The sequence below is a fragment of the Phoenix dactylifera genome, unplaced genomic scaffold (genome assembly GCF_009389715.1).
Source record: "Phoenix dactylifera cultivar Barhee BC4 unplaced genomic scaffold, palm_55x_up_171113_PBpolish2nd_filt_p 000316F, whole genome shotgun sequence".
NCBI lineage: Eukaryota > Viridiplantae > Streptophyta > Magnoliopsida > Arecales > Arecaceae > Phoenix > Phoenix dactylifera.
This window is the reverse complement of record NW_024067786.1, coordinates 408,173-478,983: the sequence shown is the minus strand read 5'-3', so window position 1 is coordinate 478,983 and position 70,811 is coordinate 408,173. Positions and strand designations below refer to the sequence as shown.

Here is a 70,811-nt window from a genome sequence, read left to right as displayed (position 1 = left end):
GAGACCGCACTTGGACGGCTTTGGCTCTGAATTGAGCAGCAAAGACAGTTTCAATGGCGTACCAGACATCTCTGAAAGTTGTATAGTGGACAACTTGAGCGAGCACTTCATCAGTGAGTGAAGAGTCGATTGCACTAAGAATGAGGTTGTCTTCTCTATCCCATATAGCATAATCGAGATTTGGAGAGGTAGAGCCGTCAGGTGCAGTAAACTCGGTAGGAGGTTTTTTGGCAGTGCCAGCAATGTACCCAAACACTTGTTGTCCTTTGAGGTATGGCAACATCCGTGCTCTCCATATGGGCTAGTTGTTGCGGGTGAATTTGGAGATATTGAGAGTGGAATTGGGATTGAAAATGGGAAGAGAGGTTGTTGTGTTATTGGAGGTAGACGATTGAGGAGAAGACATATTGAGTGATGTTTGTCTTAGGGCTCCGATACCATATAGAATTCAAGATGAGAGTTGGAGTTTAAAGAAGTATAACGTACATCATGTTTACATATTTATAGAAGTCAAGATTGAGGAGAAGACATTTTCTTTATTTTGAATGTACATCATGTTTACAGATTTATAGAAGTATAACGTAACTGATATAAATTTGAATGAGTTTGAAATTCAAATTTACAACTATTGTGATAGCTAAGAATTTCTGGAATTGGGCTTCTCCTTCACTTGCATAGAAGACTCGGGCTTTTCTGGTGAGTCCGTTCCAACATTGACAATTCATATACCACATTTCGGGATCATTTGAACTCACCACATGCAAATTTCTCCAGCTCATTAAGCAATAAGCACCAAACAGAAGGAAACCAAAAGAAGTACAAAGAAGTCTCTAATAAAAGCTTGCAGCATTTTAAACAACCATCTTATGGTTTGAAGAAACAAAACTGACAAAATAAAACCAACGATTTATTAAGTCGCACTTAAACCTATTCCGCAACTCAAAATATAATTTGTCCCTAAGCATTGCTTGCAATTGAATTTTCACTTGTTAGCCTTTTTGGAAGCCCTGCAATAGAAAAAAAAGCATTAATCAATTGTCCAATAGATACTAAAATTGTGAGAATTCATATGGGTGGGTGTTTAGTCCCACATCAATCATTCGTTAAGTACAAAATCAAAAAATTTAAATAATATTTTCTGACTAGTTTGAGTTTCTGAGTTGTTGCAAAAATAGTCGAAAAAAATAGCAAAAATATTATGATGTCTGACAAAGTATATAAGCAGTATATGTATTGTGGTTCAAATTTAGCCCGAGGGTGACCACGCCGGAGGAGTCGAGGGAGCCGCCGGTGGTTGGAAGAAAAAGATGGAGGGCACCTCTTGCACGACGGTGGCAGCGGACCTGCACAAAGCCTCACCAGTGTTTCTAGTGAAGGCTCTCCGAGGATCAAGTTAGAGTAGGATAAATTTGATCCAGTCCAAAAGTCCCTTAGAAGTTATCTGACCAGGCTATTTATAGTCCCGGTGGAGAGACCCAGGTGGCAGAGGCACTGTCCGCCCTCATCATGAGAGGGGGCGTGGCTCTGAGCCGAATGGCGCGCAGCTAAGGCTGGTTAGTGGCGTATGGTGCTGTTCGTTCTTGAAAATGATAGGGTGTTGACAGCCACAGCAGGGTATGGCCAGAGTAGTTATGGTGCCGTCCTTTGACTGTCGAGGGCCAGCTATCGAAGCATGACATGGTGGTGTTATAATGTACGGCCACGTAGGACGGCGTGGGTGCATACATGGGTGCAATTGCTGGCGAAGCCGAACCCCTTGAAAGGTCGCATCATGCGTCTGGCGAGGTCGCCTAGACGGGTGCTGAGGGTAGCTCGGCTCTCCGTGTTTCAAAGTGTGCCTGGTGGAGCGCCCCGAGCTCGAGGGTCGGAGTGTACTACTAAAGCAGGCGCCCCGAGTTTGGTTGGGGTGGGTCGACGAATATTGGAGACACCCCAAACTTGGTTGGGCGAGTTGGCAAATATCCGAGGCCGATGGAGCTTTTGCCAAAGTCCGAGGCCGAGCTGATTCTGGGCCGGACCGAGGATTCAACCGGTCGGTGTTAGCGTTTATTGAGCCACAACTGGGCAGCTTTTTAGCTGCAAGTTGGACGATCTATTTCGCCCCCCATCATTTGCCCCCCACTTCCGAGGTCAAGTCACCCTTCAGCTCGGGCGAAGGAAGTAGCCGGGCTTTTGATCGTCCGACCCTCCAGTCAAGCACTTATGTAGATATGCGCACCGAACTAGGTATGCATATCTTATCAAGGGTCGATTACTTCTGGTCGCACTTCGTGAAGTGAGCTTGGGTGAGTTAGGTTGCCACATCAGCTGAAGAGGAAGCAGTTACGAGAGCTCTTTTAATGCATTGCATGTGCGCTTCCTTTCGAAACGTCGCTGGGCGGAACGCAAGGAGCCTCATCAATGCCTCATTTTCGAAAGTGCCCGCCATAATGACCGGTCTTTAGTGCGGCAATCTGGGGGAGATTTGCTATGACGGCTCCGGGGCTTGCCGCGTGGTGAGATCTGGCCGTCCTACCGTTTCGGGAAGTCGATTGAGGTTGCTGAAGCAGGCTATTGGGATTTGACCTCCAAGATCTCTATTTTCCTTCTTTTCTTTGCCTGTCGTCGCTCCTCTTTTGAACCTTTTGGGAGGTGTGTGGAGCATTCCAGAGCTTTTCGGTGAAGCTTTCGGCGGCTTTTCTTTGTTTCTTTTCTTCGATGAGTCCCTTAGGTAGGTGTCCTCGCCCCTTTTCGGTCGCTCGGAGGGGCTTTTTTCCCTGTTTTCTCTTTCTTTGATGTGAGCAAGGTAATGGGGTCATCCTCAAGAGCCCTTGTGCTTCGTGCGGGCCCATCTCAAGCTCGGATTTCTTCGTCGGAGGAGGAAGCCGAGTTCGATGAGAGCCAGGACCCGTATAGGCTCAGCTCATTCGTGGGTGGGAAAGAGCTGGCCTAGATTCAGGCGTAGTTCTTTATTCCCTCGGGGTTCACCTTGGAGCTCCCAAAGCCCGGGGCTCCAGATCATGATCCTCCTGAGGGTTGGATCAGGGTGTATGTGGATACACTCCGAGCGGAGCTGAGGTTCCCCGTGCATGGGTTCGTAAACGAGCTCATGGCGACTTACTACTTAGTCCCAGTGCAGCTCACTCCGAACTCGTGGAGAATGATAGTGGGCTTCCTCGTCCTGTGCCTCGCGCACAACCTACCTTCCTCGGTCAATGTCTTTCGGAGGTGCTTCATGTTGAAGGCCAACTCCATAGACAAAAGGTGGTGGTATTTTTCTCCTCGGGGAGGCCGCTCACTCTTCTGAGGTGCGTCTTCCTCCATTCACGGGTGGAAGCGCAAATTCTTTTTTATTTTCTCCGAGCAGCCATGGGGGTTTGAGTCAACCTAGGACATGCCGTGGGGGTTCGAAGGAGAGGATCGAGCTGGGTTTCAGCCCGGAGAACCAGAGGCGAACTGTTTTGCGGAGGGTTGCTGGAAAGGCCCTACAAAGCAGGGCATCTGTGGCTCCTTGAAGAGCCATGAGAGCTTTGTAGCTCTCCAGGTAGTCCAAAGGATCGGACGAGCTGTCATATGGCTCCATTTGTGGCATCTTGAATCTCTGGAGGATCGGCTCGTCTACGACCGACCAAGGGAATGGAGACTCGGTCATGAAGTCGACGTCCACGTCGCGCCTGGGAGCCTGGTCTCGGAGCATTTGAATTTGTCGCTCTAGCTCCTCGAACTTCCTGTTGAGTCCCGGTGGGGATGCCGTCGCCTGTGGTTGGTGGGGCCTCTCCGGCTCTTGGTCAACATTGCAGGCGCCCCGACACGGGGCAGACCCCGCCTCTGACGGTTGCTCCCGCGACCGGAGTGTCAGACTTCGGCGCCGGCTTCCAAGATGACGACGGTGCGGTGAGCTCTCCCGACTTGAGCACCGAGCCCGATGGGGGCTTCGACGACGGCGGGGCTCCCTTTCGCCCGCCGTACGCTGCCTAGTAGGGGAACGACGTTGCGGGTGGCATCCCGTGGACTCACACCCGCGGAGAGGGGGCGCAGATTGGGCCCCACTTCATTGTAGATCCTGGACAGCTGTGATCAGTGTTTGAACCTGCTGAAAAAGCAGGTCAAATCGCTCTGGCTGGACTTGTGGGACCTGGTCCGCTGGTGCAGGTACTGCGGAGAGTAGATTTTGACGAGAGCAGCCGGGTGGCGAGACCCGGCTGCTCAATGCACTCGAAGCTCCGTGATTCCTTAGCCTCATGATCACGACTCAAGCCCTTCCTCTAGCGCCAGAAATATTGTGGTTCAAATTTGGCCCGAGGGTGACCACGCCGGAGGAGTCGAGGGAGCCACCGGTGGTTGGAAGAAGAAGACGGGGGCCACCTCCAGCGTGACGGCAGCAGCAGACCTGCACAAAGCCTCACCGGTGTTTCCGGTGAGGGCCCTCCGATGATCAAGTTAGAGTGGGATAAATTTAGTACAGTCCAAAAGTCCATTAGAAGTTATAGTCTATTTATAGTCCTGGTGGAGAGGCTCGGATAGCAGAAGCACTGTCCGCCCTCATCATGAGAGGGGGCGTGGCTTTGAGCTGAATGGTGCGCAGTTAAAGCTAGTTGGTGGTGTGTGGTGCTGTCCATTCTCGAGAATGGTAGGGTGTTGACAGCCACAGCAGGATATGGCCGGAGTAGTCATGGAGCCGTCCTTTGACTGTCAAGGGACAACTATCGAAGCGTGGCGCGGTGGTGTTGTAATATACGGCCACGTAGGATGGCATGGGTGCATACATGGGTGCAATTGTTGGCAAAGCCGAACCCGTTGAAAGATTGCATCATGCATCTGGCGAGGTCGGCTAGACGGATGCTAAGGGTAGCTCGGCTCTCCGTGTTCCGAAGTGTGCCTGGTGGAGCGCCCCGAGCTCGAGGGTCAGGGTGTACTACTAAAGTGGGCACCCCAAGCTTGGTTGAAGCGGGTCGGTGAATATTGGAGACGCCCCAAACTTGGTCGGGCGAGTTGGCGAATATCCGAAGCCGATGGAGCTTTTGCCGAAATCCGAGGCCGAGCTAATTTTGGGCTGGATCGAGGATTCAATCGGTCGGTGTTGGCGTTTATTGGGCCAAAACTGGGCGATTTTTTAGCTGTGGGCTGGACAATCCATTTTGCCCCCCATCAATATGATCGTTCAATCTGTTATAAGAATAATATTTAGTGCATAAAACGTCGTACCCCGACCAGGTTTTCTTGAACTGCCAGGGGTAGCATGACATGAAGGTTTCTTTGAGACCATTTATCATCCATTAATGGAAGCACCAAACCCTGTTTGCACTCATCTTGCGTATGCAGTGGGGAACAACTAGCAGAAAAAACTAGAGCCATGAAAGAAAATTGATTCATAGGACATGAATACTAGTGGTTTTACTCTGATTAGTCGCTTTTCCTATGCATGGACTCTTTCGAGTCAAACTCTATCATATTTTTTTGGTACACCGGTGTTGGGGGAAAAACCCCAAAGTCATACCACCACGGAGGCGCTCGGCCAAAAAGCGCCGACCAGAAAGGAGCTCGGCCAAAGAGTGCCGACCAGAGAGCACCAACCAGAGGAGTGCTCGGCTAGAGAGCGCCAATCTGAAAAGATGCTCGGCCCAAGAGTGCCGACCGGAGCGCCAAGAGGCGCTCGGACCAACCAACGTCCCAAGTAGGGATGCTCGGCTAGAAAGAGCCGACCAGGAAGACGCTCGACTAAAGAGCGCCGCCCAGAGAGAGCGCCAAGAGGCGCCCAATCAAAATAGCCAAGTAGAGATGCTCGGATAGGAACAGCCGACCAGCGGACGCCGACCAGAGAAGCGCTCAACTAGAAAGCGCTGACTAGAGAGCGCCAAATAGAGGTGCTCGGCTAGAAGGTGCTCGCCCAAAGGGCGCCGACCAGGAGTACTTGAAGCAACCCCGCCACAGGGCGCCCCTCTGGGCGACCAGCTCGGCTCGGCACCCTTGCCAAGCCGATGCCTTGACTAATACTCCTCCCCGCCAAGCTTTCTCGAAAGGTCCGGCGGCTATACACGCGACTCTACTATAGCCTGCCGCTATCTCCAAGCCATCAAGGCATAAGATCTCTGCAGATATTCGGCACGACCTGCCATCAATGTATGAGACTCCCTCAAGTCTCTGATGCGCCCAGTCATTTAATGAGCACGGCCCAAGACGATCTCCGGATCACTGAACCATCAGAGCGTATGGCTCTCCCTGACCGCCGGTTCATTCGGTAATAAATGCACTTACCATCCACGGACCCCAGGCCCACCATAGCCGGCGGTTCAACCACTCCAACAGGTCCGATCGACCGTGACAACTCCCTGATTTCGGTTCGATTCGGTCCCGTTTTCCACTACGCCATTAATGGGCCAAATCGTGCCCAATTATCACACAAAAGGACAAACCTCCTATCACCTCCCAGGTAACAAAAATCCTTCTATAAAAGGAAACCTAGAGGGAAAGGGGGGGGCCCGGGGACAGAACCCTCCTGGACCGGGTGAAAAGAAGCAAACAGCACAGACACAATAGAGGATATCACCCTCTTCATCTTCTTCATTTTATTCAAATATTCCGGCTGTCTTCTCCATATACTCTCTTCCTTGCTCTCTCCACATATCTGCCCCCTCTGACTTAAGCATCGGAGGGCCGGCGCCGGGGAGCCCGGCCACCGGCTTTTTTGCAGGACTTACACCCCTCCGGGAGGACGTCACCGGCCGGCGCACCGCCGTCCGCCCTTCCGGCAGCGGAGCTCCTCCTTCCCCTGGCTTCGCGGCAGCCCCCGGGTCCAATTTCCAGCAACAGTTGGCACTAGAGGAAGGGTCCGAGTTCGCTGCCATGAAGCTAAGAAGCAAAGGGGCTTCCAACGCCTCTCGACGTCCTCCACCCAGTCCTGAGTATTCCGTCCGGAACTCACCACCTCCGGCCGAGTCAACCCCTCAAGTCCGGCCGGAGCAGTTTGATGCCCTGGTGCAACAAGTGCAAGCCTTGGCTACCGCTGTCCAAAGCTTGCAACCCAGGGGCATCCCAACGGCACCGCCTCCTCCGGCTCCAGCTCAACCGGAGCCTCCTACAAGCGGACTTCCCCTTCGAGGTCAGGACTCCCAAGTCCAGGCCTCCCTCTGGAGAGAGCACCCAGCTAGAGGCTACGGAGGCTGGCCACAGCCTTCAGAAGCTGAGTCGGTTCCAGGGCAACCTGCGCTCGAACGAACCGCTGCAGCGATCCTCCAGAATGATGAACTCGACAAGAAGGTCGAGAAGCTGTAGCGTCAAATCCAGGCACTCCACGGGAGAAAATCAGGACGTGATAACGACTTCGAGTTCACTACGAAGTCTCTCTTCTCCCCGGAGATCGAAGATGAACCGGTCCCACCACGGTTCAAGATGCCCCAGGTGGAGCCCTACAACGGCAAGGCTGATCCCCTGGACCACCTGGAGAGTTACCGGGTCTTAATGGCCCTACAAGGAGCCTCGGAGGCCATGATGTGCAAAGCTTTTCCGGCGACACTCCGAGGGCCAGCCCGGCTTTGGTTCACCGGGCTGAAGCCGAGTACTGTCTCTTCCTTTGAGCAGCTCGGCAGACAATTTGCTGGCAACTTTGCCGCTAGCCAGCCCCAGCAGCGGACATCCGACTCCCTCCTTGACATCAAACAAAAGGAGGAAGAATCCTTCAAGGAGTACTTGGACCGGTTCACCGCCACAACATGGGAGGTCCGGGAGCTCGACCAGTCAATCGCCATGTCAGCATTGAAGACTGAAGCCCGGTCCTACAGATTCCTCTTTTCGATCGAGAAGAATTTCCCCACAGACCTCACCGAAATGTTCGCTCGGGCGCGGAAGTATGCTAAGGCAGAAGAGGCCGTGGCAGTTAGGCGGGGTGGGACCGAGCAGAACCCCAAGAAAAGACGCCGCGAGGAGCGCGGCCGGCCCAGAAGCCCGTCTCCGCGACGAGCTAAGAATCCGCCCCACCCGAAGAGTCCACCCCGGTTGAGAGGACCGCCACAGCAGAGGTCACCACTCCGCCCGAGGTTCCCACTGCAGGCCCGTGCACCCCAAGGGAGGTATGAAAAGTATACTCCCCTCAATGCTCCTCGGGCTGAAATCCTCATGGAAATTGAGAGTCGAGATTGCATCCGGCTCCCCCCTCCAAAGCTAGACACCAGAATCCGGCGTGATCTCCGGAAGTATTGCCGTTTTCACCGGGATCACGGCCATGATACCGAGGATTGTTATCAGCTCTGAAATGAGATCGAAGCACTCATTCGCCGAGGGGTGCTCGATCGGTTTGTGCAAGGCCGGCGTGAAGGGAAGAAGCCAGCCGAAGGAGCAGCACAGCCTGAAGGTTCAAATGCCAACAGGCCCATCGCCGGCGTCATCAACACTATCCGAGGCGGGACCTCGGCTGGGGAAGCCTCAGGGGAAGAAGCCTCCTCGAAGCGCCCGCGCACCTCTGAAGCCATCTCCTTCTCAGATGACGATCTAGAGGGAGTCGAAACTCCCCATGATGACGCCATGGTCATCTCCATGATCATAAATAAATTTGATGTAAAACGCATCCTGGTTGATAATGGAAGCTCGGCGAATGTTTTGTATTTTGGTGCTTATTGTAAAATGGGGATGACAAAAGAACAGCTACGGAGGATGAATGCTCCGCTAGTTGGATTCACTGGGAATTCAGTCCCAGTAGAGGGCGAGATCGACCTTCTGGTCACAGCCGGGCTCGCCCCTCGTGAAAGTACCGTGGGTATGAGCTTCCTTGTGATACGCCTGCCCTCGGTTTACAACGCCATCCTCGGAAGGCCAGGACTCAACGCCCTCCGAGCAGCGGTCTCAACTCACCACCTGCTGATGCGATTTCCCACCAGCCAGGGAGTCGGTGAAGCCCGAGAGGACCAAATGGTGGCAAGGCGATGCTGCCTAGCGACCCACGAGGCAAGACGACCAGCCGAGGTGCCTGCCCCAACGACTGACCAGCCCTCAACTGAAGTTATGGAGGCACGGGTCAACCCCTAGAAAGAGCGGGTAGAGCCTGGTGAGTTGTTAATTCAAGTTCCCTTACGAGAGAACTTTCCCGAGCTAACCGTGCAGGTCGGCTCTGGCCTTGGCGAACACGAGAGGAGTCTCCTCGTCAACTTCCTACGAGACAATATGGATGTCTTCGCATGGTCGCCTGCAGACATGCCGGGGATAGACCCGGAGGTCATGGTCCACCGGCTTCAGGTGAAGCCGACCTGCAAGCCCGTGCGACAAAAGAAGCGAAGCGCCGCTCCTGAACGACAACGAGCAGCAGCCGAGGAGGTCGGCAAGCTCCTTGAAGCCGGCTTCATCCAAGAGATATCCTACCCGGAATGGCTCGCCAATGTGGTCCTCGTCAAAAAAGCTAGCGGGAAGTGGCGTATGTGCGTGGACTACACCGACCTGAATAAAGCCTGCCCGAAGGACAGCTTTCCACTTCCCAGCATCGACCAGCTCGTGGACTCCACCTCGGGTCACGAGCTGCTGGCATTCATGGACGCCTTTTCCGGATATAACCAGATCCGCATGGCGCCAGAAGATGAGGAAAAGACAGCCTTCATCACCGACGGGGGAACCTACTGCTACAAAGTGATGCCGTTCGGCCTAAAAAATGCCGGGGCAACTTATCAAAGGCTGGTCAGCCGGATCTTCAAAGACCAAATAGGCCGAAACATGGAGGTCTACGTGGATGACATGCTGGTGAAAAGCAAGGCGGCGCAAGACCACATAGCCGACCTCAATGAAGCATTCTCCACACTCCGAAAATACCAGATGAAGCTCAACCCAGCTAAATGTGCATTCGGGGTCACCTCCGGCAAATTCCTCGGCTTCATCATTACACAACGAGGAATTGAGGCCAATCCAGAGAAGATCCGAGCCCTCCAAGGGATGACGCCTCCCAGGACGGTCAAGGAGGTACAGCGGCTCACGAGCCGAGTGGCAGCCCTCGGGAGATTTATCTCCCGCTCGGCCGAGCGCTGCTTTCCATTCTTTGCAGCCCTCAAGAAGCCGAAGAGCTTTTTGTGGTCAGACGAGTGCCAGCAATCTTTTGAAGAGCTCAAGCACCTGCTGGCTTTTCCTCCCCTGCTCACGAAGCCTCAACAGGGTGAGCTCCTCTACTTGTATCTAGCTGTCTCCCCTGTAGCAGTAAGCTCGGTCCTGGTCCGAGAGGAGGGGAAACTTCAGAAACCAGTGTATTACACCAGCCGGGTCTTAAGGGACGCTGAGATCCGATACTCCAAGCTTGAGAAGACCGCCTATGCTTTGGTCATCTCGGCTCGGAGGCTCCGACCCTACTTCCAAGCTCATACAGTGGCTGTGCTGACTGACCAGCCGGTCAAGCAGATCCTGCAGAGATCAGATCGTGCGGGTCGGATCACTAAATGGGCCATTGAGCTCGGGGAATTCGACATCGAGTACCGGCCCAGACCGACGATCAAAGCACAAGCACTCGCAGATTTTATTGTCGAGTGCACTATACCGGATAAGGTCGAGCCTGAACCTGAGCCACCGCTGGAGCAGACCCTGAGTTTGACATGGACTCTACATGTCGATGGCTCTTCAAACTCGGGGGGTAGCGGAGCAGGATTTATTCTCACCAGCCCGGAGGGGGTGGTCGCCGAGCAGGCCCTGCGCCTCGAGTTTCCTGCTTCCAATAACATGGCGGAGTATGAAGCGCTCGTCGCCGGGCTTAAGCTAGCCAAAGAGCTAGGAGTGAAGGACTTGAAGGCCTTCAGTGATTCTCAGCTCGTCGTCAACCAAATTGTGGGCGACTTCGAAGCCAGAGACCCGACCATGCAGAAGTATCTCCAGAAGGTACGGGATCTCGCCTCGACCTTGAACTTTTTTCACATTCAACATATTGCCAGGTCGGAGAATCTTAGGGCCGACCAGCTATCAAAGCTGGCGTCCTCTCGCATGAGCGAGCTTCCCAAAGAGGCAGTACTGGAATATCTCCAAAAGCCCAGCACAGACGAGCCCGAGCAGACCCTCTGCACCGAGCTCGAGCCAAGCTAGATGGATGAACTCATCAGCTATCTGCAAGACGAAACCCTCCCTGCTGATGTACGAAAGGCTCGCCGAATCAAGCGCCTCGCCACCCGATACATACTATACGAGGGAAAGCTCTATCGGAAATCCTTCACCTCTCCCCTCCTCAGATGCCTTCGCCCAACGGAAGCTAATTATGCCCTGCGCGAATTCCACGAAGGGATTTGTGGAAACCATCTGGGAGGGCGAGCATTGGCCCATAAAATTCTGCGCCAAGGATATTATTGGCCGACACTCCAGAAGGATGCTATGGATTTCGTCCAAAGATGCGACCGGTGCCAAAGGAACGCCAATGTTCAGCGCCGGCCCTCGGCTCCTTTGACTTCTATCAGCTCCCCTTGGCCTTTTGCCCAGTGGGGAATTGACATCCTTGGGTCATTTCCACTGGCCACCGGGCAAAGGAAGTTCCTGGTCGTCTCCATCGACTATTTCACTAAGTGGGTGGAAGCTGAGCCCCTCGCCCGGATCACTGAGCAGAAGATGCGGGATTTCGTCTGGAAGTCCATCATTTGCAGATTCGGACTTCCCCGCATCCTTATCTCTGACAACGGTCGCCAGTTCGACAACATCCATTTCAGAGAGTTCTGCTCCGAGCTTGGCATTGACCACCGCTTCACCTCGGTCGCGCATCCTCAGACAAACGGAGAAACCGAGGTAACAAATCGTACTATTTTGCAGGGTCTTAAAACCAGGCTCGACAAATCCAAAGGACAATGGGTCGAAGACCTATACAATGTCCTGTGGGCTTACCGGACTACGTTCCGCGTCCCCACCGGCGAGACTCCCTTCAACCTAACATATGGGACGGAGGCCGTCATTCCACTAGAGATTGGGCATCCCTCTCCAAGAGTCGAGCACCACGATGCCAGCTCCAACTCTTCGCAGCTCAGAGGCAACCTCGACCTGATCGAGGAAACAAGGGAGGTCGCCCGAGTACGTATGGCGAGGTACCAGCAAAAGACGGCTCAGTACTACAACGCCAGGGTCAAAGTCAAATCTTTCAGACCAGGAGACCTTGTCCTAAGAAGAGCTGAAACCTCCCAACCAACTGAGCGAGGAAAGCTGGCCCCGAATTGGGAAGGACCATACCGAGTCACGCGCATTCGCCGACCCGGAACTTATCAATTGGAGTCTCTAGATGGGACTCCCATTCCGCGGAGCTGGAGCTCTGAAAATCTCCGCGTGTACCACCAGTAGAACCCTGAGGGGTTCCCCATTATTCAGCCATTGAATTTTATTCTATGAATTTCATTTCACAATAAACTGATGGTTTGCGAACTTATTCCGAGCTCACCAATTTTTCTGATTATCTCATGGCATCAGATTTATTCTTCTTCCCTGACCACGGTTGGGATGCCCCGATGCCTCGGGATGATGGAGTACCTGCGTGGACCCCCTAAAGATGTCCGTGAGTTCGTGGTGCGCTCTCCATCGACCAACGAGCTCGGCTCGTTCTCCTACCCTGGCCACGGTCAGGATGCCCCGAGACGTCGGGATGCCCCGGTTCCCGGAAAGCTCGAGACGTCGAGACATGAGTAACGGTCCTCTGACCGGACGAGCTCGGCTCGTGCTCCATCTATTGAGTAGCGGTCCTCTTTGACCGGACGAGCTCGGCTCGTGCTCCATCGACTATTGAGTAGCGGTCCTCTCTGACCGGACGAGCTCGGCTCGTGCTCCTACCCCGACCTCGGCCGGGATGCCTCGAGACGTCGAGATGCCCCGGTTCATCGGGATGCCCCGATACGTTGGGATGTTGTCTTTATTGGCCAAACGAGCTCGGCTCGTTCTCTACCAGCTTCAACTAACGAGCTCGGCTCGTTCTTCATCGCTGGATTCCTCTGCCGATGTCCCCAAAGAACGGAGTCCAAGCAGAGAAGCGTCTTTAGTCGCCTCGGCGCCAGGACGCACACGGTACAAGGTACCCATTTACTTAGTATTTCTACATTATCTATTCTGCTTTTGGATTTCTCTGCCAACGTCTCCAAAGAACGGAGTCCGAGCAGAGAAGCGTCTTCAGTCGCCTCGGCGCAAGGACGCACACGGTACAAGGTACCCATTTATTTAATATTTTTACATCATCTATTCTATTTTTGGATTTCTCTGCCGACGTCTCCAAAGAACGGAGTCCAAGCAGAGAAGCGTCTTTAGTCGCCTCGGCGCCAGGACGCACACGGTACAAGGTACCCATTTACTTAGTGTTTCTACATTATCTATTCTGCTTTTGGATTTCTCTGCCAACGTCCCCAAAGAACGGAGTCCGAGCAGAGAAGCGTCTTCAGTCGCCTCGGCGCAAGGACGCACACGATACAAGGTACCCATTTATTTAATGTTTTTACATCATCTATTCTATTTTTAGATTTCTCTGCCGACGTCCCCAAAGAACGAAGTCCAAGCAGAGAAGCGTCTTTAGTCACCTCGGCGCCAGGACGCACATGGTACAAGGTACCCATTTACTTAGTGTTTCTACATTATCTATTCTGCTTTTGGATTTCTCTGCCAACGTCCCCAAAGAACGGAGTCCGAGCAGAGAAGCGTCTTCAGTCGCCTCGGCGCAAGGACGCACACGGTACAAGGTACCCATTTATTTAATGTTTTTACATCATCTATTCTATTTTTGGATTTCTCTGCCGACGTCCCCAAAGAATGGAGTCCAAGCAGAGAAGCGTCTTCAGTCGCCTCGGCGCAAGGACGCACACGGTACAAGGTACCCATTTATTTAATGTTTTTACATCATCTATTCTATTTTTGGATTTCTCTGCCGACATCCTTAAAGAATGGACTCCGAGCAGAAGAGCGTTTTCAATCGCCTCGGCGAAAGAATGCTCACGACACCAAACTATTATACTGTGGTGAATCCCCGTCACAAGTTGACGAGTATTCAACCCATTTGTTGGAAAAGAATCTGGTCCGCCCCGATAACTCAAGGCTCGGACCCAGAGTTCACTAACTTCGCTAAAATTTTAAGTCCTAGAAACCGCCTTAGGGCTCGGTCGAATTCTGGACTGAGCTCGGGAAGACTCTCCGAGCCCAAATCCTTTGGTATAAGCACAAGCGTTGCTATACCACTGGTTGAAGAACCGAGCAATGGAGCTCGGCAAGCCAAACTTAAACCCTGTGGCGGGTAAAGCTCAGGCCCTAGAGCCCATATCCTCGAAACCTAAAACAGATCCGAGCAGAGAAACTTGGACTACGATAGACGAGTTTCCAAAAAGAAAAAAAAAATGTATATTCATTTCAAAGAGGCCCGTAGACTAAGTACAAAAATCGGGTTCGGCCCTTACAAGTACGGGAGGCCATCCCGACTTCACAAAACAAAACAAAATTACTCTAAGGCCCGAGCCCGACCACTTCGGCTTCGGCAGTGTCGGGAGCGGCGGGCTCGGCAGTCGGGACCTCCACGGCCTCGGCAGCGATGAGAGTAGCCTCGGGGGCGGCTTCGGTCGCCTCGGCCTCCGGAGCATCCGCCTCCACATCCGGCCTCTCGACCCCTGCTCCCGGTTGGAGCAAGTTTACGTCAAAATCCGGGAGGAGCCGCCGCAATTGATTGCGGAAATCCCGGAAGCCCTGGATCAGCCCATTCACGCCCTCCTCTTCCAGGAGGTCGCGGAACTCCTCCGACTCGCGAAAGAGCGCCACCGCGCTCTGAGCTTGCTCCCGAGCCTCGAGCTCCCGAGCCTCGTGGTAGGTGGCCTTCTTCTCGAGGGTTTTTATTTCCCGCTCGAGCTCCGAATGTCGGAGGCGGGCATTCCCCACCTCCTGCTCGCGGGAGGCCAGCGCCTGCTCGATTTCGGCCAATCGAGCCTCAGCAGCGCGCAGCTCGGACCTCGCCAACGCATGCGCGCCCTTTTCCTCAACGAGCTCGGCGGTAAGAGCTCGAATTCTTCCCTCAGATGCTCCGACCTTTTCTTGGAGCACCTGTCGTTCGGCCTCAGAGGCCTGGTACTTCGCTTCGGAGGCCTGGTACTTCACCTCGGCGGCCGTGTACCTCCTCTGAGCCTCGTCATACCCGCGCTGGCACCTCCGGGCCTTCTTCCGGTACTCTTGTACTAGGTGCATCAGCATCTCCGTCTCGTGCAAATGCTGTAAAAGAGACGAAAAGAAAAACATAAGGCGCCACTAGTAGAAAATCTATACAGATCACACAGGTGAAGAATTTTACTTACCCGGACGGCGTTGCAGCGGGTGAAGTCCATGAAAGCATTATAGCTCATGGACTGCATCATGGCCCGGTCGGCTGGGAGCAGCGCGATCCGAAATATCTCAAGCGCTACTCGAGGGTTTTCGAGGGCTGAATCACCCTCGAACACCGACCAGGTGGGTGCAAGGGGCACCCGTTCCGCCGAGGCGGATGGGCCCGGGAGGCCAGCATCAGCTGGCCTAGGCGGAGCCGACCCCGAGGCTCCCTGACTGCTCTCCGGCTCGGAGCTAGGGGGCTGGGGTCGCACAAGCGGCCGATCTGACCGCCGCACAACTATAGCGGGGCGTGCAGGCACGGGACCCGCGGAACTCCTCCCCTGGTCGGCAACTGAAGCGTCCTGCCGACCAGGAATCTGCGCTGAAGGCGCTGGGCATTGGGGCGCCACCGAGGCTCCTCTGGAGCCCGAGCCCCCGGAATCTGCGCCCTCCCTCCGACTAGCTTTGGGGCGCGCGGGCTGAGAAGGGCCCGCCTCGGAGTGAGCGGGGCGAGAAGGACCCGCCTCGGCCACCGCTACCGCTGGGGGCGCCGGGGGCGCTGAGGTCGCCGAGACCTTCTGTTTCTTCCTCGGCTCGGTGGGCTCGCCCGAGAGCTCGGCTGCCCTCTTTTGGAAGCGGGCGTAGAGGACTTCGCTTTTCGTCACCATCCTTGCGATATCTACAAAGGCAAAAAGGATTAGAACATTAGAACAGTAAGGAAATAAATACACCTTGAAATTACTCTTACCATGGGGACGCGCCGAGCTCAAGCCCACGTTCACCAAAGCGTCCTCACATATGAGGCCGTTCAGTAAAATGCCGTCCCCGAGGCTGCGGATGGCGTCGAGGATCCCCTGCTCACGTGGAGAAAGTCTGGGGGTTTTGTTGATGGACTTGAGCTGAGCCGGTCCCCACCGGAGGTCAAACCCCCAGGACTGTGCAGAACCAAGGAAGAAGAATTTCTCCTTCCAGCCATGAATGGACGAGGGGGCACCCTGAAAGAGTGGCCGACCAGCCCGAAGGGCGATGTAAAGCCACTCCCCGTCTCCCGGGTTCGACTTAAAAATAAAAAGTCGCCGGAAGACGTTGACAGAAGTCGGAATCCCCTGCAGTAAACACAGGGATAAAAAACCGACCACCGTCCTCCAGGCGTTCGGAGTGAGTTGCGCCGGAACCAACTGGCACACTGTTAGCAACTCATTCACGAAGCCGTGAAGAGGAAATCGGAGGCCGGCCCAGAGCGATTCCAGATGCACTCCGATCCGGCCTACCGGAGGATCGGTTATCCGGTCCCTCCGCCTGGCGGGCTCCAAACGGAACCCGTGAAGAGGGAAGAACCACTCTTCGGTCATCTCGACCTCCAGGACGCTCACGGTAGACTCGACTTCACTAGGGAGAGAACCCATTGCGAGAAAAAGAAATCAAAAAGAAGAGGGACCTGAGGGAAACGCCGGAGAGAAGGAACTTCGGTCTGAGGAAGACTGGAAGGAAAGCTGGAAGCAGAAGGCAATAGAAAGAGGACAAGGGGCCAGGGGAGAGTTTAAATAGACCTCCCCAACGGCCCAGATCAGCGAGAAAAACGCTGTATCCTGTTTAGATGGCGACGCGTGTCGATCCAAAAGACAAAACGACGCATTTAATTAGGGCTAGCGCTTCGGACGCTGAAGCGCCCCATCGGATCGTGCGGAAAGGCGCCCGCAATCGAAGATCGTGTGGCCCCATCATGAGCCCACGACGCGAGGACGCTTCGCGAAAGGTGCCCCAATAATGAGGCTTTTCGGAAAAGAAGAGACGCCGCCTATTAAAGGCACCTCGAAGCCTCCGATAATTCAAAATGCGCAGTAAATTAAAAAATTTTCGGAATCCGTAACGGCCCACTAAAGCTACTTCCCGCGCTCCAGTGGTAGCCAACTGGAACTCGAAAGTCGGAGGGTAGTGTTGGGGAAAAAACCCCAAAGTCATACCACCACGGAGGCGCTCGGCCAAAAAGCGCCGACCAGAAAGGAGCTCGGCCAAAGAGTGCCGACCAGAGAGCACCAACCAGAGGAGTGCTCGGCTAGAGAGCGCCAATCTGAAAAGATGCTCGGCCCAAGAGTGCCGACCGGAGCGCCAAGAGGCGCTCGGACCAACCAACGTCCCAAGTAGGGATGCTCGGCTAGAAAGAGCCGACCAGGAAGACGCTCGACTAAAGAGCGCCGACCAGAGAGAGCACCAAGAGGCGCCCAATCAAAATAGCCAAGTAGAGATGCTCGGATAGGAACAGCCGACCAGCGGACGTCGACCAGAGAAGCGCTCAACTAGAAAGCGCTGACTAGAGAGCGCCAAATAGAGGCGCTCGACTAGAAGGTGCTCGCCCAAAGGGCGCCGACCAGGAGTACTTGAAGCAACCCCGCCACAGGGCGCCCCTCTGGGCGACCAGCTCGGCTCGGCACCCTTGCCAAGCCGATGCCTTGACTAATACTCCTCCCCGCCAAGCTTTCTCGAAAGGTCCGGCGGCTATACACGCGACTCTACTATAGCCTGCCGCTATCTCCAAGCCATCAAGGCATAAGATCTCTGCAGATATTCGGCACGACCTGCCATCAATGCATGAGACTCCCTCAAGTCTCTGATGCGCCCAGTCATTTAATGAGCACGGCCCAAGACGATCTCCGGATCACTGAACCATCAGAGCGTATGGCTCTCCCTGACCGCCGGTTCATTCGGTAATAAATGCACTTACCATCCACGGACCCCAGGCCCACCATAGCCGGCGGTTCAACCACTCCAACAGGTCCGATCGACCGTGACAACTCCCTGATTCCGGTCCGATTCGGTCCCGTTTTCCACTACGCCATTAATGGGCCAAATCGTGCCCAATTATCACACAAAAGGACAAACCTCCTATCACCTCCCAGGTAACAAAAATCCTTCTATACAAGGAAACCTGGAGGGAAAAGGGGGGGCCCGGGGACAGAACCCTCCTGGACCGGGTGAAAAGAAGCAAACAGCACAGACACAATAGAGGATATCACCCTCTTCATCTTCTTCATCTTATTCAAATATTCCGGCTGTCTTCTCCATATACTCTCTTTCTTGCTCTCTCCACATATCTGCCCCCTCTGACTTAAGCATCGGAGGGCCGGCGCCGGGGAGCCCGGCCACCGGCTTTTTTGCAGGACTTACACCCCTCCGGAAGGACGTCACCGGCCGGCGCACCGCCGTCCGCCCTTCCGGCAGCGGAGCTCCTCCTTCCCCTGGCTTCGCGGCAGCCCCCGGGTCCAATTTCCAGCAACAACCGGTACCTTACATTATATGTGCATGAGTGCACCCATAAAAGTCATAGAAAAGAAGAAAACGAAGGGGGAAGGTGTAGACTCAGAACTCTACCATATGAGTTCTCCTGAATGGTGTGTTGCGAAGGAGGCGACTCAATCCACTGCATTTTTCGTCTTCCAAAAGACATTGGAAAGCCATAAGCCCCCTCATAAGCTCACACATGTCATGCAAAAGCATGTGCCAGGTGCCCCATCTGTGCCTGTCAATACTTTGCTAAATTCAGGCGATCACCATTGCAGCGTCTCCTTCGAGGTGGATGTACTCTACTCCCAGCATAGTTCTGGCATAAGTAATACCCTTCCAAGCTATTCTCAACTCTACGCCACAAACAGACATAAAATATGTACCATCCTCCGACAGCCACCAGTCTGGAAACTCTATCATTCTTTAACACTCGTCTTGGCACCTTTTTTAAGTTCAATTTTTTTATAATTATTTTTTTTATTTTTTTTAAAATATATATATATATATACACACACATATATGTAAGTGAGTAGGAGCCATATCTATGATCTAACTAAAGCTTAATATTAAGACCATCCAATCCATGAGATCAAGGTCCTCTTTTTTTTTTTTTTTTGGCTGAATCAAGGTCCTCTTTCGTGCACATCATTATCCATGAATCTTTGATGTCCGCATAAAGTATTTTATGCGCCGGCACGGACAAAACAATGCCTTGGGAAACGCCTCGCTTCTCCATTCCAGCCCAGCCGCCTACGTCTTCTTCGTATACTTCCGTGTTCGCTCCTCTCGCTTGCACCACACGAGACCGGGCCAAAAAATTAGTCGGAAGGCTCAAACAAACCGATCCGGTATCGAAGTCGAGGAACCCAAAACCAAAAAGATTTCTCCCCCTTCCGTTTTCGTGATTTGATAAAAGCTCTCCGAACTTTCTTTCCTCCAAAGCTTAAGCGGTAGAAGAAGAAAAGGAAAGCGATGGAGATCTCCGCCGACGCCATCTCGCTCGCCGCGACCCACGGCCTCGCCTTCTCCACCAAACTCCTCCTCGCCCGCCCCTCCCCGACCCTCGCCCTCGCCGCCTCTCCCCCTACCGCCGTCCGATCCGACCTCTACCGCCCCGCCGCCCCCCGCGCCCTCGTCCGCCGCCCTCGCCGCACCCGCCGCCGCTCCCTCACCGACGGCGACGGTGGAGAAGAGGATGCCTTCTCAGGCGACGGGGACGGCGACGACGGCCCATTCGGCGGCGGAGGGGGCGGTGGTAGGGGGTGGAATTTCGGCGGTGGGAATAACTGGTCGGGGTCGGATTGGGATGGATCGGGGTCTCCCTCCTTTTCTTCACCGGATCCGGCTTTCGATTTCATCTATGAGATCATGTGCTGGATCGCCCTCTCCAATTGCACCCACTTTGCTTGGAAGAAGCTGGGGCGGCTTCTAGAGGAGAGGGGAAAAGTGGTTCCTTTCCGATTGCTGCCGTCCATGTGCTGATTTGGGATCGGGAATCAATGGTGGCAAATTGATGGCTTGGTGCTCTCCTTTCCCACCCGCCCTCTCTCTATTGATGTAAATATATGTATATTTTCTCAAAAATTTTCTTTTCTATTCATTTAAGTGCAGCCATTGCTTTACTTATCTGCTATATTTCTATGTACTACCTTACGATCAATGGACTTTTTTTTCTCCTTTAACAAATTATCTGATCCGAGGCTCTCATGTTGTTCCCATTGTACACCTCTCTCGCTTCGTTGTGCATGAATGATTAGTGAATTATGGATGTGGTGAATGGTTAAAAGTTGGAACTTGAATAATATCACGCGGTATGGTATTGAAACCAATTAATACAGGGTAAGTAGATTTATTTTATTTTTAAAATTTATATATTCAAGTATTCCCTTTTGCTTTTGTTTTTGTACATTGTTTCAAGATATTGAATTGCATTGACAGTGGCTCTTGTTGCAGTTTAATAAAAGTTGTTTGCAATCCAAGGCATTGGGCATGTAATATTTGGGTCCTAAATTCTTCAAAGCTTTTGCATTACATGAGAATTGATCGCAGATATTTGTTCTTGCTTTTGCATTGATGATATGTGGAACAAATTTTCATATAGCTAAGTATGATATTTTCCCCTAGATTCTCTTCGGTTTGATTGCATGACCTTTTCAGTAGCACATTACAATTTTTGTTGTACAATAAATTGTAAAGAGCTAGAGAGCAGGATAAACTTTGCTCTATAAAAATAGTGTGCTTGTGTACCAATGGATTATTTCGTTTGAATAGAGAAATTGGCTACCTTAATGGATGTTATAGTGAATTTGTGGAAACCAAATTAGAAGCCATATATTTCAGGATAATGTAGTTAAACAGGTTCTTAAACAAGTACCTGAAGGAGCAAAGAAAGAGCACAGTGCAGACAAGAATTAAATATTGCGGAAGAAGTTTACTTGTCAATATACTTTTACATGGGTGCTAGTACTCCAGACAAAGTGCTGAGATATAGTGGTGATTGGTGTTTGTTATTTTATTGACTATACAATTGGTAATGGGAAATGTACATGGGATATAGTCAAACCAAAACAGTAATATGATATGTAGTGGTATCATCTAAGGCCACAAGGCTTTTATTTTGACTTGATGGTACCTTTGAGTTGGAAAGTCAATTGCAAAAGCAATTGAATTGTTTAGGCAGATGATGGAAAGATGCGCAGAGAAAGAGGAACATTTTGCACATGAAGCAAAATATGTTTTATTTCTTTCCTTTTTCTTCTTGTTTCCTTCTTTTCCTTTTTTCCTTTTTCTTCTTCCACCCTTCGTTTCTTTCTTTCTTTCCCTTTTCTTTTTCTTTTCTTTCTTTCTTTCTTTTTTCTTTTCTTCTCCCATCCTTCTTTTCCTTTTTTTCCCTTTACCTCTTCTTTCTTTCCTTTCCCTTTTATCCTTTTCTTTTACTTTCCTTCCTTATTTCTTTCCTCTTTCTTTTTCTTTCCCTACATGGATGGGTTTTGGAGTCCCGCCCCTATCCCAGTTTCCATGGAAGCTCTCTATCCTGCCAGGATTTAAAACCATGAGTATGCATAGGGATTGTAAATGTAAGGTTTAAAATATATGAAAGTGCTGTAGCAACAAGAAGTTCTGATGCTTTGGGATCATAGATGCACTTCAGATAAACACAGAGGCATTCATCTTGGCCTATTAACTTGAGTTACCTTGCGTTCTTCAATGGCAAAGAATTCTGTTTTCATTGTTTGGGTATCTTTATAGGCATTCATATTGGTCTATATGCTTATAAAGAGTTCCGAAGTTGGTTCTTCAGTGACCTTGAAATATTTTTTCATTAATTGTGTATTTCATTGACCGTGGGATTTGAACAATTTTTTCCTTGGGTTTGGGATTTTATACAACTTAAATGGCTGATGCACAGGACATGTTTTTATATAATTAATGGCTACAGGCATCAATAGATGTTTGCTATCAGTGTGCACAAAATTTTTCTTTTTGTTCATTGCTCAAGGTATTTCTAATCTCCCCCTTATTCAATCCTTCTGAACTTGCTTCAACAATTGTAATTGGCAATATTCGATTCCATGCCAAAATTCTGGATGCAGGCAGATTTTTGGCTGAACTTTGGATACTTGTGTTGGATGTTGCTATTGGACTCCAGCTTTGTATGAGGTGATTCTTTATCTCAAATTACTACAAGAGCATGAGACCATTTATTCTAAAAGAATTTTATATGGCATTCGTGTGATCTTTCCATGTTTCACTTGCTTTATCAAGCCATTGAGTTATGCAGGGTTGGAACAACTCTTTGTGCAGCAGTTAAGCTCTAGCTTTCATTAGACTCGAGTTATACTTTAGATGAATGTAGGGTTGGAAAATGTTTATAAACTCGAGAATGAAAATAACACACATCTGCACATGACACGCACCACGCGCATTCATGCACACACTTATGCTACCACTTGCACTGAAGACATTAACAATTGTCTAAACTGGACAAATGGTTTCTCATGCGATGGCTCACATTTGAGAGGAAATGGTGATAGAGGTTAGCACTAAGTGGGATTCTCTAGAAAGATCCTAAAGAAAGAAAATAGAATGTACATCAGACTTTTTCATAGTCATTCTGTAAAATCTCATCACAAAAAAACTCGTCTTTCAGTAAATAGACCCTCCACATGGACCTAGTATAATAACTATCCAAGGGCATGTGGGCTAAAATGGGGAGCATACTTATCAAATCTACTGTGATTTATCTTGAGTGATGGGATTGGTGGCCATCAATCAATAAAAGCTCTTTCCCACTAACATGCATTGCACATGCCAAGATCTACTAGAGAAAGATGCATCGCTAGTGAGTGCATCCCCAGCAAGCAACATGATTAATATTTTCCCACAAGCTCCAATAGCAAAACCATTTTTCCTTTAGAGTAGTATTTAATTTATTCTACAATTTACTTGGTGGATTTTGATGTTCATTTTCTTTTCAGACCTCATCGTTGTCAAGGACTAGATCTACCCTTGCTGAAAGTTACTCATTCTATGATTTTTGAAAATATAAGTGTGTTTTCTTTCTGAGATTGTCTTATTTGCTTTCCATTTTTAACGAAACTAAGTAGATATTATAAATGTATAAATGTGACTTGCTGAAGTTGCTTCCATCCACTGTTTAGTGTGCTCTCTCTTGTACTCCAAAAGATGCTCTGTTCCTACCTGCAACTAATAATGAACCTCCTGAATTTAATTTCATAAGCTGAAACATCATATCAACTTGCAATGTTTAATTCTTCATTTGGCTAGCCTCTCTTTGGACGGCATTCAATACGCTGGCTGGCAACAAAATGCTCTTTTGATTGCCTCTGGTGTCCAATGATGTTCTTTCTGGATTTGATATACAATTGGGTTCTATATGATGGTAGGTTATTATTATTTAGTCAAATTAAAGAAGTATCTTTTTAGGTTGGATAAGACTTGATGCGATGGATAAGCTTCAAAAATTGGGACAATAACTTCCATTGCAGAATGATAATTCGCCGTATCTCTTCATATTTTGATTGATTATTTGTGATCTGAGTCTTAATATGTCGTCTCAGGTCATTGCCCAGGCCCCTTTAATTACTGCTTGACTGTTTATATCTTGCAACTGTAGCAGTGCAGTTCACTGTGGGACAGGATTAGTTTACTTCCTGTCTCTGAAGTTCTGATGCTATGTTAATATTTTGAAATGCCATGAGTGCTTGTTCTCGGATCCCAAAATTGGACAGAGATAATTGCCATACCTACTCGTGAAAATTAGTTAAAATACCTAGATATATCTGATCTTTTATATCTTGAGAAAGGCTTGTTTCAGGAAAGGGGTATGCAGGGAATATCACTAGGTGATCTTGTTGCTTTGCAACTCTTCTTGTTTTCATTAAGCGAGATGGTAACCATACCTCGGTGGGTCTCATATAGTCACTTGGGCTTCGGGGCAAAGAATCTGATGAGGCATCAAATTTCTCCCTGACATGGACATTTTATTTGTGATATGACTTGTATAGGAAAATTGTGAAACTATTTGCAGTTTGAAAATGGCTATAAAAGTATTATTTTGCAAATTGTTAAATTTGTTCCTTGTCGACAAATTATTCTTGAAAATAGTTAGGCTAAAAACAGTCTATTCATATCTATATCTTTTTTTATACAAAAGTTCCTATTCGTTTCTAATGGATATTTATTGGATATTGAAAGTACATATATGAATATAAATAAGTAGGACGGTTATTTTATGACCACCAAATCAAAAATATCACTTAATAGAAAGTATATTAAGTCAATAATATCACTATTTATTTCTATAAGATTAAATAGTATTATAAATAGAATTGGATATTTAGATACGGATGAGATAGTTGCATATCCATATTTTTGTTTGACGGATGTGAATATAAATATAGATGTCAGTCGGATGGTCAAATTTGTATCCATATTCAGATCAGTCTAGGGGGATATTATCCACTCTACTTTCACCGCTAAAAATAGTTATAGGTTATTCAAGTAACTTTGGCACTTTCTGTTCTTGCAAGCTTTCAAATTCTGCAAGTGTTTGTATTTAAAACGTATGCTGTATTAGAAATATGAAATACTGAAAACATATAGAGATATTAAATACCAAAAAGTATTCTATGTTTTTAATATTTTTTCTTGTATACTCTTTCCCATCCAACTAATTTCTGGTTATTTTTCTAAATTCTTCATGAATTGGTATCTTTGGTGAATAATTCTGAAAGCAGGGCCCTGTTACAAAGCTTTGTGCTTTAGAACTAATCCACCAGACACAAAAAGTTATTGTTTTTGTTTTTGTTGTTGTTGTTGTTATTTATATGTGGGGTTAAGAATTTGTCCAGTGTTTCATCCAGCCATGGGTTAAGATTTGTCTAATGTTTCATCCAGCCATGGTGATAGCATACTTTAGCCTCTTTCTTAATAAAAAGGGTAATTGTAGCCCAATGACCTTGCTTCTTGGAATATTTGGGCTATAGGTTGTGTTCCTATGTTGAGAAATCACAGATAACCGAGAGGGGACATGGCTGACCCCTTTCTGTTCTAGATGATAGCCCCACAGTTTTGCTCAAAAGAAAAAAAAAACAATGAATGAATAAAATATAAACTAACCTAAATGAGAAAAATAACGATTCCTCAGCTCCATGCTGCCTACTAATCTGGCTTGGATGATCAACGAGACGAGAACGAAAACTTCTCTGACCATCTGTTTTTGCGTAGTGTTACAGATTATAACAAAACCTTATTAACAACAGGGTTCAAGTATTCCATTTCTCTTGGTATATTTAATTTTCCCATAGTTCTTGTGAATTCTGTGGATGCCTTGTGTCTTCTCCCCTATTTTGAAATCTATTTGCATCAGGGCTATTTGTTGAGAATTGACAGCAATAGCTGGAGCTTCAAAGTTGACATTTTTTTGCGCTGTAGCTTTTTGCTTTTTAAGGCAAACTCTGATATATTATTTTTCAGGTGTTGTTTCAACTTCTCTAAGGCTGTGCAATTATCAAAAATAAAGTCATTATGCATTATACTACTAACTTGTGATGATGATTATGTGGTATATGAAATGGCTGCAGTTTTAATATCTGGATAGATATTATGCAGCTCCATGTTAGGAGTGGATAAAGACATGAAGATCTGCAAGTTTTTTTTCTCATTTCTTTGGGTAAAATTAACCCAAATTTGGGAAGCATATGACACCATGATTCCCTCTTTGGATCACTACTAGGACAAAAACCAGCAACAAAATCAGTAAAAACTAACAATTTTTGCTTTTCTTCTTCCTTTACATACTAAAGCCTAACAAATCTATGTTTGTAAAATCTTATATTATATATTAATGTTTTACATAAGGCTTACATGTATTATCCTTCTCTACAGGGTTGCTTATAAATATTTTTATAATAAATTTGAGGTGGAGGCATTCTACGGAGCTGCAAGGAAGAGTAGGATTTTGCCCAGTGTCAAGTAGCTGAAGTTTCTGCCAGCAGGCTATTATTAACATTGATGGGGAAGGCTTGATGCTAGTTTTAAAGCTACTAGCTAAACAATAATTTAAATTATTCAGCAAAACTTAACCTAACCTACAAATAAGAAAGCAGCAGATAAATTATAAAAGCTAAGAAAAACTAAAAACAAAATTATCATCTAGTATCTAGAGGGCATTACTTCCATCCAAGGCTTCACCAACTAGCACTGCAAAGAACTTCACTAATTGATACCAATAAGTGCACGCCATGACCAATGGCTCTATCAACTGGCCTTGCCGTTGATCATAGAAATCCATCAGTGCTTGCATAGATTCCACCATGCAAGAAAGATATTTTAAAGACAATATAAGTTAACATGCACTCAAGAGAGTAAATTTTATTGATCAAGAAAAATCGGGGTACATAAAGAGGTATTTATATGCTCCGGAAGCTCTGCAAGGGATAAGCGTGATTGTGTGTCCTAACAGTCCTAAAAAACCTCCAAACAAACTCCTAAAACAGCAAAAATAAGATTTCTCATCAACAGGGTGTTTTTGGAAGGAAATATTCTTCCAATGGCAACTTAGGCATCATCAAAAGGGTTTGGATAGCAATTATGTAGCTATGGAAAACCATATAACAATGGCTAGTCTATTGTCACAAGCCTTGGTTTGTGCCTTCGAGTCATTCTTGATCGCCATCCACGGTCTTCGGACGATACATAGGGTGCTAGCAAATTTGACAGTCTTTTTTTCTTTTTTTGGATTGAAAGGGAATTGATAGCCACCCAGCTTTTATTAATTTAAGTCAAAGTCTACCTTAGATTTGGTTGCTCCTCGGGCATGCTTTTTAGAGGTTCTCTTGTGGGCACCATCGGTGACAGCATTGGAATAGTATCAGTAGAACCTGGACTCTTTTGGTTTTGATGGTGAGCTTAGAATCTTTAGTTGTCTTTCAACCATGGATATCATACTCTTGGATCAATTTTGATGATGAGCTTCATTCTATTGATTCTAGATTTGGCTTATTTAGTTTCAGTGGTGCCATCAAACCCTTCATTTTGGTTAGGGACAGTTTCTACCTGTACATGCTGCAAACAAGATGGGCTTGGACAGAGGAATCCAAATTTGACTAGGCCTGACCTAAAGTGCGGTCCAAATTAATACAAAACTTTGCCAGCAAGCTAGCTATTAGTAACTTTATGACAACACACACACAATACTATCTATGGTGCTAGTTTACTAAGAAGTATAAGAATATACACATGTCTAATCATGATTTTAGGTATCTTAAAGTGCATATGAATCAAAATGCAATAGTCTTGGATGCTTTCCAACCGTATGTCTCAGCAAGTACTGTATTATACAATTTAATTCATTGATTTCGGGTTCAATTTTTACAATGACCGAAAATTCTGGTACATGTGTTTTGTTTCTATCATCGATTTTGCATTGGTTCACACTGTGATCTCAAATATCTGCATAAAGAGATCATGAGTTTGTTGCAGTTTTTTATTTTTCCTTCCTTTTTGTGGTATGATGTAGCATGGCACGCTAATGACTATCGAACGTTTTCTCCATTAGTATCATCCTTTGTTACTTGGATAAAGAAGCAAGGATTCAAATCTAGTGAGAGTTAGGCTTTGTTACTGTCAGAGTTTTTGACAGTAGAGCTTTCAGAAATAGGATTTTTTGAAGTAGAGCTTTTTTAAAAAAGTTATTTGTTGTTTCGTAACCAAATTTTTAAAGTGTTGTAAAACTTTAACATGTGTTTGGCAGACAAACTGAGAAAGTATTTTTAGTATGACAAAATGACCATAAAGAATATTGCATAGTATTATACAACAGAGCATAATAGAATATAATATGTGTTAATACATAAATATATGATATAGTATAATATTATTGTAATGTAATATAATATTATTTTAATATATAATTAATATAATATTGTATGCTATAGCATAATAATATAACATAATTTGATATTATATAATATAACATATCAATATATTATGAGATAATATAATATAATATCATATAATATTTATAATATAATATAATATTTTGATATAAAATATTATAAATATTATCATTATATATTAATATTTTATTAATATAAAATTTTTAGGAACTAATAATTATTGGGGCTCCTTCAATTTTTTTTTTGTGTATTACGATATAAAGAGATACTTATTGTAATTATATGATTTTATCATAAATATTTTGGCTTAAAAGAAAAAAAATATAAATTTAAAATAGTTTTTCGATGTACCTTCCGAAGAAGACGTTTTTAACTTTCTGGCAAAACTAAAATAATTTTTTAATTTTTTTATCAAATATCAGTGTATTATCTACAAGTACTTTTGGAAAGTCAGAAAGTACTTTTAATAATAAAATTAGTATTCATTAAAAAAAAATAATGGCCGGTCCTTCCTAATTTATTTTATTTAAAAAAAAAAAAAAACTTACCAATGCCATGTTGGACAGGAAAGTGAAGAGCTATATGGAGTTATATTTAATTCAGACTAATGATGGAAAGTATCCGAAGCTGCTGCATGGCCTCTTGAGAGGCACTATAAGCATATCCCTTGCGCAACTGAAAAATCTCTCCTATTTCAATGGCTTCTACCTGCTCTTCGCTCACCGCCTCCACCTCCTCCTCCCCCTATGGATTCCGAACTTCCGCCACCGTCAACCCCCTGTCCCTCGGCGCTCTCTCTTCTCCGATAGCGCACCCTAAACCCAGGCCGTCGCGCCTGGCCCTTTCTCTTCCCCGGCGGCTCTTCTTGCCGTCGGCGTCGGCCATCTGGGACGCCTTGACCGGCGGCAACCGCGCGCGCGACGCCTCCCTCGCCGTCCGCCGGGGCATGCTGCTCTTCCGGCAGGTACCATGTCCCTCCCCTCTCCGGTGGACACTCGCTCTCGCTCTCCGAGTTTATGAGTAATTTGAAGGAATTTGATGATGGGTAGGGAGATGTTGCTGGGTCGCTGGCGGAGTTCGATCGAGCCATTGAGTTAGATCCTCGCCAGAAGGCATGTAGGTTTGTTTAATTTTGTGGTGCATGTGAACTTTTCCTCTTTTTTTTGTTTACTTTCAATGCCAAAATGATGTAAATTAGCTCTGATTGGACCTGTTTCAGATCTTTGGCAGAGAGGGTTGTCTCTCTATTATCTGAATAGGTACTGTCTCTTCGCGCAGTTTGATTCTTTTACCTATAGACATGTGCCGAGTTGCTTGACTTGCAATTAGTGATAAGAAAGGTTAGAACTTGCTGTGAATGGTTGCGTATGCATTTGAAAAAAAAATGGTTTCTTTATGAATTTTTTGCTAAGAAATATTAGAACTTGCTGCAATATAGATTTCACAGTAAATTGATTGTTTGGGTTAGATTTATTGAAAGTTTGCAGCTTTCCTTGGAGGTTTGTAATTTCAAAATATTGATTTCGCCCTTTTTTACATTTAAAATGATAGCATTTTATAGGTTGAGAATTTTTTAAGAGGTGTTTGGTTGCTAAATATGAGGTTCAAAACTGGGAAAAGAAAGAAAGATGATAAGGAAGAAAAAATGAATTTGGAAAATTGTCCTCAGATTAGAAAATTTCAATTTCAATTTTTAAGTGGTGTTTGGTTGTCAAAACCGAAGATTCAAATTCTGAGAAGCTAAGAAGATAACAAAAGAAACATGCAAATTCGGAAAATAACACTCGGATTATAAAACTTCAGTTTCATGACTTGAGGTTTTACTTTACAAAGAAACATCCACTACTCTAAAATTGCGACGTGTAATTTCAAAGAATATGTAAAATTATAAAGTATCACTATTAATTTGTTCATCAAAATGCACCATTAAACTTGATGTGGATGTTGGCATAGATTCGAAGAAGGTGCGGAGCAGTTCAGATTGGATGTTGCTGCAAACCCAAATGATACAGAGGAATCTATATGGTGCTTTCTTTGTGAAGCTCAATTATATGGAGTGGAGGAAGCTAGGAAGCGATTCTTGGAGGCAAGTCTAGTCTTTTCCCTTTTTAATCCAATATATATATATATTAGATTTTATCAAATTCTCATCTCTGAACTTGCATCGAAGAAGGAGATTGGTCAGTTTTGGTTCCATTGATTTCCTTCAGATGTTGTTTTCATATAGCTCTGTAATTTTGTCAATTGCTTGTGCTTTACAGACCATGACATTGTCGACAAGCTGAATAACCTGTGCTACGGATAGTACTCTGGCTGATTTCAGTGGATTTGAATATTATACCAGTACTTCAGAGATTTAAATATAGATTTTTTCGTTAGCAATATGATGATTATTTACCACCACTTAGGTTGGAAACTAAGACCTCTCCTATAGAGAGATGGGTGCCAACCAGCTGAGCTAACAGCTATTGGCAATTTAACTAGAGAAATCTAAATTCCTGAAACCATTTAACAATCTACAATAAGCATAATTGGAATCTGTATTGAGAGACATTGAAAGAATTAGAAAGGCAGGAGGAAACAATGTTAAGTAAAGTGACCTATGTCACAAGTCTAGTTCGGAGAATCAGACCTCCTCTGAAGGATTGCTATTTTTATATTTGATTATCAGATTTTAAAATTTGATATCTAAACTGACTGCGGAGACAGTGTTGCATCTATTTACTGCCCATTTTACTCTCATGGAACTTGTGTACATATCCAGAAAATTTTGAATCCTGTGTCCTTTGAAACCTGCAGGAGGTACAATTTTTTGGTTACTGTATTAAACCCAGATTCATAAAGATGGAACGAACTCGTTCAGTTAGTTCTTAGTGCACCTTCTAATATGACCTTGCAACTACCAATCTATCTTAATTGCTATTTTTATAATTTCATCGAGCTGCATGGTCCACATGAATATTAGCATTGCATCCAAATATCTGTAGTAAGTGGCAATCTGAAGAGATCCCCAGGGACCCTCTCGTATAACACACAGAAATGCAGAAACATGCATGCACACACATGCACATGAAAGAAAACTATAAACAAAAGAAGACCAAAGTAAGGAGGAATGGAAGCTACCAATATGTGAGGTAATAGACCTGCATTTATCTATAACTATATTGACTCCGGAGGGAGTATTGTTTACAAAATAACAAGCTTCATATCATCTACTTGGGATTGGTAAAGTGGCAATTGCAGTTCGGATATATAAACTCCTTTATGTGTTGAAAGCAGCATATATTTAATTAATTTGCAGGTTGGTCAAGATCCACGGCCTGTAATGCGTCAAGCCTATAACCTCTTTAAAGATGGTGGGGACCCCAAGAAGGTCTGTATAGAATCACTCAGCTTTTTGTTATCCATTTCTTAGACTAGTTCAAAGCTACAATTATTTCGATATTTTGTTATTATCTTTAGTGTTCCTACATGTCCAACTTGTCAGGCAAATCTTTACCATTGCTTTATTTTCCTTTGAGTCACACCTAACCAAAACCGGTGCTTGGTTTCATTGCTTTATGATCTCGAAAAAAAGCAAAAAAGAAAAAAGAGGTTCGTAGTCCACATAGTGAAAATGTTGTTGACTGCCAAATGTTGCGAATTTATCTTTAACATTCATACATGTCAAATGCATGAGGAATGTCTGTCTTTGATATATTTTTAAGTCATGCTGTACCCAAAAGAAATGCTTGTTTTTGTTAATCATGAACCCAACAAAATTGGATTGTAGTTCCTATTAGTGAAGTTTCGAATAATATCCATATGTTGTGAAGATCTCAGCTTGGTGGGAATGATCAGAGTCCACTGCATTGCATACATGCTATTGTTGATTTTTGACATAAGCAAATGATTTCTAGACACTGAAATTAATTTGTGACAAAATAAGTTAGGTTTTCATATTTGTATATGCTTCCGCTAACTCATCAAATTATCTTGTTGGTTTTTTTTCAGCTTGTTACAACCTTCTCGAACGGACAAGAGAATGAATGCTTCTATGCTTCTTTATATGCTGGCCTTTTTAATGAATCTCAGGTCGGTGCTTAATTAGATTTCTTTTGCAGTACATGAACGTACTATTGCTATAGAAACAAAGTGATTTCTGTCAGCAAATACTTCACCTTGTCTAGGGGTGAAAGCATGCATTGTTATTAGGCAGATTTTTCAAATTATTAATTACTTCATGTTTTATAATCTAATTTTTCTGCAGGATACAAAGATACTTCAAGGAGATTCATTCAGTGGGTTTCCTGCTTGCTTGGCTTGCATCCCAAAGAAATTAGCTCAATATAATCCACCATGTTTGCTTCTTCTTTTTTTCTCCTTCCCATCTTTTCAAGGTGGCAAGGGTTCGAAGAGCATCGGCCATGTGTCTTCCATATGACCTTTTTCTCTTAGGTGGGGTCCTTGATGAGAAATAACTCAAAGGAAGACATAGCCATCAGACCTTGCACAGGAAGGTAATCATGATCCTGTGAAGAGACCTAGTTTAGGGGTCCTGTCATGGCTATGATGCCAAGGATTTGATATTCAATAAATTTGGAATAGTTCGTGTTCACTATTACAGGCATGCGTATACAATTATAATTAGATCTTAGTCTGGGTTAGTCTCTAGATGACTTGAAGCCATTGGATGGAACCAGCATTTAGCATTTCCGATGCACATTGCTGATCTAATTGGGAGGAGTAAGATGGATCCCATCAAACCTTGAGATAGGTAGATGTTATCCTGTCTTGTTCAGGAATCCTTTTTACCATTTTGCAAATTATTAAATGACCTTCCATTTTGGTTGGTGCACTTCTTTTCTCAAGGGAAAAAAGAAAGGAAAAGAAAATAAGGTTAGTGCACTTCTTTCTCTGTTACAGCTGGTACTAGGTGGCCTGCGTTCACTGAAATGGGGGGGTGCTCATGCAAGAGAAAAACTAAGATAAAAACATTTCAAAAATTTGATTTTTATAAATTTATTTTCTGATTTTTGGCCTTGAGGAAGAGGGGTAAGGTGCAGCTTCAGTTTTCTCTCCATAGCTTTTTTTTGGAGGAAAATTATCCTTGTATTCTCTGGGGAGCCTTCGAATGAAAGTCCAGTGGTTGGATAAGGGTAGAGTAGCAGAGAGCAGGGAGTCGCATGAGTGGACTAGTTAAGAACCACCTTGCGTTCTCCCCAGATTTTTTCATTCTATATGTAGATATTTCTAGAAACATACTCAGCTTGAGGAATTCCTAATGTGAACTTGAGTATTGGATGGAAGTGAATACATCAAGGAAATTAAGCAAGTCTTTGTCAATTTGCTTCATAATGATTAACATGTCGTAATGAGTTCCATAATGTAGTAGTATTCATCATTTGAGCAGCTTATGTATAGGTGGATCATTGTTCTATATATAACATGTCAGGCAGCATATTGTGTTAACAAATTTGTGCAATCACTTGTGTAGAATGATATGGATGCAGCGAAACTCAATATTCTTGCAGCATGTCAGTCTCCATATGGATCCAGGTTCCCCCCTCCCCCCGAAGTTCTTGTGAGACTAATTGAGATATGGTGGGGCTGTGCAGTAACTTATTCATTTGATTATGCTATCATTCTTGGTTACAGGTCTGATGATTATATGGCTTCCCTTGCAAAGGTTCACTGCCTTTGCCGTAATTGGAGCTTCAGCTAACTTACTGCTCAATGAATTTAGTTGGCATCATCCTGTTAATGCCTTCAGGCTTGCACAATCGTTGCTTCAGGTGGGAATCCCTGCAGGACCTGACCAGAAACTAAGAGATGTTCACAGGACGCACCATATCCTGAACATTTGTTCAAATGGGGGAACATTATTAATTAACCGCCATAAGTATTATTGGGTGATTTGTTAGGGCCACAAGCACAAGCGCCCATGCATGCAAAAGGTGATAAATAACAATCTTGGGTTTGATCTTCTTATATATGTGTATGTTCATAATCTTTTTTTTGGGCAATTATATAGTAGAGCTCTTCATAAATTATTTATACTCAGATTATATAAGATTCATAGTTCTTTCTCCAAATACAAGACAAGCATGCATCCTAAGCAATGCCAATCTGGTTGACAAGTTCAAGAAAACTAATACTATTTCTCCAGTAGATTTATTACAATTAGCAAATCAGAATGCTTTTGATGGGAAGCAAGTGAAGCTCCCAACATACAACTTGCGAAACATAAATCCCATCAGGCAACTTGCTGCTCAATTCAGCCTAGCCTGGCTGCAGATCTAATCACCTCAGCTCATGATCATCACTAAACCATCAGGATCCTCTTAACTTGTGTTGCTGGATGAACAGTCCCTTGCCTTGAACTGTCACAAAACTGGTTCCACGAATCATTGCTTTTCAAGTTGTGATGCTCCATCATGCAGGACTATTTCTTCGATAACATCTATACACTTCTCTGGTACCGGAGCCTGGAGGGAAGCAGAACATTCCCATCTCTAAAGGGTGCTCTTGGACCAGAACGATCGGCATCTCCATCATCTGACCCAGTCACTGGCACAATTTGTTGAAGATGACTGTTTGATTGTTCACATACACCAAGTTTGACAATAAATGTTGCAGTGCAACCTTTACCCACACCTTCACTCTCAAGCCAGATGTGTCCTTCCATGAGACTTATAAACCTAAATTGGAAATGTAATGGAACAGTAATTAGAAACACACCCTCATGACAAAACATACATGTATTTTCATGCAGACATGGAAAATCCACGCTCATACATATTATTGATGATGGCTAGATTTTTTAAAGAAGTGCTCTGAAAATTTATTCAAGATGATTCTTGAGAATGCAAAAAGAGCAACATAACATGCATCGAATTTTTCCTAAAAAGGAAAAAAAACATAACATGTCAAATTAAAATAGCTACAAAATATGGCTGCAACATATTTTTGACTATACCTCCTACAAATGGCAAGCCCGAGTCCACTTCCACTATAACCTTTGTTTGCTCCACTTTGAGAGCGTGCGAACTTGGTAAAGATGTGCGGTAAATCTTGGGGATTGATCCCACAACCAGTATCCTTTACCTGCAGCATTTAAGAATAAGCATTTGAACTAAATGAATCTAAGATTTGTCATCTAGAGGTGGTTTTAACACAATAATATGCACTTAAAGATGGTGTTTATGGCACAAACAAAATACTGCTTGGATTTGACGTTGGTCAGTTCATGGCATTAAGAATTGGTCGTCACATCATTTATAAGTTAGAAGCAGCTTTGTAGAGGAATCTGCTCGTCTCATAACTAGATATGTATCCATTTCTTATCAAGATATCCTGTCCTGTAAAAGCACCAAGATAATCACAGTTGGCCAAGTTCTGGATGCTAACAGACCTGCACGCGCAAGTAGAAGTGCCCATCACCAGCAACTGGATAAAATTCAGGAGCTCGAGGGTCTCTTAGAGAATCTGGTTTCGCAACACAAGCCATTATCGATATATGGCCCTCCTTTGTGAACTTGACAGCATTACCAGCAATATTTAAAATAGCTTGCATAAGCCGCTTTTCATCACCAATGGCACACAAAGGCAGGTCAGGTGCCAGTGTAACCAATACTGCGAGCTTCTTTACAGCTGCTATCGGCTTTATCAAATTAATGGCCTACAATGCAAAGCAACAATTTGGTCAGGTAAACAGAAAAACTACAGACGAATATATCAACCAAAAAAAATACCTCTGTGAAAACAGAATGAAGATTGAAAGCTGCAATCTCCAACTCAAGGCTCCCATCCTCAAGCTTAGAAAGATCTAAAACATCATTTATGAGTGTTGCTAGAAGGTTACTACTTTTTAATACAGTTTCCACCATCAAGCGCTGCTCTGGTGTTAGCTCGGTTTCCAGAAGCAGGGAGGACAGAGCAATGATTGCATGCATAGGAGTCCGCATTTCATGGTTCATGACAGCTAGAAAATCATTGCGAGCACGAATTGCCATTTCTGCCTCCCGACGAGCTAAATCTAGAGCAACATTTTGCTCCATGAGTAGGTCACGTGCCTGCATAGACTCTTCTAGAATTGCAGCATGAGAAAGTGCGACTGCTACCTGAGTCATAACATAATCACTCAAATCAGTGACTAACAAAAGAATCAAATCTTAAAAAACAATCATGAAAATCGAGAAAAAAGAACAGCATAGAAGTCAAAGAAGGAACAAGGACAGTATGTATAATTTTATAAACACCAACAGATTACTTTCCAGATAAAGGCTGCTGCTTTGCCACAATTATAGCTTTTTAATTTACGGAGTTTTTTTTTTTTTACCAACATTTTAAAAAAATCATTCAATTTATAGTGGACAAAATATCTGAAAGCCTGGAAAGAGCTTATTGATAGCAAAAGAATCTACTTGAAGAATTAATAGACAACCAATAACTTTATAGATTCAGTAAAAAAAAATCACATAAAATGAAGCTTCATAGAAAGTAAATTAATTCATAATTTTCAGCTACCTCGGTTGAGAAAATACAACAGTGCATTGTTTTCTACTTCATTGTTTTAAGTGGGTCTTGGTGTTAAGTTCTGATCATAATAAACTGCTAGCAGTGGCTCAATATTATATGCCATGCTACAAGATTACCCTCCTTGCTTAAAACTAAAATAAATATAACCAATTCCAGCCTTCCTGCATAACATATATCTGATAAAAATCTACTGATGGAAAAAGCAATAAGAGGACATGATGTATTGATGAATCAGGGTCAGAATAAGAAGGGAGAAGCAACAGCATGTCGTACATAGCAGCTGTCTCTTCTAACTTATTTATTATCATTATTCACGTTGCTTTCTCAGAAGACAACCCTTTTACAGGGAAACAACTCTTAGAGGGCTTCTATACAACACACCAAAATGCACGAGTAAAATTTATAGAATAGTTTGAAGCCCTCAATATCCTGCTCAAGTTAGACCATATATATTGTAACTTGCAATGATGCACAAGTGGAATTTTCCTTCAAAACTTCTTTATTAACATACCCACTAATAGTTTTCGTACAGGAAAGTTGGCAGCACTTGTTCATAGTTTTCCTTTGAGAGGCATGACAATCTAACTCATTACATGAGGATCGTTCACAGAATACCGGACTGTTTCAGAATATAGTTCTGCATGATCTTTGCATAGAAAACTTCGTTGAAACAAAGGAATTGTAACGTAGCAGTTCATACAGAATCCAAGTGACAGCTACATATTTAACCTTCATCAACAATAAAACACAGCAGCAGACCTTTCAACAATAAAAGGATCTAACTGTGAATCCCTTAGCTTGAAACACTAATGCAGGATGTGGTCAAGCCCCAAACACCTTGCTTGTTGAAAATGAGAAAAATGCACAAACCCTTCGCTCAAAACAATCAAATCAGAACACACTGACATCATCAATAACATTCGCATCACACCAGCTTTGTGCATCTTAGAGTAGTGAGACTTTTCCATCTTCAACACAGATTTAACATAAATTCTATGAAAGCAAGATAGAAGGAAACATTGCAAATGGATTTCAGGTTTTCCATCTTCAACATACAGATTTAACATTAATTCCAGGAACACAAGACAAAAGTAAAGCTTGCAAATGGGTTTCAGGTCAATTCAGCTACTATCCTCAACAGTGTAGAGCAAAACCAGAAAAAAAGTATTCATAAAAAGTGAAGAACACATGAGATCATTATAATGTGTTTCAATATCAAGCAAGGACTCAAGGTTTCACACTCATGCATTAAAGTATTGTTCTGTGCCAATGCCAGTGGATCAAAATATGCCAGCCTGTATTGGCCTGTGCTGGTGTGTGATGGACCCATGTTGTTGGCCACAAGCTTTGGCATGTTATTGGGAATGCGGCTGACATGGCTCAGCCACTTGGCACAGCATGAGATGCAATACTTTCATCCTTGCTCATACTACAATATAAGATTAACCTTTTTGAACCCTTTTAAAAGCACATAATTAATATAAATAGTGCTTACTACCTGTGAAACACACATTTGTAATAAAAAAGTTATAAAGCTCTTAAAGTAAGCAAATACAATTCCTTTCTCAAATCAACATGCATGACCAAACATTTTGCAAAGACCAACTTGGACAATCTCAACCAGTCCTATTATGCAAAGAGAGTAGATCCAGAATTAGCAAAGCAAACAAAAAGAGAGAAGAACACACAAATTTACATGGTTCAGCCTACGGCCTACGTCCATGGGCAGAGACAATTGAGAAAGCTTCACTAATGCTGAAGAAAGTACAAAGAGGAGAGGAACAAAACTCAATACAAAAGCCCTTAAATCTTACCAGCACTTGAAAAGTCCCAAAATACAATAGGTTTAAACCCAAAAAAACAGGGATAGGTGAAACGTATCAGTGTGCTGATGGCCTGGGAGAAGTGACCCTTTTACTGGTCTATCCTCTAAAGTCTAAACACAAGACACCATAACACATCCCAAATGTAGTTGATGAACAATTACTAGAGTTAAGAATATCTAGTAAGAAACCAGTGACATTTAGTTGTAGCATCAAGGACTAGGATTATAAGGTAACAGTTTGGAAAGAATTTTAAATCTAGATTGATCTTGAAAAAAGTGTTCCTTAGGATCTCCAATCTGAATGCGACGGTGAGAGACTATTGGGCGGAGAACAAAGGTAGGCATGTCCAACCAGATTTTCAGAAGGAAGTTGAATGACAAGGAGCTTGCCCAAACTTGCAGCACAATGTAATTGAGTTCTTGCAAGGTTGACAATGAACATGAAGATGTGATGTGCTGGAAATAAGAAATCTGCAGTTTTTTTTTCCAACAAGATTGTGCTACAGGCATCTCACTGGCTTATGGACTCGTTGTCACCAGCCAAACTTGGAAACAAATCCTTTCTATGGTTATATTGGGAGCATTCAGAAGTGTCTGATGAATATCTCTTCTAAGAAGCATGGTTCTCTACAACAAGATGCGATCGCTTTTTATCCTTCATAATCAAATGACGTCTCAAGACCCTTTGGTGCAACTTCCCTTCCAAGGCTCACCTTTAAGTTCTTCTAAAAAAAATCTCCGTCCAAGTTCCAACATTATCGAAGAAACGCACTTAAATGGTGAGTAGTTGATCTTATTAGATGTGACTAGAGTATATATATGATCACTTTTGCCAAAGTTACACCAACAGCAATTAATAACAAAGAGATCATTAATAAAATAACAACTATTTTTCAAAAAACAAGACCAACAATGGTTTATTGGGAAAAGTGGAAAATAGGAGTTGATGGTCACCTGATCAGCAACCACCTCCACAAGCTCCAGTTCATGGACATGCCACTTTCTTGCACTATCTGATGGGAGCATTAAAACCATTATTGCATAGCTTTTTGCAGATTCAGGCCAATCATTTGTTTGGAAATTCGAAAGATGTAACAGTGGTACACGGACAGCAACAACTTCTGGTGGCACATATCTTCCTGTAAGTGGCCGGATCCTTGCTAGTGGACACGTATGCGGAATCCTTATTGCACGGTTACTACTGAAAACTTGATTGACAATTGGTAGGTTAATAGACACGACAGATCCAACAGTTATTTGGTGGTGCAGAGTGTGAGAAAGCTGAAGATTTAAACCACTACGAGATGGCATCCACAGTGCGCATTCTGCCAGATCCAAAGTCCTCCCTAGCTCAACAAGTGTAGTCTTCAATATAGTGTGCCTGTCAAGTGTGCTTCTGATTTCATGCGTCAGCATTCGGACATGCCTCCCTGTCTCTTCCTGTGTTCTTATAAGGCCCATCTCCCTATCAAGCTCCTCAGCCTTATTCTTCAGAAAAAGCTCCCTTGTTTTCACACTCAACAAATCAGGAATTATATGCACAAGCATCAATGCAGTTGCACATGACACTACGGCAGTCGAAATCTTTGCTATCGTCATTACTATGGAAAGTGTTTTCGAGTGCATAGTGAAAGTCCATAAATTAATCAAGTGAGTTGCTCCACAAAGAACAATGAAAGCACCGAACTGTATCAACACCCACCTATAGGGGAAGAATGAAGACTTCTTCACAAAATAAATGAGCTCAAGAGGTATCGAGAAATATGCAAGTGCTATAAAGAAGTCCGATATATACTGATACTTCACCAAAAGCTCATCTGCAGGCCATTGCGGCTCAATGCAGTCACAACCCTCCATCTCCCAGCAACTGCCACAGCCAGAATACTCTCCTCTCTACATTCCTTTTATACAAAGGAAGAAAAAAAGAACACCATTAGCCAAAACATAACACCACCTATACAAAAATCCAACTTTTGAGTTGGACATTTCACATGGCATCTTTTCAATGCAACAAAGATAATTTTTTCCCTAAGGGGGAATCCACACAAAGGAACACAAGCACCCATGCGGCAACTTAATTAAGTAAAGTACTGAGACACAAAGATGAATATACTAAAATCAAAATCTGTGATATATAACTTGGTATGTATAGATCAAATGAAAGGAAAAAAGGGACGCAAAACACATAACTTGGTTTCATCTGCTCCATCAACTGGACAACAAATAACCAACGCCAGGGAACTATCACACGGGGGCATTTACTACAGTACATCATCCCAGGCCCAAAAGACCACGGGAGAACACAACCATCCAAGACTGGATGAAACTTCTGAGCTAATTCACCGATCCCTCCTGATTCCCAAGTGCCCACTCTACCACTCCAACCCCCTCCAAGCACAGCACGCGCAAAACCACGGAAAACCCTAGACCACAAAATGTCACCAAAAGGATCCCCGATCAAAGAAACACGCCCACCGCCCTAACCCTAGACTCCAAGACCGCCCGAGGACCAGTTCCCTTCACCCCTAATTCCAACATAAACATGCAACCATGCCCGGAGAACAAACTCAACCCGCTCAAAGACAGAAAAAAGCTCGAAGCCAAACAAAGAAATGACCAGAAAACGAGCTACGACGAGCTGATTAGCGAGAGGTAAAAAAGAGATTGCTACCTGAAACCGTCGAGGGAGAGAGGCCGAGGGCTTCTCAGATATTATGATTGGAGAGACTCGACTACAAGCCAATGTGAGGGAGAGAGAGAGAGAAAGAGAGGCTTTTTAATTTGTTTCCCCTCTCGTCTACTTAAGTTCCCGGTGGACCGCCACTATTGGAAACCGGAGGCGTCGGAGAAAATATAGGGCATTAAATAAATGGAAATATTCGTCGCACGTGCGACGAGTTTCACGCGAGCTGATGGATGGTGTCTATGGGTAAAACGGACGGTGGGGAGCAGAGGATTTTTATGCGTTATTATGAGTTGGGAGAGAGAAATTTTGATGACCACGATGACCCTCTAAGCAAAAATGGTGTTTTATCTGACATTTAACTAGTTTTCCCAAATGGATACATGCTTGTTTCGTGGGAACCTCCCCTCCTCAGCTTTCTGAAGATAAATTTTGACGATAGCGTTGACGAAGAAGGAAGCAATAAAGGTGTGAAATTTGTTATTAGCATCTCTCTCTAGGAGAACTCGACTACGGTGATCTAGTAGGTTAGGGGTTGGGGATGAGTTACTAATAGAAGATCGCTGCTCCACGACATCCGCAGACTTCTGAGCTATCAGGCCACACATATCTATAGGAAGATGAACGATGTTATTGATTAGGTTGCCTCTTTTGCGGCTTACTACTCCAACGACTTTATTTAGACGAACCACGTGTCCGCGTCTTATCCCTTGTATGATCTTCTTTTTTTTGATTTTATTGATCTCGCTCACACTCATCGCGTGTGAGTTGCTGTTGGCTAAAAAATAATTTTCAATTTTCTCTCTCCAAAATCATATGGTGTTAAATATTTTTTTTTATTAAGTAAATACCAACTAGATGGTAGAGTTGTTTTTTAGTATTACTATCCATCTTTTTTTGCGGTAATAGCAGCAGTTGCCATAGAAATTATTTTAATAATTATTTAAAATAATCAAGTATAATTGCTATAATGGTCAATAATATTTCAATTGCTATTTATGACCACGGATTGGTTCAAAAAATAAAATAGTCGGTGAGATATTATAAGTGGGGGGAGGAAGATTTTTAGAAAGAAGAAAAGGTTACCGATGGTGAGAGAAAGCGAGGTGGCTCCGTGCAGGAGTAAAAAGGCCGCGGCGAGAGGGTACGCGACGCGCCGACCGGGGTTCGGCTTTATCGGCTGGCCGCCGGCCGGAGCAATGTATGGAAGGGGGATTCTCGGGGGCCCAGATCCCGCAAGCGACGCTTCCAGACTCGTTCCCAAACTCACGTGGGCTCGTCCTCCACCAAACACGTGGAGGCCAATTTCTGAAACCACGACGTCATCACGCGCATCATTCGTGCATTGGTGAAGGGTGTCGACATGGGTGTCAAAAATGTGGGTTCCTTTAGCTTACTAATGCCTAAGCTAAAGTTGATGGGCTACCGATTGTACAGCCCCAGATGCATGCATCCAGACTGGCTTATATACCATACATGATGTGATGTGAGATACATCATATTTTTTTTTTTTTTTTTTTTTTTGCTGAAAAAAAAAGGAGGTAGGGGGGAGGGGACAAGCCCACCCCGCGTAGCAACCCCAACCGGGCCCCGCCCCCGCCAGGACTATGTTCGATTCGGGCAGAATGGCCGTTTGGTATAGGCCCAGCTCACCAGACCCCAGCCATATATTACTCATACCCTCCCCACCCGTAACCCCGGCTCGGTTACCCCTCTGGGCTCCGGCTCGAGAACCACGTGTGAGTACGTCACACCTGGCACCACCAAGGCTACCAGCCGACCAGTAGCACTTCTAGACCCCGTGTCCAGGCTAGGGGCATCCGGTCCCCACATTTAATCGACGCCCGCGCGTTTCGAACCTGGAACCACTTGGTTAGAAGCCGAGCTCCGTTCCAACTGAGCTACCGCCTTGGCGGCCATATTTTTTTTTTTTTTGACTCGGTGGTCCGAGCACATGACAGATGGCTGCACATCGATGAAGTTTAACTCTGTAGGACATACAAAGTCTGCTTTTTGATTCATAGACGTTTCTATCATTCCAAACTCAGACAGTGATAGAAATAAATAATCTAATGCTTTCATTAGATAGTTCATAATCACAAATAAATATGATGTTGAAGAAATAATGACGTTTTTTGTGCCCGTGCAAAAACAATGTAGGTGGCAATTTCATTGGACTTAAAAATAATGCATTAATATCAAAGTAGCCTCATTTACAATGATGGATAAGGGTTAGCATAAACAAAGAATTAGATGATGTGGCTCTTCCATATTGCCTTATCTTCTATTTATTGGAGTTTGCTTATGTTGATATGCGATCATGAATGTATAGGCTTATGTTAATATCCATGGATTAGGACTCTTGTGCAACAAAGTAGGTTTATTTGGACATGTGAAGAAACAGGATAAAGTTTGGGGATATTCATTTTGCATGATAGGTCGTTGGTATTTATGATGGCATGATGTGCATGACATTATTATCATGGATTTTAGAGCATTATATTGAACCAAACTCCAGTTGCCCTATGCAGGATATGTGCAATTAGGATGTGATTGAGCGATCTTGTTTTAGTTCGGGGGCACCGCTCAATTTCATGCACAAGAGAAGTTCTCCAGTAGAGATACAATTTAAGGATATGCTGAAGTAATCTAGCAGAATTTGGATTGAATTTTCTACTAAATTTGTGAATTGTGAAGTCCTTTAACTTGAATAACCCCCAACATCTCGCAATCCAAATTCGATAGAAAGAAAAAAAGAATCTCCATAGATCTTTTTTTTTTCCTTACAAATCAATAGATCTACAAATTGGGATTTAGACTAGGACTTCGATGGGCTCAATTCCTTCATAATATTCCTATAGAAATATCCAAGCAAATTCCAAATTGGTAGGGTAAAATTGGCGGTTTGAGATTATCATTTTTTTTCTTCTTTTTTTTTCGCGGACACTTGACAGCACCCTAAAGTATAAGGAGGTCTCTTTTGCAATAGAGTGGGTCTATGTCTACATCTTGACAAATTGGATTAAATTCTATGATATTGATTTTGCATGACAATTCCCTGGTTCTATGTCACCATGATGTGCATGGCACACTGTTATCGTGAATTTTGATGCATTGATGTAGCCATGCTCCAATTAAGTTTTCGTGACATCAGTTGCATTATGTAGGATGTGTTGGAGATATTGGAATTGGGGTGTGATTGAGTTGACTTGTCTCTCAAACAACATCTAAAGCAGATTGCATATCTATTTTTCCTCCCTCTGATGAAATAAAATTAATTTGGTCAAGCCATTTTTAGGGTTGTTGATTAAATAAAGTTAATGTGGATAGCCATCACATAACCACTAGGGGTGCTATTGTGTTAGATCGAGTTCGGCTTTCGTTGGGGTTTGCGTCTAGCTTTTGATCCATACTCGGGTAATTAAAGAATAGGGTCAGATTCGAGTTGAAGTAATAAAAATATATATTGGTTTTAATTTTAGGTGGAAATAAAGTTTGGTACTCATCAAGTATCTAAACTTCAAGCTAAAACAATCCATGATTTGAGAAACTGTCGAATAAATATCCAATCCATATTACAAAAGTTAAATCATGAACAACAACCGCTTGATGATTAACTGCATAATAATATGATTGAGTAAAATTTGAAAAGTACTTTATTTAGAGTCAAATCGAAACACCCAAACATATTCTACCATATCATTACTTTTTTTTTCTTTTTATGCATCTCTAAGTTATATAATAAAATTTCATATGCTAACTAGAGGTATGAATGGGTCGGGCCGGACCAAGCCATGACCTCGACCCAATCTTATTCCTTGTTTGGGTCCTAAAATTAGACCTAGACCTAATCCGAAAGATTCTTGAGGTTGGGTCAGGTCCATTAATAACTCAATCCCAACTCAAAAAATTCAGATTCAATTCGGATCTGAGATGGGTCCCATAAAAGAAGTATGCCTCGTTAGATATGGGTAATTCATTTTGCCTCAAATTCACATGCATATAGTTTTGCCATAAATAATTTATGAACTACTTCCTGCATCTCCCTGGTCCTTGCCCTCACCCTCTTGCCTTTCTCCTCATCCCCCATCAAGCACTTCACCCCACCTCTCCAGCTCATCCGAGCTCACAAATCCTCCATTCCAGTGTTCCAATCTCAGTTCCAATGCCACATCATTTCCCTTGACATCTCAAATGCATACAAGTGCCTCTCAGCTCCAAGTGGCCACCCAAGCATTGGCATACCAAACCATGAACTCTCTAGGCAAGAGTTCCACCCACAGGCCAGAATGGGCTACAAATCCTTGGCTGCCTTGTGAGCTAATACCATGGCACAGAGTTGCAGATCTGAGACCAGAGACACGGACACCCTTTGCAGGCAGCGAGCCTATGGACACTAATGGATAATTCGGATTTGGGTTGGGTCGGATTGAGTCATTGGGTAAACGATCCAAAATTAACCCAAAAGCAATGAGTCGGATTGGGCCAGAGTGGTTCGAGATTAGCAAACTCAAACCCAACCCAAAAGATAGAACAGGTTGAATTTGAAAACCCGACCCAACCCCACAGTCCTTAAAATAAGTTAGAACGGATCGAATCGTGAATCAACCCGACCCATTTGTAGCCTTAATGGGAAGAGCTTAAAAATCATATAAATATAAGCAACAAAATATATGTGCATTCATAAGTCAGGTAATTATGCGTGTTGGGTCGGGTCTATAAATCTCAAACCCAATCCAACTCACAAGTTTCAGCGAATTTTACTTTAGATCCATACCCAACCCAATTATCATGAATTACTTTAGATCCATACCCAACCCAACTCACTTGTTCCAATCTGGGTCTAGGTCAAGTATCAGGTTTCTATGTTGGAATAAGACCCTCACTGTCCGAAACCAAATGGTCTTCCATAGCATGATTCCCAACTTAAGCAAGCCGAAAACTCGAGTAAGTCTAAGTGGAGACTTGCAAATAGAATTCAATAAAACTACAACATGAATTAACCAGCTTGGCCCAAATTATGCCTCTTTAATTGAATTGGAGAGGTCAAATCTCCTAATCACAACCATTCAAGTGTTTTACAAATTAAATCGACCCCACACAGTACCCAGTCATGGTTGTTTCCAACCCTAATCGAGATCCTGAATCTTTCTGAGTTAAACCCAAACTCCGGATCGGAACTCAATTATATTTATTCCAGGACATTGGATGACAAATTTCAGAAGCGGGTCGGATTTGCGTTATCGGGTTCATTTTGGGGTTCACGAGCTCATCCTCTCTAGATGGATCTTACTCAACGGCGACCCGGATCCGATTGTATAAAGAATATCGAGAATCAGACAAAACTCCAACCTTGCCTCCGTTCCACACCGAAGACTCTTTGCTGGATCGAAGCTCCGAGGAAGAGGCACGCGAGAGGGCCGATCGACTCCCAGAAAAATGGTTTGTTCCCTTAAATCGATCCTAAAGTCTTGTTTTAATCGAAGTATTTTCTTGTTTTCTTTGTGGATTTCTCGCTCGGATTTAGGATTCAGGGTTTGTGCATTTTTTTTGATGAATTGTACTTTGTATTGAGATCTTTGTAGATCTGAATGGGATGATTTGGTGTGGGAACGGTTTGATTTCTTGTAATCATGTGAACGTTTATGTCTCGTTGATTTACTTGTGTTATGGCTAATTCTTTTGTCTGCTTTCTATCAGTAGAGATGGAGTTATCTGCATCATGATGCGAGTCGTAGATTATTGATTTCATTTCAAAACCTTTTGGTATTTGTATTTTAAAATGACATTTTGGAGTTTTAAGTTTTTCTGACGGGCCTCCCTTTAGATCTCGGAATGCATTTCGATGATTGGCAGAAAGAATCTTGTTGAATAATTTGATTGGTCGTTCTTTAATCCGAGTGCTACGGAGCCTTTCATATATATTTAATTTGTGCGAGCGATTAATGCTCTTTCCCTCATTTGTAGTTCCCTTTATATATTTTTTCATGGTCGTAAATATAGAACCTTTGGAAAGGAATAAGGGAAGAAGAATTTGACCATTAGGGGTGTTGTGGTTCAAATCTATCCCGAGGTTGACCGCGCCGGAGGAGTCGGGGGAGCTGCCGGAGTGAAGAAGAAGACGGAGAGAGCCACCTCCTATGACCGGCGGTGTGCCTGCACAAAGCCTCACCGGTGTTTCCGGTGAGGACCCTTCGACGATCAAGTTAGAGTGGAGATTTATATATCCAGCTCCAAAGTCCCTTAAGCATTACATGTTGGGATCTTTTATAGCCCTGGTAGGAGCGTTTAGGTGGCGGAGGTATGGCCCGTCCTCATTACGAGAGAGAGTGGCACGCAGCCTGAGCTAGCTTGTAGCGCGCGGTGGAGTCTGTTCTGAAAAATGGCGAGACGTTGACAGTCGTAGCAGGGCATAGCCCGTTATCATCATGAGTTGGAGTGGCGCGTTGCTTGGGCTTGCTTATGGCGCGCAGTGAAGTCCGTTCTTGGGAACGGTAAGATGTTGCCCCTGGCCATTCCGGGCTGGTAATCGGAGCATGGTGTGGCGATGTCGCAATGCACAGCCACGTAGGAGGGATGGATGCACATGGGTGCGGTGGTTGGCGAGGCCTAGCTTATCGATACTGCATCTGGCATTTGGCGAGGTCGGCTGGACGGGCGCCGAGGTCAGCCTAGCATCCCGAATTTGGAGGCGTGCTCAGTGGAGTGCCCCGAGCCCGAGGGTCGGGGTGCATTGCTGGAGAGGGCGCCCGAGCTTGGTCGGGCGCGTCAGCAAATAAGGCAGGCGCCCCGGATTCGGCCAGGGCGCGTCGACGAATACAGGAGGGCGCCCCGAGCTTGGCCAGGGCGTGCTGGCGAATAAGGAGGGCACCCCGAGCTTGGCCGGGGCGCGTCGACGAATAAAGAGGGCGTCCTGAGCTTGGCCGGGGCGCGTCGGCGAATGCAGAAAGTTGGAGGAACTTTCGGTAGAGTCCGAGGTCGAGTTGATTCTGGGCCGGACTGAGGATACGTTTGATCGGCGTTGGTGTCTATCAGCCCGAAATTGGACCCCCTTTTTGTTGTGGGCTGGACGATCCATTTTGACCTCCATCATTTGTCCTCCGACTTCCGAGGTCGAGTTGCTCTCCAGCTCAGGCGAAAGAAGTAGCTGGACTATTGATCGTCCTGCGCATTAGCCAAGCGCTTATGAAAATGCACGTACCGAGCTGGGGATACTTAGGGCATTTTATAGCCGAGAGCATTGAGTTAGACTTTCGGAGCTGGGCTTAGGTGGCTTGAGCTACCACGCCATCTTGAGCAGAATCCGTCGGGGGGACTTTTTTGCATTCCACGTGTGCATCCTTTTCAAAAAGAGGTTGTTGGATGGAATGAAAAAAAGGGGCGACTATTAATGCCTCGTCTCCCGAAGCGCCCCGCCTGATGGAACGCGAGAGGCCAGCTATTAATGCTCCATTCTCCGAAGCGTCTCGCCCAGTAGAATGCGAGAGGCCGGCTATTAAAGTTCAGATCTCTGGAGCACCCTTCATGATGATCGGCATTTAGTGCTGTGATTCAGAAAGATTTGTTGAGGCCGTTTCGGAGTTTGCCATGTGGCGGAATTTGGCTTGCCTGATCGCTTGGGCTATCCGATCGGAGCCGTTGTAGTGGACTATATAAGACCTGGAGAGGGCCGTAGGATCATTATTTGATCCTTTCCGCCTCTACTTTTTTTCTTCTCAGCCGTCATCACTGTGGTGTTCAAGCCTTTCCTTGGGCGTCTGGGAGCTCCTCGTCGACCTTCGCATTGAACGCTATTCATAATCTCCGGCGATCGTCCCGCTTCTTCCCGATCATCTTCTTTGGCGAGTTCTTCGAGTTGGCATTTTATCCTTCTCTCGATCGCTCGGAGAGTCTCTTGTCTTTTCTCCTCTTTGTATTTCTGTGAACAAGGCAATGAGTTCGCCTACGAGGGTCTTGATGTTTGGCACAGGTTTGTTTCGAGCTTAGACTTCTTCCGGTGCAGGGGAGACTGAGCTTGAGGCGGGCCTGGGTCCACACGGGACCGGCTCGCTTTTGAGTGATGAGGATTTGGGCATGGTTCGTTCCCAATTCTTTCTTCCTCCGGAGTTTGTTCTCAAGCTCCCGGACCTCGGAGGGCGAGTCACCAACCCTCCTAAAGGTTGGATTGGAGTGTACATAGAGATGCTCCGAGCAAGGCTGGGATTCTCTTTGCACGAGTTTGTGGGAGAGCTTCTGACGGTTTACCGTCTTGTGCCTGCACAGCTCGTCCCGAACTCGTGGAGGATGATATTTGGCTTCCTCGCCCTTTGCCTTGCACACGGTCTGCTCCCCTCAGTAAACGTCTTCAGGAGTTGCTTTATATTAAAGGACAACCCCGCAGACAAAGGATGGTGGTACTTCTCCTCCCGAGGAGGCCATAAGCTTTTCAGGGGTATTCCTACCTCCAACCATGGGTGGAAGAACAAGTTTTCCTTATTTCCTCCGAGCGGTCGTGGGGGTTTAATCTGACCTGGAGCTTTCTGCTGGCCTCAGCGAATAATAAGCTCCCACAGTTGTCGCAGTCCGAGCAGGGTATTTTAGATAGTTTGCTCGGGCTGGAGGGAACTCCACAGCTCTCCGACCTGCTCACCGAGGAGGCTTTGGTAAATCTTGGCCTGAGCCCGGCTCGCCCCGAAGGTAAGAGTAACTTAGTTGCTCCTTTTTTCTTTCCATGCTGGGTCTTAATAAGACCTTTGTCGTCAGATATTGTAGGGATGATCTTCAACGCCAAGACGTTGATGGCCAAGTATAGAAAGAGGATGGCCACCTCGGAGGGGGCTCAACCCGAAAGAAGGCCAAAGAAGACCAGAGTTAGCTCCGACTCTGAGATTGAGCGGAGTGAGCTTGAAGCGTTTGAGGTTGCCGCCCTTGATGAAGTCGGATTTGATCAGGCTCTCGCGGCGGCGGTCGAGGTGCCCTTATTAGCGGCAAGGGGGAGCCCTTCTGGTTCAGTGGCGGCCGTGTCCATCGGCCAAGTCCAAGAGGCCGGAGAAGCTATCCGACTATCTAAATCGGGTCCCGAGTTGGGGAGCGGGTCCGAGCTCCTGACTCCTTTTGTGGGCCCAACCCTTGCTAAGGTCGCGACTTTCCCTGAGGCTCCAACCTTCGCTGGGGTTTTGACTCCTCCTGGGGTTCCGACGTCAACCGGGGTCGACTCCATTCCTTCCAAGTTCGGGACAAGACCATCGCGGCATCAGTGCCGCATATCTAAGGGCGACTCGGCTCTAGCGAGCTCGTGCGCATCATCATGCTCCCGCGCGATCGAGCCTTAATGGAGAACTTCGATGACTTTGTTCGTCGTGTTTATTCAAACAGTGTCCGGGTGAGTAGTGCAACCCTTCTGCTTATTCATTTTCTTTGCAAGTGTCCGACCTTCACTGACTTCATCTTTTGTGCCAGTCCCTTCATGTGGTTGACATGCTGATGTCTAGCATGCTCACCTACCGGAAGGAGATAAGGGCGCTTAGGCCGAGGGTGGAGCGTGTTGAGCTCTAGGGACAGGAGGCCGAGGAGCGGGCGACACTGGTTGAGCAGCAGCGGTGCAGGATCGAGGTGAGGGCTGCGGTTGCTAAGCAACGGCTTCGGAGTGCCAGAAAGAAGGTACGGCCTGTTGAGGCCCTACTTAAAGACAAGCTTGCTCAGATCTGGGAAATGGAGGCCGATCACTCCCGGGCTTGTTCATCCGCTGCAGGTCGGATCTCGGAGTTTGAAGCTGCTCTGATCCGCCTTCAAAGCGAGGTTGAGGAGCTGAGGCCAAAGGTCGGGCGACTTGAAGGCCTCTTGGAGGAATCTGCCTGTGAGGCCGTTAGGAAGTTCCGCCAGTCGGGAGAGTATCTTAACGAGCTGGCGGAAGGGGCTGCTACTGCGATGATTCAGGGCTTCGAGAATTGTCGCGATCAAGTCTAGCGACTTTTTTTGATCCAACCTTAGTACCCTTCAGCCAAATCTGGACGAAGCTGCCGAAATGGCCGGGGGTGCCGCAGAAGCCATCGCCGAAGTCAGACCAGAGGTCGTCCCTGAAATCGCTACTGGAACGGAATCCGCTCCTAACGCCGATGTGGAGGTCGTCCAGATTAACTAGTTTTCTGTTCTTATTTTTGTAAGGTCGGCCGCCTCGGGCCTATTGTATTCTGCCCGACCTCTAGGTCGGGTTCCCTTGTATTGTGCCTTTGGCCCCTTTTTGACGTTAATGAAATATACAGTTTCTTTTAGTACTTCGTACCTTTTGTTGAGTGTTCGAGCTTCTTTTGCTTCGCCCTTATAATCTGGCTAGGCATTCGAGCTCGTCCTGCTTTGTGTCCGGTTGTCAAAAATCCGAACCACGCAGCTCAGGCTTGAGTCTATCTCTCATAGCAGGGGCTGCTTTGGGCATTCGCCAAAGTCCTCATGCTCGGCATTTGCTTTTGTCTTGGGAATAATCCTCTAGTAAATTGAGCTCGTGGCTCTTTGTTTAATATTACAGGCTAGCTTGAGCCTGGCCCAAAGAGGCGATGCTGGCGAAGGAAGAAAACTGACTTGAAAGTAGCTCGAGAAAAATCTGTTCGAAGGTTGTCACCAGCTTGAGACCTACTCGAGAGTAGAAATCCGCTCGAGGGTTGATTCCAGCTCGAGAATAGAATTCCGCCCAAGGGTTGATTCCAGCTCGGAAATAGCTCGAGATCTGCTCGAGAATAGAAATTCGCTCGAGGGTTGATACCAGCTCGAGAATAGAATTCCGCCCGAGGGTTGATTCCAGCTCGAGAATAGCTCGAGATCTGCTCGAGAATAGAAATCCGCTCGAGGGTTGATACCAGCTCGAGAATAGAATTCCGCTCGAGGGTTGATTCCAGCTCGAGAATAGCTCAAGACCTGCTCGAGAATAGAAATCCGCTCGAGGGTTGATACCAGCTCGAGACTAGAATTCCGCCCAATGGTTGATTCCAGCTCAAGAATAGCTCGAGACCTGCTCGATAATAGAAATCCGCTCGAGGGTTGATACCAGCTCAAGAATAGAATTCCGCCCGAGGGTTGATTTCAGCTCGGGACTAGCTCGAGACCTGCTCGAGAATAGAAATCCGCTCGAGGGTTGATACTAGCTCGAGAATAGAATTCCGCCTGTGGGTTGATTCCAGCTCAGAAATAGCTCGAGACCTGCTCGAGAATAGAAATCCGCTCGAGGGTTGATACCAGCTCGAGAATATTATACTGCGGACGGGTGCTCTTCAACGGCTCTCCGTTGACGCCGCAAGGCGCCCTCCACTCAGATCAGGGGTGCACTTTTAGAGTACTGCGGACGGGGGTGCTCTTCAATGGCTCCCCGTTGACGCTGCAGGGCGCCCCCAACTCAGATCGGGGGCGCACTTTATAGAGTACTGCGGACGGGGGTGCTCTTTAACGGCTCCCAGTTGACGCCGCAGGGCGTCCCTCCACTCAGATCAAGGGCGCCCTTTATAAACAGATCCTGTGGTCGCGAGGCCCTTTGGCTCTCAATCGATATTGTAGGGCGTCTCGAGCCGAGCTCGAGGGACGACTTTGTCGATAGATGCTGCAGTCGTGAGGTCCTTTGGCTCTCAATCGATACTACAGGGCGTCCCGAGCCGAGCTCGAGGGACGATTTTGTCGATAGATCTTGCAGTCGTGAGGCCCTTTGGCTCTCAATCGATGCTGCAGGACGTCCCGAGCCGAGCTCGAGGGACGACTTTGTCGATAGATCCTGCAGTCGTGAGGCCCTTTGGCTCTCAATCGATGCTGCAGGGCGTCCCGAGCCAAGCTTGAGGGACGATTTTGTCGATAGATCTTACAGTCGTGAGGCTCTTTGGCTCTTAATCGATGCTACAGGGCGTCCCGAGCCGAGCTCGAGGGATGACTTTGTCGATAGATCCTACAGTCGTGAGCAAGGTTCGCTGTACCGGTCGGTACCGGTCGGTACCGAGCGTACCGTACCCATACCGATGGGTACCGGTATCGGTACACCAATGTCGGTACGGTCGGTACCGAGCGTACGGTACCGTACCGACACTCGGTACGCCTATACTAATGCGGCACCGGTACGGGGTTCGGTACCGGTATGGCGAACCTTGGTCGTGAAGCTCTTTGGCTCTCAATCGATGCTGCAGGGCGAGCCGAGCTCGAGGGACGACTTTGTTGATAGATCCTGCAGGCAGTCGTGAGGCCCTTTGACTCTCAATCGATGCTGTAGGGCGTCCCGAGCCGAGCTCGAAGGACGACTTTGTCGATAAATCAATATATGACTCGCGCTGTGGGGGCAGCTGGAGTGTGGCGAGCCCATTAGGGGTTTCGGAGACACTTTAGAGAAATCCCAGGGAGTGACTTTATTAATAGACACATTCTGATTTTTTTTTTAAAAAAAGGAACCCTGACCCGGCGGGGCTAAAGTCCCATCCGGGAGCTATAGCTTACATCCCGGGTCGTGGGACCCGGACTAACGGGGGCACAGCCTCGCCCCTGCCCCCAGAAGTCGAAAAGGGCCACTAGCATATAGGATGGGGAGGGGCAGTATTGACGGTGCCCGTACTGGGGAAATTGTTGTCGGACCCATTGAGCGGCTCCGGGCTTTGTCCGTCGAACTCCATTCTGTCGGCTTGGTCATGGACAAACTGATCAGTAGGCCTTGGCGGACAATCGCTTCAATCTTGTCACGGAGTTGGTAGCAGTCCTCCGGGTCATGACTATGGTCTTTGTGGAAGCGACACTACCTGTCCTGGTGCTGTCGCGATACTGATGGTCGCATTTTAGGTAGAGGTCGGAGGTAGCCGCGATCCTCGATCTCTATAAGGATCTCCGTCCGGGAGGACGTGAGGGGAGTATACTCCGCAAAGCTGAGGGGGGCGTACTTACTAGACCTTCGAGGGGATTTGCTCCTTGATTGACGACACCCCTTGTAGCGCTCCACAACTTGTCTCCGGAGTATTTGGACTTGCCGCCCCACTTCCTCGATCTTTCTGTCGAGCTCGACGAAAGATGAGGCTCCTACCGGCTGAAGGCTTTGAACAGCGACAGTAAGAGCTTGGACTTGTTGAGCCAGTAGGTAAAACTGCTCTGGCTGGACCTGGAGGATCTGGTCTGCCGATGAAGGTGCTGCAGGAGGCGGACTTTGAAGGGAGTGGCCAGGCACCGACGTCTGGTCACTCGACGCGTTCGGAGCTCCGTGACTCCTTAACCTCATGGTCACGACTCAGACCCTTCTTCTAGCGCCAGAAATGTTGTGGTTCAAATCTGGCCCGAGGGTGACCGCGCCGGAGGAGTCGGAGGAGCTATCGGAGTGAAGAAGAAGACGGGGAGAACGATCTCCTGCGACCGGCTGTGTACCTACACAAAGCCTTACCGGTGTTTTCGGTGAGGGCTCTCCGACGATCAAGTTAGAGTGGAGGTTTGTATATCCAGCCCCGAAGGTCTCTTAGGCATTACCTGTTGGGATCTTTTATAGCCCTGGTAGGAGCGCTTAGGTGGCGGAGGTATGGCCCCTCCTCATTATGAGAGGGAGTGGCGTGCAGCCTGAGCTAGCTTGTGGCGCGTGTTGGAGTCTGTCCTGCGGAATGGCGAGACGTTGACAGCTGTAGCAGGGCATGGCCCGTTATCATCATGAGTGGGAGTGGCGCGCTGCTTGGGCTTGCTTATGGCGCGCAGTGGAGTCCGTTCTTGGGAACGGTAAGATGTTGCCCCTGGCCGTCCTGCCGTCCTGCGTTGGTAATCGGAGCATGGTGTGGCGACGTCGCAATGCATGGCCACGTAGGAGGGCGAATGGATGCACATGGGTGCGGTGGTTGGCGAGGCGTAGCTTGCCGAGGCTGCATCTGGCATTTGGCGAGGTCAGCTGGACGGGTATTGAGGTCAGCCTAGCGTCCCGAATTTGGAGGCGTGCTTGGTGGAGTGCCTCGAGCCTGAGGGTCGGGGTGCATTGCTGGAGAGGGCGCCCGAGCTTGGTCGGGCGCGTCAGCGAATAAGGCAAGCACCCCAGACTCGGCCGGGGCGCGTCAGGGAATACAGGAGGGCGCCTCGAGCTTGGCCAAAGCGTGCTGGCAAATAAGGAGGGCGCCCCGAGCTTGGCCGGGGCGCGTCGGCGAATAAGGAGGGCGCCCCGAGCTTGGCCGGGGCGCGTCGGCGAATACAGGAAGTAGAGGAACTTTCGGTAGAGTCCGAGGTCGGGTTGATTCTGGGTTGGACTGAGGATACGTCTGCTTGGGGCGCGTTGGCGAATACAGGAAGTTGGAGGAACTTTCGGTAGAGTCCGAGGTCGGGTTGATTCTGGGTTGGATTGAGGATACGTCTGATCGGCGTTGGTGTGTATTGGGCCGAAATTAGGCCTCCTTTTTGTTGTGGGCTGGACGATCCATTTTGACCCCCATCAAGGGGCACCAAAGAAGGTGCTGGGAATGTAAGGTTAGAGTAGTAGTGATGAGAATGCCCGGGCAGATGTGTGGGAAGTCTAAGTTTGTAGTGTTAGAAATGGGGGACGTCAAAGGGATTTTGCTGGTTGCATTTAAGTGGGAGTAGAAGATGAAGTGGTGGACAAATCAGGGTGGTATCATATTGCGGGTCAGTATAATTAGCATCATCCAAACTTTATCCGATCAGATATGCAGTTGGCTATAGAGAAAAGCTCCATTCAAGAAGGCTCCATGTAACAGTCATTTGAATTTTATGATCACAAGGTCAACCTATTGTCTATCCTCTAGTTATTGGTTGATGATTGCATCTATGTGCACACGGGTCATGGAAGATGAATGAATGTATAAGAAAACAAGAGAGCCAACTGCATAGATAAATTTCAATAATAATGCCTTCATCCCAAACACTAATTCTGCTCCACTAATACTTGCATTTTTCTCCATTTTTGTTCACTGTGAGAGATGATCGAACTAAGTGAATAAGATATTTGATAATGAGAGAGGGAGAGAGAGAGAGAGAGAGAGAGATTTCACTTCTTGTTGTTAAACATGCTAGCTAAGAGTTTCTACTTGCTTGAAGGCCTTGGCATCTGTTCTTGTATTGCATGTCTAATAATTTATTTCATTTTCACCTTTTCCAGATCCATTTTGTAGTTTTAATTAGTCGACAAGGAAAGGTTAGATTGACAAAATGGTACTCCCCGTACTCACAAAAAGAAAGAACCAAGGTATGCTGTTCTGTAAAATTTTATAGTCCATCCTTTTTGATATGTTGCTACTTTCTATTGTCCCTGATATATTAACTTATTTTACTGTTTGATTTCTTGGTTTCAAAAGCTTGTCTTATGTAAAGTTTACCATTTAAGTTGTGTCTTCAGAAATGGAACTGTTTTCCTCCTGTAATATCTGTGGTAACCCGATTGTCTTGTGGCTTTCTGAACATTGGTATCCTCTCCTATGTTTCTGTATCTTTTATATCTAATCTAGTTTTACATTTGAATTAACGCTTCTGTTTGTTGCTCACCTGTTTCAAGAAATGCAATTTGTGGCTTGTTGAATATATATATTGAGATTTGTTTTCTGCTCATGTATTTGATACCCAGACATTTATGATTGATGGGAAGATGACGGAAAAGAAACTAGGCCAATTTTTCTTCATAGTGGGTTCATCACTTCTATCATGTTCCACTTTGTCTAGGAAATGCATACCTACCTAGTATGCTGGATCGATAATTTTTGTGTTTGGCTAATGGCTGGCTTTCATCCATTCAAGACCTCAGGTGTCAATGACTTATGTCATGGGGCTTCTTGCTTCTCTCTTGATACCAAGACATAAAATTGACCCTGAATTGATGGGCTAAAGCTTGTTTTATAATCTCAAGTAGATGTTACATTTCCATTTTATTTAAACAGGTAATTTTATGTTAAGCTTACCATTGCATTTGTAACTTCGAAGTTGACATTTGTGGCTGTTCTATTTGGCATGCTAGTTTGTCTGTTATAGAAAGAAGGTCTTACTACCATCCTGAAGAGTCAGTAGTATAAATGAAGTGATGTTTTCTTGATATCCTGTATCACCTCTCCTCCCTGATATGTTTGAATGGAAATAAGCAGAGAAAATTTGAACTTTCATTCAATTTTTGTGCTTCCTAAATTGGTTCCAGTTCCAAAACTGGAGCCATTACAAAGGTTCAATTTATGTGCTTCCTAAATGCTTTCATTGTCTTACAAAGGTCATTCGAGAGCTTAGTGGAATGATTCTCGCACGAGGTCCAAAGCTCTGCAATTTTGTTGAGTGGAAAGGATACAAGGTTGTATATAGAAGGTAATGTCATGTTAAAATTAATATCGACGTGTTGCTTTCAAGGTCTGCCAATTTTTATGCTGTTTTCTGGGGTTACCAAATAATGTTCTTGTTGCATCTACAGATATGCCAGCCTCTACTTCTGCATGTGCATTGATGCAGATGACAATGAACTGGAAATTCTTGAAATTATTCATCATTTCGTTGAGATATTGGATCGATACTTTGGCAGTGTGAGTTGACTGTTTGATAGTTATATGTACTCTTGATACGTAAACAGCATTCCTATATAAAATTACCATTTCTTTACACTTTCTCAGGTCTGTGAGCTTGACTTGATCTTCAATTTTCACAAGGTATTGCCATATATTGCCATTTAATTGGGTCAATTTTCATCTTTGTTTTCTGCTCTGACATCCCTGGCACTTGCCTTATGAGCAGGCATACTATATATTGGATGAGATTCTGATTGCCGGTGAACTTCAGGAGCCAAGCAAGAAAACTGTTGCACGGCTCATAGCTGCACAGGTAAATAATTACAACTGTTCTGCTCTGATATCACCTTTATACCAGTTGATGTTTCAACCTACAATCTAGGAACATTTCAACTGTTGTTCTTATTGACTGTTTATGATAGATGACATTTCACTTTCATCAGATAGCAGTTCATATAATTGCCAGAGAATAAAAAATAGGTAGACAAATATTTTTTGTAGAAAACATCCGTGAGGATGATATTTCCTCGGTTGTTTAAGGAAAAAAAAATCTTGTTTTCATTTATCTGCTGCTCTATCATTGTCCTTTCGATCATCTAGCTCTCTCTTAATAACCATCAAGGAGAGGAATAACAAGACTGCTGCCCTTTCAGAGTTCCTTTATTAGAAAAATGTTGTTTTAACAATTTGAATTTGGTCTGCAGGATGCATTGGTGGAAACAGCCAAAGAGCAGGCTAGTTCAATTAGCAACATGATTGCGCAGGCTACCAAGTAGAAAATCCAGTGGTTTTGTATCAAATTAATGATGCGTTTGTTCTTAACTTCATTTTCATGGGGCACATTGGTATTATACTAATTGTATAATTCCTTTAGCTTGTGCTAAGACAATTTTATGGTTTATTTGAAGTGAGAACAATGTACTGTATATATCGTTTACTCTGGCTGGTATTTTAAATATAGGTACAGATGCCTGTATGCAAGGGCTCAACTTTTACAGAGTGAAGCTTTATGTTATCTTGTCAGCAACACTGCGCTGTCTTGTAATGGCTCCCATTTTGGTTTGGTCAGGCAACGCTGCGAATGAACTTCCTACCAAAAAACTCTTGTGATTGAACTCGGGGCCTCAGGATAGGGAAAGAATTATATTAAAAAATGGATGAAATTTTTTTGAGCAAGTCTGCGTCTGGTGATATGTTTTCTGGGGGAAGTTGCTCTGACAGTAGTTGTTCAGCAACCTGATTGATATCCTCTTTATCGCTATTGTTAGAATTAACTTAGAAGCTCTTGCTGATTGGATGGCAGGATATTGTAAAGCATTAAGTGTTTTCGGGGTAAAGATCAAACTCAGTTGCAGGACACTAGTCTGAGTTCTTTTGCAAGTGTCTATGGCTTTCATTTTTATCAAGGTTTAATAGAGGAAATGCCGGCATAACAAAGTCCATGAGGTGGAGTACCAAAGACTGAGGTGGGGTATTAGCTTGCCAAATGTTCAGAGACCGTCATGGAATAGTTTTAGAATATGTCCAAGAAATAGATTTGTCTGGATATTTATATTCCCTCGGAACAACAAAATAGAATCATTCCATGGCATAGAGAGAACTTATCCCACTTCAATTATAATTTTGCCTCTATCCACTCTTTAAACACTCCAAAAGGAGGGCAATTTTATCCTTGTAATAAAATCCAAATAATTATGAAATGGATGCACTCATTTATTCCTCCGCTTATCTCTCCAACCAAATACTGAAAATAAACTTATTTCATGGAATTGTTTAGCCTATTAATAATAGACAGGATTACCCTCCAAAATTTATCCCCACTACCAAGCGCAGCCTTAAAGAATTGCACCCATTCTAGAAGAAAATTAAACAAATAAAAGCTTATCTCTAAATAAGTTGGGGGAACACAAGTTCATTGTCTGTAGTTAATTATCCCAAAAAAACAAAATTAATATCCTAAAAACCATTGGACAAAAACTCACATATCAACCACATTACAGTTTATGTCGCTTTTGTTGATTGATGCCTAACAATGCCTAGGGCTTCTGGGCTTTGCTGCAGTCATCCATGTGTCTTCACTCTTTCGAAATGCTTGCTTTATAGAAAATACAGCACATAAAAGGTTTTCAAAATTCAAGACTACTCAGTTGCTTGCCCTAGAACCAAGATGCACAGTAAAGCTATTAAACTGTGATGTTGGGTCAGCTGTCTTCTTGGGGTCTATACATTACTTTAGACCAATCATTATAAATCATCAATTGTTTTCTTTATTTCTTTTTCATATTAAAATGGTTTCACAACCATTGTCATCTTTTCCAAGTTTGTCAATCAGTAATTCCATCATTTGTTTATACATCGGCATATAGTGATCATTTATCATAGTCCGTGAGAGCCGAATCTTACCATACAAATATCTTGGAGTTTCATAAATACCAACATCTTTGTCACCTATAGCATCCTTGCCCAAGTTAGAATCCAATGCTTGCAACATAACCATATGCATGATTCTGCCAGGAGGATAGAACTGGTGCTTCTCCGATGGTGATGGCAGTTTATTTTCTGCAGCTTTTTTTAGCACCATGCTTTCCTCTTCTTCTATTTCCTTCACAGCAGCTGCTTCTTCTTCCCGAGCCTTATCATCTTCATCATTCCCGTGAAGATCCTTTTCCAATGCAGACCATAGTTCACCTTCAGTCATTTCTTCTACTAATGTGGCACCAGAGCTTTGATCAAGCTGCCTAAGTTTCTCTATCCCAGCTGGTTTCCCATTGTACGAGCCACTTGAGATAAACTCTGGTTCGTCCAGCACTGGCTCTGCGCTGACCTGTTCAATCATAAGAGAGCAGGAGTTACTTCCAGATGTGGGATGAGAGCCGGTTTCTATCATCTTAAGGGCTTGTAACTGTGCCAACAACATGTTCAGGAGCATCCTTTGATGACTGCGAAGACAGAGGAGTGGCTCCTAACTACAGCCTTTACATTAAGGATCGGCAAATTGAAAAAGAATGATCCGTAGTTTCATACAGAAGATAACACTTAAGTGGGATAAGATAGGTGATTATCAATATAAGAATTATTCAACTACTGGCCACCCTGAAAACATATATTTAGCCTCTGACACTTGTATGGAAGATGCATCCTTACAGATCAACAGGAACAAACAGCAGCATGTAAAGTATCTAAAATTTGATTGTTCATACATGCATATACATAAATCAGTACAAATCCACTGATCATATAATTCTAATAATGCGGAAAAAAATAGAAAAAAAATCCCCATGGAGAATCATCACTGCCAGCCAATCCAGCTATTCAATTGAAAAGTTCAGATACTTCACCTCAGAACTGTCGGACACAGGCTGTAGACGTGTATCAGTGCCTGCAACCCTAGCTCTTGAATGGGATATCAATGGGAGATGAGATACTAAAGTGGTCACAGAGCGATATACAACATTTAAAAATCTTGTTCGTTTAATGCGATCCCTCAGATCATTTAGCCATGATGATGCTGTGACCTGCATAAAGAAACAATTTGAGTATAAACAACTGGTAAGAGAAATGAAGATTAAAAAAGAAAAGCAAAATCAGTGCAGGTGCAATGCTTAATATACCTATAATAAGCAACAAGCCATGTAAAATTGAAGACATGCCAACTCGCAACAGATATATACTAAAAGAAGAATGTAGAAAGATTTTAAAGATTATGTATTGCGTAAACATTGAGTTACTACATGACAAGATTTTTGAAATATGTAATATATGCCTTGTTCACATTCAAAGAAAACCATGAGAGGACTTGGTAGGGAAGAGGGATGGCAGTCCACAAAGAAGGAGCACAGAAATGTGGTGGGGAAAATCTTAAGAGTCTTGATTTAACAATAGTATTAACTGTGAATTAAAAAGAGTGACAACAAAGAATCTTGAAACCAAAACCAAAGTAACGAGAGGTTGGGATTCAAGCATGTTGTGTGGATGCAGTTGTACGGATGATGTCATGTGGAGAAGCCCAATATACTTCTACTAGTAGTACAGGAGTGGAGGATAGGCAAACTTGGTGAGTTTAAGTGGCTATCTTGTTTATGGATATGTATTTATGCCATGTTTGTGTATTGATAGTACTCCCCTCTTCTCTGAAACTTGCACAAGCCATGAAAAAATAAATTACATATTGCTAACCAGCCAATAATTCAGCACAACACTTTCCCGAAGCTTTCAGGTTGGGCTCCATAACTGACCCCATTAAGGTGGAAAAACATTTAGTCTTTTATTGTTGTTTCGATGACAATTTTCTTCATAATTACCTTTATTTCTAGTTTCTTTGAAATACATAATTAAAATATTTCACATAGTTTAAAAGTTGGAATTTTAAAGTCTACACACAACATCAAAAACAAAAGGAACGTAACTTGATTGATTAAAAGGTAGATAACCCATGCAGGTTTACATAAGTAAATAAAGTGATATCTACACAGATTACATAAAGGACGATCCTTATCCCATCTCTATGGGTAGTCATCTTAAAAATATTATCTGCCAATTTCTGCTACAGTTTATTACCTGGATTTGTTTGACAAATTAATATAGTTGAATATCAAATTTCAGATGCTTCTGAAATTTACAAGTCCTAGATATCTGGAAATGTGAATAACTTCATCAAAACATTAGTTAGACTTTACATTATGAGCTTGTTGACTACAAACAGAAAACTAAAAGTAGGTCAAATATACTGAAGCCCCATTTGACAAAGCTTTTGGTAGGCTAGAAAACAATTTCTGGCCCTCCAAAAGCACTTTTGGATGATATAGTGGTGTTTGGTAAAAAATCGAAAAATTGCTTTGGCTTTGCCATAAAGTTGAAAACGTCTATTTGGAAAAAAACTCTATTTTGGAGTTTCTCTCCAAAAGTGCTTTCTGGCCAATGTTGGAAAGTTGTTTTGGTTTTAATAATTTTTTTTTGATGACCAAAATGCCCATCAACAAATCTCATGATTACATCTTATATTATATCATGCCATAATATATTATTATACTATAATATAATATAATATAATATAATAACAAATTAATAAAATGTTATGTTATATTATATTTTATTATTATATTATAATCGTATAATATATTATATTCTTGTAGTAATACATAATTATAATATAATATATTCTTATATTATATTATAAGCATAATATAGCATATTTTTGCAATCATAATATTATATAATAGTAATAATAATAGTTATATTATGATAATATAATATATTATTATTGTAATGATATAATAATATACTATTACTAATATAACAAGACAATATAATATAATACAATATAATATAATATAATAATATTATATCATTATAATATAAATATACCATATATTATTATTATATTACAATAATACAATCTAATATAATAATATTTAATAATAATCTAATATTATTATGTTATATTATATTACATTATTATTATATAATATTATATTATATATCATGTAATAATTATAATAATATTATATTACATTATTACATTGCAGTAATATTGTACTATTAATAATATATTATTATATCATATCATATTATGTTATATTATTATGCTATAGTATTCAATATTATATTATACTATATTATAATAATATTATACAAAATAATAATATTTTAATATGTAATAATATATAATATTATATTGTATACTCTACTATGCAATACTATGCAATATCCTTTATTGTAATTTTATCATACTAAAAGCACTTTTTCATTTTGATTACCAAACATATGTTAAAACTTCACAACACTTTAGAAATATAGTTACGAAATAGTAAATAGTTTTTTTAATAAAAACTCTACTTCCAAAAGCTCTACTTTTCAAAAGCTCTATTGGTAACAACAATCCCAAACAGGGCCTAAATATGGTTTGGCATCACTATTATTTCTTATTTTTATTTTTAATATAACTACCAAAACTGAGACAAAAAACATGTTTGATGCTATTATTTTTATTTTTTATTTTTAAATATTATTTTTATTATTTTTTTAAAAATATAAGTAAGAATTTCTTAATTTCAATATTTTCAAAAATAAGAAACTCATATTTGTTACTACCACCTTCACGTCAACTCTACCATCATCGCCACTGCCGCCACTATTGCCGCTAATGCCACCACCACCCATGCTGTCTCCGCTACATTGCAACCACCCATGCCGTCTCTGCTACATGGCAACCGTTGACTGCTACATGGCAACCATTGATGCCACCATTGGCACCAACATTCATTGCTCCACCATATAGTTGGTACTCCCGCCACCACTATTATTATCACTACTCCATCGCTGCTTCCTCTGCCACACCAATGCAGTCATCATCTCTGCCTCCCCCGCTACCATCATCACTATCTCCACCACACCACTGCCACCCCCATCATCAACACTACTATTGCCTCCGCCAATACTGTTGGCACTACCACAGCCTCTACCACCATCACAAAGTTTATGTTTTTAAAAATAATTCACCATACTAAATATTTTATATTTTAAAAATTAGAAAAATAGAAATAATTTTTTTATTTTTTTATTTTTGAAAATAGAAAAAATAAAAGTGATACCAAAAGATGCCTAAACATTTTCCATCGAGTAAGAACAGGATATGACAAGGTGATAGGCAGATGAGAAACTAAGTACCTCACAATCGGACCTGTTCGCAAGCCAGGTCGACATAGGTTCAGGTTAAGCTTTGCCCAAATATTAAAACAATTATTTAGGCATGGGCCCCTGGCCTGACCTTGGGCATACTTTTCAGGCCCAAGCCTGGCCCTTACTCAGGCTTCGGGCCGAGCTTCTAGCTACCTAAACATTTTTTTTTAATTTATAAAAAATAATAAAAATACTTAAAAATGCTTATATGAATAATTAAATATTTTTAAATAGCAATTTCAAACCTCTTAAATAGGTACTTTGAGATTCTAGATCTTCTCCTATTAAGTCTACATATCAACAAAATCTATGGTTTAATCATAAAAACCTAGTATTAAAAAAATTTCGGGCCAGGCCAGTCTTGGGCCAGGCAAAACCTAATATTTTTTTTAAAAAATCAATGGAGTGGGTGAACCCTCATCGATATTAGGTGTCCACATATATTGAGTTAAAAGATATAGAGTCTGAGGGAAAGAGGTTTTCTTTAGGGCTCAAGAGATTGAATAGACAGGGCTCCACAAGTTATTAATTCATCATTGGTGAATTCACACAAAAAGGAACGAGGAATTCTTAATAAAAAAGTGCTCTCTAAACTAAATGTGAAAGTTGTTTTCCATCAAACAGTTCTTCACATAAATCCACTCTAGGCTTGGGTCATATATCCAAAAGGGTCCACTCTCGGCCATTCCACATGCTGCCAAGCAAATACGTGGTTATCTGAAGTGGATTATCTCTTTTGTAGTAGATGCTGAACCTACTGGACCGGGCTAAGCTCGGGTCAGGTTTGTTTAATAAACGACCTTATTTATCAAACCTGACTCGGGCCTAAAACCTTAGCCCAAGCCTGCCTTAAAGGCTTCGGGCTTGAGCATGTCGGGCGGTCTATCACAATAATCCACATATTATTCTCAATTTTCAACAAATCCACTAACATTATTATGATATGCAACACAAGGGACAGTACACAAGCTGACTTACAAGTACAAAAAGTATAATAAAGAACTTAGCTTGGGAGACCTGCAGTCTTCTTGTCTGGTAAATATAATGAGATATTTTTTCCCATAATGAAGAGCAATTGCGTAAAGGAAGATTGAAATCATAATGATATTTATATAGATCAAAATTATTATATATTATACCACTCATGCATAACACATCATAACATGTTAGACGCTAGCATTGTCCAGAATACTGACATTAGGCAATACCAAAATGTGCACCCACTTCCAAAAATTTATAGATCTCCTATCCGCTACGACAAATGCAAGGGAAAGAAGAACCTATTGCTTCTACCATAAAATGTTATCAACAATCCACCACAACAGCATAAGAATGCAGCAATACATTCAAGAAAGCCAAAAACAGCTATAAAGAAGAAAAGTAGATGGTCATGATAATGTTGGCATTGATTGTTCACATAAATTCATTTGCTACCATCATCTAAACATCAAAACCATGTCAACTAATAACAATATCTACTTTTCAGAAGGTACAAATCTAATCCTTCATGTAAATAAATACGCTGACATTTTGTGTGGCTCTAGACCACTATAGTATAATAATGCAATGCTGGCAATTCATAGGTTACTAAAAAGGGCGTCTCTGTGGACAAGGCTCCTGCCATTACGGAGTCTGGGAAGGTTTAGCTGTGCGCAGCCTTGCCCCGGCATGTAGAAAGGTTGTTCTCGTGTTTCAAGCCCGTTGACAACTAGATCATAATGGAGAAAACTTACCATTGCGCCAAGGCCTGCCCTCTGTATTTTTATAGGTTATTAATGTTACAAAAAAGGAAGATGCTATGCATGAATATCAACATCACTTTTCTTCAACTATCTACACCCAACTTTCAACAAGCATGTTAAAAAAGCAACATTAATAAATCAAAACATAAAAATCACATCAAAGTTATTATGGAGGTACCTCAAAACGAAGGTTGTCAATAGAAGCAGATGAAAATGCGGGCACCAGGTCAGATCCATTGATAATAGTTGTAATAAAATGTTTACCCGACTCCGCCAAGTCCCATGTCATGCAGGCAGCTAGAGAACATATAGTAACTTTGAAAGTTAAGAAAATCTATCTTAAAACTACATATATAATAAGTTGTTCGCATAATCATATGCAGAAGTTGTGGATTTAGCATACAATAACCCAATTAGTGTAGGTCATGTATATATACAATGTTCCATTATTACTAGAAAATTGCAGCTAAATAATCATTAACCATTCAAAATATCAATAGGGTATCGCATTGACACAAATTCATGTGAAAAATCACTTGCCAAGATACAGTACTCTTATTGAATGGTTCTATGTTTGTGAGAGGGAATGGTGATCAATTATATACAGTAACATTACTATATATATGAACGTCATATCCTCACAATGCCTCATAGATGTTGTCATCTTTTGATCCACCAATGTAGCATGTAATGCCAAACATCCATTGCAACTGCAAAAGATCAATAAGAGAGAGCGAGTGCATGATAAGGATTAAGGAGTATTGTCTAATTGGGGAGTAATAGTATTAGGGATAAGGAGAATTCTTGTGAACTTCTGACAGGGCACTAAAAGGGGTTAGATATACAAAGTGAAAAAGAACAAAATTTTAGATAACCATAACCATCAATCCTTGCCCCAATTCTACAATCCCTTACTTGCAAAGAAATCAAATTAAAATATTTTGATAAAGAGACTTTTATATTTATTCATCAGATCAAGACAAGATAGTAATTCAGTAGATACATGCCTGGAGCAAATGTAACACACGTGCTTGATGAGAATTCTTCATGTTCCCGAAGAATATATGTTAAAAGTGCAGCAGTGCCACCACCCAGTGAATGCCCAATGATCTAAAAATCAAAAGTAAATATTACCCCTAGGTTTAAATATATAAATTTATAATCATGGCATTTTAGATCGTGTATATTATGAAGCACTAGTGCAAAAAGAAATTACTATATGAAATGAAGAAACTAAGAAATAAAACTTGGTTTCTGTTTCACGATTCATACTAGCAAACCTTGAAAAGGATTTTCTTCACAACAATTCTTGCATCTATAATTGCTCTGTTTTGAAATTGTGTGGTACTCCAAGTAAACTCTTAACTCCAAGAGTCTTGCTTGGGGAAAAGGTGCAGCAAATTAAATTTTTCATGCTGAGCTTACTTTGTATGTTTACAAAATTAGATAAATCTACCTTGATATTGTAATCTGGATATTGATTGACTGCTTTAAGGAGCGTGGAGGTGGTACATTTTGCAATCCAACGAGCTGCAGCAACCATCCCACAGTGTGCATAACCTAAGACTAAACTGCTGACACTGCCTTCACGTAAAACTAAATGGTGAAAAGGAACCACTGCACCCGTTGCTGCTGTCAGTGTATCCTTAATGCTATGCGTCCCTCGGATTAAGAGAAGAAGACATTTGGAATTTCTATCACGTAAAATTGCGAATGAGGGCTTCAGCAGCTGCATAGAGTTGAGAAGCAATTTAAGCAAACTTTAAGATTGTGGGGTTTAGCGTCATTATATCAAAAGAATTAAGAAACACCAGATACCATGATACTGAAAAAAGAAGAAAGCAAAAGAAAGTAAGCAGGAAAACAGGGGAAAAAACTAACTAATAGAGGGCTATTTGCCTATTCCAATACTTACACACCCCTGCCTTAGGCTCTTGAAGAAGGACATCTTCTTGGGAACACCCAGCATTCTCCAAGAATACTTGAAATGGATTCTTTGAGAACCACATGCAAAGGTTTAGAAACCTTAACAGATAAATCAACTCCACCATAACTTCACGGCCTTTCAATTCTGTGCAATTATTTCCAGCATACACACTATCAACTTGTAGATTACCCTGCAACAGCACATTAGATATTACATTCTGACATCATCAATTTCTCTTATCAAATGTCATGGTAGAATTGCTTTATGATATTTAGTACAGTTACATTATCTACTCAAACAAAGCTAAAACTTCTTGAGCATAGAATGATGCGATAGAGCTATAAGACCAGCACAACTACTATAGGAAATGAATCCTTTCCGTTGAGACCAAAATCTGGTTTGCTTATATTATTTCCTAGTTTCATAGGCCAAATGAACTTGGCACTTCCACGACAAAGACAGTGCACTTAGCAGATGTTCTATGCTTATCTTTTTCTTTGTTTTCTCCTTCCTATCTTCCCCATCCCTCCATCACATAATCTAAACCCTTGAAACAACTCTTAACAACCAAATTAAGGAAAAGCATGAAATGAAGGTCTCCCACATTTTAGACCTTGTATGAGATGCAACATCAAACCCTGAGCCATGAGACCAAAATCCAATGATGCTAATCAAGAAACTGACCCTAGAGCTACACTATAGTCAAAATTGAGTGAGTATGCGCATTACCACTGTCAACTTCCAAATGACTTCATACCAAATAAGACCCAAAAAAGAGAAGCGACTCCAAACTTGTATCCACCACATTATTAGCAATATTTTTTTTGATGTAACTGATTTGCAATACCACTATTTCCTGTCTACAAGAATAACCAACTGCAAAGGATTATTACAGTATCACCCACATGAAGACACTTTGAGTCGACAACAATTATTCCTTCCTTTTCTCAGCTCTTCACCCTATATTAGTCTATAATGGGTGGAATTTAAGCAGAGGTCACTTCAGGATATCGAAAATCAAGCTCAAACTAAAAATTAACAAATAAAAAAATCCAATTTTTATAAGGTTTCAAGCAGACTTCTTACGTGTTCTGACAGAAGTCATCTAATATAATTGTCTTCCCTTGGACCCAAAGAAACGCATAAAACAGAACTAAAAAGGGAGGGGAAACCACAAAAAATCAAGATCTATTAAAAGTTCATAAAATATGTTGCCAAATTTTACCTGTGTTTGCACAAGATAACCAATGGCCAAATAATCTACACTTCCTACATGAAGACAGTATGAAGATCATTCTTCCCTTCTTTCCATAATGAGTAAAAGATAAGCAGAAAAACACTTCAATGCATCAAAAATAAAACCTAAAATGAAAAATAGAAAAAAGAAAAGATCCAAATTTTATGAGACTAAAGCTACTCTTCTTGAATATTCTGTTAGAAATCATCTAATTGGTTGCAATTTTCTCATTTATACTCAAAGAAAACCCCTAAGCTGTATAAAAATAAATAACCATAAAAAATGTCGCTGCTTGGATAATAATTCGAACAAATTGATCCAAATTGATCAAAACCCAACTGACCTGCTGCCTCATTAGATAGTTGATGCCGAACGCCAGGTCCCCGATGGGCCATTTCCCTAACGTCTCCGAGTATGTGAACCGCACCGTCTCCGCCAGCGTCGCCACTACATCCCGCCACGTCGCCGGGGCCTGTGTCGGCCGCCGGACGAACCTCCTCCTCTTCCCGCTCCCCTTCTCTCCCGCCTTCCCTGGCAGCCTCCGGCTCAGCACCCAGTACACCAGCAGCGCCACTACCGCGGCCGCCGTCGTCGCCGCCGCGGCCCTGCCCATCGGAACCCTAGAACTCTTCGGATCGACTCCAGGGTTTTGGAGCCCCTGTGGCTTGGAATTGGAAACATTCCTTTCCCTTCCACGAGCCGTTGCGTGTCGTGGGAGCGTAAATTTCCTTTTTACTAAACGAACCTTGAGCATTTACAAATTGACGAAGGAACCCTCACGTGGGCTATTGGTATTTATTTATGAGCGAGGGTTTCTTGGTAAATGAGATACTAGGAGGTGGTACATGGAATTTGAAAGGCAAAGCATCTTTCCTGGAGGGAGAATCTAAGGACAGGATCCGCATAAAAGAGGTAGTGGTGATAGGCAGCCCCCCAATTCAACCCCCAAAAGTTAAAAACCGGCATAAGACCGGTTCACTAAGGGCCGCTTTTTTTTTTTTTTTTTTTGGTACAACGGTGACTCACACGCAATGGTGTGAATGCGGCCAACAAAATAAAAAAAAAATCATATAGTGGCTCTGACACGGATCCATGATTGGCCCAAACAAAATCGCCGTGTACTTTGGAGACAAATCTATCTACACTATAAGCGGAGACACGAGGGTGATAACCTAGCGTAAGGGCACCACATAGAGTAACAACAACCAAACCAGTTTTTATGCTACGTGATTGGTGAAGGGTACTATTACCCATTTCCCTTATGATTTCTCTTCTAGCATGCATGACCTTAATCTGAACCAGCAAGCTAAAGCACAATAATCTCTATATTACTTTTCTCTAACATATGCAGCAAATTATTAATAGATCACACACACACACACAGAGGCATGCATATATATATATAATATTTAAGTTCTCATGTATTTCATAGCCTTTCTATATTATTGTGTATGTTTTGCACCAGGGGAGCTGAGGGGAATCGAGAGGGTCCATTACATAATTTAGTACTAAGGAAAATTTTATCTTTATAATTGATGGGCCATAGTTGATTAGATAGAATTTGTTAGACATTCATAAGACAAAAAAACGTCTGCTAACTTTATGAAGCTTTGCATGTTCATCTACCCACATGGAAATTGAATGGATCGACCACTTACTAACTTTTATAGGATAAAATTGTCTCTTATTCCTATTGATTCTTGTTATTTTCGATAGTAACCTAAAATCATGATAATCTTCATGATTTCTCTCGACCATTTGAATCAGCTTTATGAACTCTCATTCACCAAGTATTGGTGAATTCCCTTCTATAGTAACCAAAAACTGA

General features: G+C 43.8%; 5 protein-coding genes across 9 annotated transcripts; 3 read left to right on the top strand and 2 right to left on the bottom strand.

Moving 5' to 3' along the window:
- The first annotated feature begins 19,249 nt into the window (after positions 1-19,249).
- LOC103719769 lies at positions 19,250-20,220 on the top strand. The gene has a single exon (XM_008809159.4). It carries the CDS (start codon positions 19,477-19,479, stop codon positions 19,984-19,986), a length of 510 nt encoding a protein of 169 aa, XP_008807381.1. The 5' UTR covers positions 19,250-19,476; the 3' UTR covers positions 19,987-20,220.
- An 8,311-nt stretch (positions 20,221-28,531) lies between these two features.
- LOC103719766 lies at positions 28,532-33,968 on the top strand. Of its 5 annotated transcripts, none has more exons than XR_606033.4 (9): positions 28,532-28,890; positions 28,976-29,042; positions 29,125-29,185; positions 29,880-30,012; positions 31,228-31,299; positions 31,920-32,000; positions 32,176-32,425; positions 33,403-33,464; positions 33,564-33,934. XR_606033.4 is itself a non-coding variant. In XM_008809156.4 (8 exons), exons 1-8 carry the CDS (start codon positions 28,624-28,626, stop codon positions 33,628-33,630), a joined length of 810 nt encoding a protein of 269 aa, XP_008807378.2. In that variant the 5' UTR covers positions 28,535-28,623; the 3' UTR covers positions 33,631-33,968. The 5 variants fall into 5 exon arrangements, 2 of the variants coding, with proteins under 2 accessions (XP_008807378.2, XP_008807379.2); XR_003388024.2 differs by having other exon boundaries at positions 28,534-28,890; positions 29,146-29,185; XR_003388025.2 differs by lacking the exon at positions 29,125-29,185 and having other exon boundaries at positions 28,533-28,890; positions 28,976-29,046.
- Positions 33,952-41,106, bottom strand: LOC103719768 (probable ethylene response sensor 1). The gene is made up of 6 exons (XM_008809158.3): positions 40,943-41,106; positions 39,226-40,172; positions 35,660-36,028; positions 35,320-35,586; positions 34,885-35,012; positions 33,952-34,606 (listed from the first exon to the last, which is right to left on the bottom strand). The coding sequence occupies exons 2-6, from the start codon at positions 40,126-40,128 to the stop codon at positions 34,369-34,371; spliced, it is 1,905 nt and encodes a 634-aa protein (XP_008807380.2). The 5' UTR covers positions 40,129-40,172; positions 40,943-41,106; the 3' UTR covers positions 33,952-34,368.
- Positions 41,107-46,300: 5,194 nt separating this feature from the next.
- LOC103719765 (AP-1 complex subunit sigma-1) lies at positions 46,301-58,422 on the top strand. Its single transcript, XM_008809153.2, has 7 exons — positions 46,301-46,396; positions 56,022-56,108; positions 57,114-57,205; positions 57,309-57,417; positions 57,505-57,540; positions 57,626-57,712; positions 58,104-58,422. The coding sequence occupies exons 1-7, from the start codon at positions 46,394-46,396 to the stop codon at positions 58,173-58,175; spliced, it is 486 nt and encodes a 161-aa protein (XP_008807375.1). The 5' UTR covers positions 46,301-46,393; the 3' UTR covers positions 58,176-58,422.
- Positions 58,423-59,643: 1,221 nt separating this feature from the next.
- Positions 59,644-69,661, bottom strand: LOC103719764. Its single transcript, XM_008809152.4, has 7 exons — positions 69,327-69,661; positions 67,739-67,936; positions 67,276-67,548; positions 66,827-66,929; positions 65,998-66,116; positions 60,738-60,914; positions 59,644-60,223 (listed from the first exon to the last, which is right to left on the bottom strand). Exons 1-7 carry the CDS (start codon positions 69,594-69,596, stop codon positions 59,678-59,680), a joined length of 1,686 nt encoding a protein of 561 aa, XP_008807374.2. The 5' UTR covers positions 69,597-69,661; the 3' UTR covers positions 59,644-59,677.
- Positions 69,662-70,811: the final 1,150 nt, after the last annotated feature.

Bases quoted from the DNA above. Each gene is read 5' to 3' on its own strand.
- LOC103719769 (XM_008809159.4), top strand. From the start codon at position 19,477: ATGGAGATCTCCGCCGACGCCATCTCGCTCGCCGCGACCCACGGCCTC.
- LOC103719765 (XM_008809153.2), top strand. The intron at 56,109-57,113 runs GTATGCTGTTCT...TGTCTTACAAAG, and splicing joins CACAAAAAGAAAGAACCAAG to GTCATTCGAGAGCTTAGTGG. The intron at 57,206-57,308 runs GTAATGTCATGT...TTGCATCTACAG, and splicing joins TACAAGGTTGTATATAGAAG to ATATGCCAGCCTCTACTTCT.
- LOC103719768 (XM_008809158.3), bottom strand. From the start codon at position 40,128: ATGGAGGGTTGTGACTGCATTGAGCCGCAATGGCCTGCAGATGAGCTT. The intron at 36,029-39,225 runs GTGACCATCAAC...GTTATGACTCAG, and splicing joins TGGAGGTGGTTGCTGATCAG to GTAGCAGTCGCACTTTCTCA. The intron at 35,587-35,659 runs GTATTTTTTTTG...TTTGCATTGTAG, and splicing joins TTCATTCTGTTTTCACAGAG to GCCATTAATTTGATAAAGCC.
- LOC103719764 (XM_008809152.4), bottom strand. From the start codon at position 69,596: ATGGGCAGGGCCGCGGCGGCGACGACGGCGGCCGCGGTAGTGGCGCTG. The intron at 60,915-65,997 runs GTACCTCCATAA...TTCTTTATGCAG, and splicing joins TTGACAACCTTCGTTTTGAG to GTCACAGCATCATCATGGCT. The intron at 60,224-60,737 runs GTGAAGTATCTG...ATGATTGAACAG, and splicing joins CTGTGTCCGACAGTTCTGAG to GTCAGCGCAGAGCCAGTGCT.
- LOC103719766 (XM_008809156.4), top strand. From the start codon at position 28,624: ATGGCTTCTACCTGCTCTTCGCTCACCGCCTCCACCTCCTCCTCCCCC. The intron at 29,043-29,124 runs GTAGGTTTGTTT...GATGTAAATTAG, and splicing joins AGATCCTCGCCAGAAGGCAT to CTCTGATTGGACCTGTTTCA. The intron at 30,013-31,227 runs GCAAGTCTAGTC...ATTAATTTGCAG, and splicing joins CTAGGAAGCGATTCTTGGAG to GTTGGTCAAGATCCACGGCC.